The 72,089-nt window shown below is 40.0% G+C and overlaps 1 protein-coding gene and 1 pseudogene across 3 annotated transcripts; both read left to right on the forward strand.

The window, feature by feature from the left end:
* Positions 1-7,886: 7,886 nt before the first annotated feature.
* Positions 7,887-35,400, forward strand: CYBRD1 (cytochrome b reductase 1). 2 transcript variants are annotated; one of them, XM_079133106.1, is made up of 4 exons: positions 8,013-8,394; positions 20,579-20,787; positions 31,144-31,298; positions 31,822-35,400. In XM_079133106.1, exons 1-4 carry the CDS (start codon positions 8,208-8,210, stop codon positions 32,123-32,125), a joined length of 855 nt encoding a protein of 284 aa, XP_078989232.1. In that variant the 5' UTR covers positions 8,013-8,207; the 3' UTR covers positions 32,126-35,400. The 2 variants fall into 2 exon arrangements, with proteins under 2 accessions (XP_078989233.1, XP_078989232.1); XM_079133107.1 differs by lacking the exon at positions 20,579-20,787 and having other exon boundaries at positions 7,887-8,394; positions 31,822-32,080.
* An 8,466-nt stretch (positions 35,401-43,866) lies between these two features.
* LOC306656784 (transport and Golgi organization protein 1 homolog) lies at positions 43,867-45,615 on the forward strand (annotated as a pseudogene). The gene has a single exon. The product of its transcript is annotated as a transport and Golgi organization protein 1 homolog (transcript).
* The last annotated feature ends 26,474 nt before the right edge of the window (positions 45,616-72,089 follow it).

The following is a 72,089-nucleotide window of genomic DNA, read 5'->3' on the forward strand; positions in this document are numbered from 1 at the left end:
GCAATTGAGACAGAGACCAAGTGACCACAAAGCCTGAATGATTCACTCCCTGGCCCCTTACATAAAATGGTTTCCCACCCCTCTCGGGGCCTCAGGATCCTAACTCCTGGAGCCAGCAGCAGGTGAGCAGCCTGGAGAAGTGTGTAAAGGCAGGGCCTGGGGCGGTGGTAGGGGCAGCCAGGCCTGGGCTGGTGCCTGTCATTTCTGCCCACGCTCCAGTTGTGAGCCTTAGTCATGGGGCCCACTCAGATGTGAGGAGGGTTGGGAAACAAGGCCCTTTGAACTGAAGACCCATGCAGCTAATTCTCAGGACGCCTACACCCCATGAAGTGGGATCATGGCTTTTGATGGATACCGCACTGTCTCTGCCACAGGGACACAGCACCCTGTTTGTCTCTCAGAGTGATGCAGACACATTCGGACCAGGAGCTGCTGAGCACATGGCCCCCATCCCTGAAAACTACACTGTCTCAGAGGGTGAGCCCTGTGCCACGTCTTCATCGTCCGACCCCACCACTTGTCATAGATCATTAATGAACCAAAGGATGCACTAGACTCAAAAGAGTTCAGAGATTTGGTCAGACACTAGGAGACCCTTGTCAGTCTTTGAGTTGTTCTTGTGGTGGTTTTAAATTTTATCAGTTTCAAGTATAATGACACATCAACATTCTCACTAGAGACAATGTTCTATTTTAAGGCTGCTCCACAGTTCACACACTGCTGGGTTTTTAACACGATACACATAGCTTGCTGGGCTAGGAAAGGAGGACAGCGTCCCAAAGGCAAAACTTGCCTGTGAAAGTCAGAAAGTCAGACGTTGCCGTCAGTTAGTATTCTTCAGCACCATGTGAAACGTGAGCCTAAGAATGTAAGTAATTGGGAGAACGAACACAGAATCTGTGGGGAACCACCTGTAGCCCCACAGGAAGCAGAAAGGACCCAACGCAGAGTGAGTGAAGAGTGAAGCGCAGGCCCAGAGGAGAGGAGAGACAAGAGGGACCCTGTGGCTCTACGAAGAGGGCAGCCACGAGGTGCTGAAGGTCTTTCAGGTCCTGGCTCCAGTTCTCTATGAGGCCTTGTGTTTCCTACTTTGGAGACTTTAAGACACCCATTTGGTGGACAGACCTGGTTTTGTCCACCTTGCATCCCTTCCTTCATTTGGGGGGATGACCTCTCCACCCCAAGCAGGTTCTCCTATGTGATGGCACAGCCTTGCTTTCTATCCACAGTGACAGGAGAGCCATGGTCAGCCATGATCCAAGCCTGGACTGTCAGCATCTTCTGGGATCCATAGGAAGTGGAAATGGTCAAAAGAGCCAGTCTGCTAACCCTGCCTTGGCCAAATTCAGCCCACTGCCTGTTCTGTTTTTGTCTTTGGAAATAATTGCAAACTCACGGAATTTCAAAAATCTCCCCCAATAGCATCATCTTGTATAATTAAGGCACATTATTTTTTATTTATTTATTTATTTCATAGTAGGGATTGAACCCAGGGGTGTTTTGCAACTGAGCTCCAACCTAGCCCTTTTTATTTTTTGAGACAGAGTCTTGATCTGTGGCCTTGAACTTCCCTCCTGCCTCAGAGGCCCAAGTCCACCACACCCAGTTCTAAGGTACAATATTAACAACAAAATGGACACTGGCATGATGCAAATGAACCAGATCACAGATGTTACCACAGATGTTACCATATTTCACTAGTTCTTAACTCTTTTCTTGACTTTTGCTTTCCCCTAGTACTGGGGTCAATCTCAGGGCCTTACACATGACAGGCAAGCAATCTACCACTGAGTCACACACTCAGCCCTCTAAGCTCTTTTCTGTTCTCTATGCACCATCTAGGACATCCCATCATATGTAGAGAACCACATGACACCTTCAGTGCCAAGATGCAGAGTACTAGAGCTCCCCAGCTGCTCCTTCAGGGCCACAAGTGGCTTCCTGCCTCCAAACACTTGGCAACCATTGACCTGTTCTTCCCTATCATTTTGTCATTTCAGGAATGCTAGAGAAATGGGGTCAGGCCATACATGACCTTTTGCATTACCTGCTTTCACTCAGCTAACCTCCTTGAGAGCCCTTCAAGGTACTGCATTAGCACTAGCTTGTTCCTTTCTACTGCTGAGCAGCATCCCCCGGTATGGATGTGCCACAGCTGCTCAACCATTCACCTGTTGAAGCACATACCTGTTGTTTCCTGTTTTTGCTTATTGCAAATGAGTGTTGGGTACCAGTTTTTGTGTGAACATAATTTTTCATTTCTCCTCGGGTAAATACTCAGGAGTGTTTAGCCACTGGGTAAATATGGCAAGTGTACCTGGAACTCAGTAAGACATTCCTGGCTGATTCACATAGTGGCTGTGCCATGGTGTGTTCCCAGCAGTGATGTATGACAGATCCAGTTTCTTTGCATCCTTGCTAGAATTTAGAAATGTTGGTGTTTTTATTTCAGTCATTCTTTGAGGTGTGTAATAGTATTTCATTGTGGTTTTAATTTCTGTTTCCCTAATGTGTATATATATATATATATATATATATATATATATGTTTATGTCTTTTTGGGTAAGGTGCCTATTGCAGTCTTTTGCCCTCTTTCTAAATGTATTGTCTGTTGTGTTACTGACAAGTTTAGAGGTTCTTTATATATAGTCTAACTGTGAGTCCCTTATAAGGTATGTGGTTTTAATATATTTCATTCCATTCAGTCTTCAGCATGCTTCTGTTAACCATGTTTTATTGGAACACAGCCACATACATTTATTTACATATATTTGTGACTGCTTTTATGCTACAATGTCAGAAATGAGTATTTGCACAGGGATCATATGGCCTGCAAAGCCTACAATATTTGGGCCACTGAGGAAAGAAGATCACAAGTTCCAGGCCAGTCTCGCAATTTATGTCTCAAAATAAAATAAAAAGGACTGGGAATTTAGCTCAGTGGTAGAGTGCTTGCCTAGCCCACACAGGCCCTCAGTTCATTCCTCAGTACTATAAAACAAAATAAAACAAAAAAACTTCAATAGAGTCCAAAACTGTCCTGTCACAGATTAGCCACATGCAGCCTAGTTTTTTGGCCCTTGTGAATTGTTTGATTATACAGCGAGCTAGTAGAAAACTGCAGTGTCAGAACAATATATATTCCCTTATTCCAAAACTTCCTGTTTTCTGGAATCTCAAGGTTTCAGGTTTAGATGGAACATATAAATGACGTAGCCAAGTTATTTTGGAACAAAAGAAAAATTTGGACTTATATTATTTGACTTTCTCCTTAAAAAAAGAGTTTTACCCACTAAGAAAAATCACAGTCAAGTCTTCCCAAGATCGAGTGAGGTATGTCTAAATTGTTTGCAGGTAAAATATATTTAGTCAAATACCCAACCTGTTAAGAAAGCCTCTCTGGTCTACCTTCAGAGTTCTTTTCTGGAAACATGTGATCCTTTCAAATTTCAGTAAGACCCTGAGGTTTGTGAGCCAAAATTCTGGACATTTATTTTGGAGACATTCTGCCTTTGACCACTTCAAAATTGTATTGGTGACAGAGGAGATTATAATTAGAACATTTACTCCTGTTATTACAAAGTCAAACTAGAAAGCATCCAATAAAGTTCTCCAAAGGCAAAACTATGGTTTTGGCTCCTCCTCAAAATTGTTCATCTCAGTTTTCTGCATACTATGATGCCCCATCCAGTTTGATGTACTTAAAACACTTGGTTTTTGTGGAAGAAAGCTTGATTGTAAGAAAAATGTCCTAGGGCATTCCTTTCTTCACTAATTCTGACTTTATCTTAGGCTAACTGTTCTAGATGTTCAGTGAACAAATATGTTCTGAATGCCTTTTCTCTGTCAACAACTATTCCCAGCTACATTAACTATATTTCCTTATTTCTGTGTGTGTGGTGTGTGTGTGTGTATGTATGCATATATATGTATATATATGTATATGTATACACACACACACACACACACACACACACACACACACATATATATATGCATACGTACTAACCCATTTAGTCTCCCAGGAATCCATTTAATAGATAAGAAATTGAGGTACAGAGAGGTTAAATAATTCTAGTTACATAGGGTACTAGGGTCACATACTCGTTAGTAAGTTGCAAAGCTGAGATCAGGCTAAGGCTAGAACTTGAGTTTATCTTGTTGACCACTAAGCTGTGATCCCTCTAACTAAAAAGCTTCTTCACAGCAAAAGAAATAATCAAGAATGTGAAGAGAGTCTTCAGAATGGGAGAAAATCTTTGCCACCTGCACCTCAGATAGAGCATTAATTTCCAGGGTACATAAAGAACTTCTTTTCTGTATTCTTGATCTCTGGCATTATGGACTTGTGGAACCACCCTTCCCAGAGTTAACTAGTTCCTAGAATTAAATATTTGCCTGCCTGTAGGTCTTTCATATGCCTCCTGAGACAGAGGTATATTCTTCCCATAAACATGGGTTTGCCTTTGTTCTTTTAAAACACTGATCCTCCCTTTATTTTGTTAAGAAGACTTTGACCACTTCCTGGGCTTGACTTGAACTATGAATTACAGTGTCAGCAGGGAGTAACTTTATCTTGATCATCTGGGACAACTTTCTGATCCCCAAATTTCTTGTCAAGTAGAAGGTTAAAAAGAAATGTGGCCTCATCTTTTTCCTCCTGCTTTTGCTTTTTTCTCACTTCATCTATCCCTCCATCCATAATACATTCTAAGAAGGCATGGACAATTGGGGTGAGGCTAGGAAAGCAGTAGTATTAGACCAGAGTATTTTCCTACTTGTATCTGCCAGGATGCTGTAGGAAGCATCTGGTGTGCACACACTATTTAATTGAAAAGTTTAAAGGAATGTTTACAGAGGTTCAAATAGACTTAAGGGAACCCAACAAGAATGGTGAGGATAAGTAAGTGTGGGAAGCCTGGGTCTGAAGAAGAAAGTGTGTGTGTGTTGTTGGGGGGGGTGTTGCTGGACCCCTGTGAGAGTCATATCTGTGGGAGAGAGGACACTAGAAAGTCACGTGGCACAGAACATAACCACAGCAAAAACCTGATCTGACAAGGGAATACAGTGGGATAAGTAGGTCGGCCTGTCCCCTAATCTCTAGTAAGAGCCACCCACTGGTCAAATCCAATAAGAAACCAGAAGACAAAGAAACTGTAGATGTCAGCCTCCCTGGGCACCAGCAAGGCAAAGAGTAAAGAATGAAGGGACAAAGAGAGTAATGAATAAATAGTTAACATTTGGAAGTTTTAAAAATGGTTCACTTTTTTCCACAAAACAAACCATTCAGTACAACTTACTACTACTTTGCTTTTAGAATACTGGACTTCTTACATGCCAGAAGAAATGTAACAGTACACTGGGAAGTTCAATAGCTACATGGCATCTGGTGCCTCCTCTTGCCACGCATGGGGTTCAGATCCTGCTCCCCGTCCCTGACAAACTGGTCTCCTTACTCTACTGTTCATTTCTGCCAATAAAAATCCGTGTGTACATTACCTGTTTCTAGGATCACAGATTTTTAGGAAGGCCATCTTGTTCCATTCTCCCTGCCACATACATCAGGAATCACTTAGCATGGCTGACAGGTTACTTAATCTGATTGAGTACTTTGATGACAAACTGCTTACTACCCCCTGAGAGAAACTTCTATTATTGAACAACTCTGTTTTAAAAAGTTATTAATACTAAGTCACAACAATATTTATTGGAAAAGTTACTCTTCTAAATAACAGGTTTTCATCAAAGTTGAGGCAACTTTAAATTTTAAAGTTGAAATTCTCTGTTTAACTTATACCTGCAGGACAGTTCTACACCACAGTTACCATTTAGCCATGTCTCCTTCTCTTGAGGTGTTTTGTTATGGAGTCTGGAATCCTGCAGATTCTCATTTGCTATTACCGTGAAGGAAAATAAACTCAAGAGTGGATTGAGGTGTTGGATTGGGGTGCAAAGGGGGACAAGGATTAGATACTTTTCAGGAAAAAAATAATGACTTTTTTGTAGAATTACTAGCTGGAGGTGGCAGAGAAAGATAAACAGTGTAAAATTAAACAGGAATGTTTGTAGCACTAGGAACAAAAACTGTCTGAAACAATAGAAATGAAAGATTAGGTGATAGTTTCCATGCTATATCGATGCCCTCTGGCTTCTGGTTAGGTTTTGATTAACCATTGGGGGATGTTGGGAATATCTAAGTCCCTTCACATTCTTCCTTCTTAGGAGTCCCTGCAAGTTGACTGCATCTGTCCACTCAAGGCCTGTGTCACTCAAGGCCTTCTCATAGTTTTCTCTCTAGTTTCTAGTAGATATCTGTTTTAGGCTTGGGGCACTGCATAATCCTTGTTATTTCCCACACGATACCCACAGATGTAAAGTCATGTTCCTTATTAAATTGCCCAATTGGGATGTGCCATCTCTTTCCTGCCAGGACCCTGATTGACACACTAACTCTCATTAATTGCCCAACAAATGTTTATTGAGCAACTACTACATGCCATGGCAGAGTACAATAGTAATATTGGACAGTTAATGCCTTCAAGGGAAGTCTGGAGACAGCCACAGAAACAGATCATTATATGTTGATAAATGATGCAGAGCATTGGATGGGGAGGTGGGTGAGGAGTAAAATAGACAGGGGAGACTCATGGGTTTTTGGAGGAGGTAGGCTCAGGCAAACTGAGAGACAAGAAGGTAAATAAGGAGTGATCAGGAGCCTCAAGAGACATTTATAGCCAAGGGTATCAGGGCCAATCAGGGTTAGGATGGGTCTGATCACAGGAAGCCTTGTACTGTGAGGAGGGGTCCTTTCCTTCCATTTGCTTACTTTCCCCACCAAGGAGAAAAAAAAAATGACACATAAAATCTGCAGCCTCTCACTCTTAGCCTTTTAACCTTGTTCCACTACCAGAGTTTGACATTCCTACTTTCTTGGCCTAAAACCTGTCTTATGAAAATTGTCTCCATACACATTCTGCACATATTAAGGTCTTTAAGATTGCAACAGGACAATATGGTAAAATAACCTTGAAGATAAGTTACAGAGAAGGGTTAGAAGTAAACATTCCCAAAAGCAATCTAGAAACCCTGGCGGTCAGAACCTTTTTCTCTGATAGCAACATATACTACTGACGGTATTCTTGTCCCATGGAGAAGGGGGAGGGTAATTTTGGAAGGAGCAGAGAGCAAGCTTCATTGGCATCTAGATGATTCACTAAGGGGTTTTTGGTTCATATTGGTTTTGCAGGTCCCCCATCCCTGGTTCAGGAAATAGAACCCAGGACCTTGTGCATGCTAAGCAAGTGCTCTAACATAGGTGGGGACTTTTAAAATCCACTTTATCACACACTACAGCCAAGTCCAGGATCCAGGAGGTGTCTGTTTTCCTCTCTCAAAAATAAACAGCAAGCGGTATTTTTTGGTTGGTATTTTGTTCTTGTTGTTTTGTTTATTTTTGGTACCAAGGGTTGAACCCAGGGGCACTTAGCCATTGAGCCACATCCCCAGCTCTATTTATTTATTTATTTATTTATTTATTTATTTATTTTTTAATTTTGAGACAGGGTCTAGCTAAATTGCTCAGAGCCGCGCTAAACTGCTGAGGCTGACTTGGAACTTGACCCCCGCTGGGATGACAGGCGTGCACTACCACACCTGACTGCAAGCGATTTTGTTACTAGTCGACTGACGCCCATACCATCCAAGATTTCTTCTTGACCCTTCCTTGGCATCAGAACCCTTCCTTGTCATCAGAATTGGGGTTCAAGAGGCTTCATTAATTAAAAGCACATGCATAACCGCATCGAACGGATCCCTTTCTTCTGATAACCCAAAACGAGCGCCACCACCCTCCAACAAATAAAGAAGAGACGCGGGAAGAGTTAAAAAGAAATTTGGTGAGCATGAATTCCTCTCAGCGCGCTCTCTAGCAAGTAACTAGATCCTGTTGCTCCAGCCCTCTGCGAACTCCAATGCTGGCTGGCCACCACTGAGCAGGGAGAACTCTCCAGGGCCGCGTGATCCCGGGGGTGGGGCCGGTTTCTGGTCCAGTGCCAGCTGCCCACCCCCAGGAGGCCCCACAGCCCCGCCGGCCTCCGAGAAAGCCCCTCCCCGTAGGCGGGGACAACGCCAAGAAATCCCGGCCCGGGGCCTGCGGTGGAGCTAGTGCCCAGAGGCTGCCCGGGGCGGACAGGGAAGCCCTGGTGGCCATGGAGAGCTACAGGGGCTTCCTGGCGCTGTTGGTGTCGGCGCTACCGGTCGGCTTCCTGTCGGTGCTCTTCACCCTTATCTGGGTCCTCCACTACCGGGAGGGGCTCGGCTGGGACGGGACCGAGCTCGAGTTCAACTGGCACCCGGTGCTCGCGGTGACTGGCTTGATCTTCATCCAGGGCATCGGTACGGGCACCTCCCCGGGGGCGGAGGAGCGTGGCGGCGGGAGGGAGGAGGGCGGGCTCCGGCGGGCCGCGGGCCGGGCCAAGCAGCGATTCCGGCGCTGCAGCGGCGGTGCCAGGGCGGGAGCGCGCGGTGTGGACGCGTTGACGGGGGCGGCCGCGGCGATGCTGGTCCCCGTCGGCCAACTCTTGCAGTGGGTCTGGGTCTCACCTAGGCGTCCCCGCGTCTGCAGGAGCATGAGTGGAGAGATGCCCGAGCACCGCGCCTCCGGGCCACTTGCCCCTGAAAGTCGCCCCTATGGACGGAGCCTGCGCAGTGAGGGGCGCAGAAATCCTCCTGTCGAGGCCTTTCGCTGAACTTGATACAGGACTGCAGAAGGGGAAGGCTGTGGGGCAGAAATGAAGGGCCGAGAACTTGCCTCTCCCAGACCATCCTTAGCTCGGCATGAAGGGACCGGGCAGCCTGCGGCGAGTGGCGGAGCATTCCCTCGGGGTTTCACTCCTTTAAACTCAGCCGAGCCTTCGCTCAGTTGAAACACACCTTTGCCAGCCCTCACAGGGGTGTTTCGCCGCCCTGCCCAGTCATTGGACGCTCTTGAACCCAATTTGTTTATGTGGCGACCCACCGGCGAAAGTTCCCCTCCGGGGCTTCCTGCTGGGCGGCGGCCCCAAACTAGGGTAGGAGAAGTCCAGAGAGCCTGCGGCTGCGTGGCTCCGAGATGCTCCCGCGCGCGCCGGCCCGGGGTTGGCCGCGTCGCTGCTTGCCCGCGATGTGCCAGCTCCCGGCCTACTTCTTCCGGGATGAGGCTGGATTGGAGAGGGGTTTAGGGGGAGGCTCAGTCTATGACTGCGTTGATTGTCGTTAGCTACGTCTCTCACGACGGTTTTCTTCAGCTGTTTGGCTGGAGGAACCTCTCGTTGGTGGCGCAAGCACCCTTTATTTGTAACCACTTTCTCATAAGCGAAGTCAAGGAGGTGGCCTTGAGAATGCATTTAGCAAATGGTAGAATTTGGTGGGCTGGAGTTACGTTGCAGAAAATAATCGAGGGGAATGGACCAAGTTGGGAAACAGATGCCCACCGGCTGGAACCTTCTACCTGGCCCCTGAGCAGGCTGCCTTTTCTTCACCAATATTTGTGGGGAGCCACAAACAAGTGAAGAAAAAAGCTCTGGCTTCATTTCTAAAGAGAACTTTTTATTTTGTTTTTCCTTTTAAAACTTGTGCTACAACCTTGAGCAAGTGTGGCCCGCATTTTCCCACTCTGGGGTGTAGTGGATGGTGTTACTAATGCTCATTCAGCTTTTGGAAGCTTCCCTGGTATGCGCATCAGGGTATGAGTCACTGGCCATCCAAGTTATTTCATTGCATAATTCCCAAATGTTTTGCTACTGCACTCAAATGAGAAAAAAAAAAAAAAAAAAAACTCAAATTCCAAAGCTGCTGTCACTAGAAGTACACTGTCCTTCACAGTGGAGCCCTTTAGTTTGACCAGAGCTGTCAACATTCTGTTTACTCAGAAGTGATAGAACAGTCTTTTCATCTCTTCCATCCACCTCTGAAAGCAGCTCCTAATACCAAGTAGCTCTTCAGAGGTTTGAACTGTGTTCTAATTGAGGTAAGGCAAACACAAATGATAGTGCTTGTTGCCTGACTTCCTGCAGAGGAGACAGTCACAAAACGTTTATTGAGTTCTGTGTATCCTCTAAATGCATTATGTAAGTAAACTGAGGCACAAAGAAGTTAAGTAAAATACCATGGAAGTAGCCTAAGTTCTTTCAATGGCCTAATTTTCAAGGAGTATTCCTCTGCTTTTAGGGCTATAAATTTATTTTTTTCAGGCTTCTCTTCAGAGAAGTCAAAAGCTTTACTTAAAATACACTTTGAAACTCTTTGTGTTATAATCCGTTTGTGTAAAAGATTTTCTGATTTCTCTAAACTTTGGATTTCTCTTAATCTGTTTATACTTACTTTGGAGAAAAAAAATGTGTAAATGGATAATTGAGGATTTTTCATCTCCTGCTCTTATGCAAATTGTTTTGTTTAGGCTTAGTCACTCACTTTTGTGTTAATATTTTAGTGTTTGTCCTGTCAATATTACCCATTCTGTTTATTGTTTGGCTTCTGAATTTGCAAAGCATTTTAATCATGTAGTACATTTAACTGACTGACATGAACATAAACATTTTCATGCATGTAGACACATGCACGGTTCTCCCCCGTTCTCCCGTATCTTGGCTCACACATACTCAGCCAAGCAGTAGGAAGCCTCCAGGGGAATGAGAAGCAAATACAGAAGCTACCTGTTTATGATGGGGTTACATCCCCAATAAATCTATCATATTGCAAATATTATAATTTGAAAATGCATCACATATTCCTAATCTACTGCACACTCTGGGTTAGCAACACTGTACTATAGAGCATTGGATGTTGTGATGGTGTGGCTATCTGGGTGGGAGCTGCGGCTCATTGCTGCACCATCTTAAGAGTGTATCATACCACATATGGCTAGCGTGGGCAAAGATCAGAATTCAAAATTTGGAGCACAGTTTCTACTGAATGAACTTGGCTTTGGTACCATGGTAAAGTCAAACAATTGTTAAGTCAGATCATCCTAAGTCAGACAGTCTGTAGTTGACTTTATTGGCTATGAGGGAAACACCCTTACAGACTATCCATGTTGTATTGGGCTTCTTCACTGTATGTTATTGCTTCAGGGAGGAAACTTTAAGGCTATGAGATTTTAGATTGCTAATAATGAACATGATATAATAGAACACTTCTGTAATACACAAATATTTGGAGTTGAGGATGGGAAGGCTAACACATAATTATTACTCTAAGCATAGAGATACAGTATACAAACAGTAAACAATATTTGAAACTATGTTAAGAACAGATATGAGTCTGAAATACCTTTAGCCTTGAAGAAAGCAAGGCTAATGTAGAAATTAAAAAATAAATATCTTCCCCACCCACGTACACACACATCAAGTATATTCCAAGTATATTTTGGAAAAATGTATGTATTCTAAATTAAAGTATAATGACTATGAGAAATGTAAAATAATTTTTTTTTTTTAATGGAGTCTTACTGTGTTGCCCAGGCTGGCTTTTAATTCCTGGGCTCAAGTAATCCTCCTGCCTCAGCCTCCTACAGAGCTAGTACTATAGGCTCACACCACTGTGCCTTGCTAAATAAAATCTTAAATAAATGAGAAATCTACTTAACAATCTCTGACATGAATGAGGAAGAATTTAGAAGAGGCTTTGTGCTTCTCTAAAAGGAATGATTCCCATGAAATAAGTTTATTGGCAGGAAATCAGATAAACAACCCTTGTAAAGAAGAAAAGATTGCAACAACAACAAAAAAATGCTCTCAAAGTAGCATTTGATCTTTCAAAAGGTTCAACAAGGTGGAATGTGTTCTTTAGTAAAAGGTAGAAAATTCAGGTGTCTACCTTAACTGGAAAGAAGTCTTGGCAATTCTATACTTGTGTATTTTCCCACGTGCAGAATTCCTTTTGTGGTGTAAACTAAAGGAAGGGAAATTAAATAGTTTAATGATCTCAAGTTTGTTTTGTGAAATATAACTACATTTAAGTAACATTTAAAAGTCTAAAAGAAATTAAGAGCAGTTCTTAAAAGGCAGTTGAGATATCCTATTAATCTTTGTAAAAATGACTAAATTCCAAGATCAATTAAATATATTTGAAAAGCCTCTTGCAAAGAAGACATATGAGAGAGTGCCCCAAACATCTATTCCAAAACTAGCAGTGGGGGTGAAAACAAGCTTCCATAACAAAACCTATCAATCTTAGGGAAGGGAGGGTTTTTATAAAGTCATAATTTGAAGCAACTCAGAACAAATTTTTTGTTATAAATAAATTACATCCCTTAATGTAACTAGTATAAACTTTTTTTTAATATGCTGCTTTTGTTCACTGCTCTATCTCCAGCACCTAGAACTGGCACATGATAGGCCAATAAATAGTTGTTGAATGAATAAGTGATTATTTCTGTACCATAATTAAATTGCCAGTAACAAAATCCAGTATTGCAGTCACTGAATTGTAACGATAACAACATCTAAACTAAAAGTGTCTTTCCTGTCCCCTAGTGGTTATACTGTTCGGCAATTTAGAAACACTGCTTAGTCAACCACAGGGAAGAATGAACATCCTGTTGTACTGAAAAGGCATCTTTATTCTAAACTACAGAGCTCATTAGCACATTACTGCCTAAGTACCCTCTGTGACTCCTCTTGCCTACCTAAGGACAGCACTTAATTCTCCCTCTTTTCTTCTGCATCATTAAGTTTTTCCCCCACTCCCTTGGATTATTTCCAATATATTATAGTTTCTATCATCTTAATATCTCTTTCTCTCTCTCTTTCTCTCTCTCTCTCCCTCTCTCTCTCCCTCTCTCTCTCTCTCTCTCTCTCTCTCTCTCTCCCCTCCCACCCCTGTATCCCTCTTCAAGCCACTGTCTCAGTTTTCTTCTGGACTTACTGTACAATATTTTGAAATATGAGTTAGTTTCCATAGTCTGTAATTCTTTTCCTCTGTCCTCTCTTGAACCTTCTCCAATCAGGTTGTCCTGTTCTTCTCCACAAAATTGTTCTTGAGGTAATAATAATTGGTGGCTTCTGTATTGCTAATACCCAGTGGTTAATTCTCAGACTTGCCTGACTGGAAGCCAGTATTTAACTTAACCAATCCCTCATTCCTCTCTTCCTTCACTTGGTGGATTGAGCAGCTTCTAGGACACCCCTCTGGCTCTTCTCTCTTCCTTGGCCATCCCTCCTCTATCTCCTTTGCAGGTTCCTCCTCATCTCCCTGACTGTTTCAGGTTAGAGCTCTCGGGGGGCTCAGTCTTATAAGTGCTTGAGTCTTCCTGCATGTATTTCCATAGTTGTCTCACTGTCTTCCAGCCTTTAAGTACCATCTATGCACTGAGCCCTCCCATCTTTATATACTCATCCCATACTCTCCCCTGAACTCTAGAACCAGATATTCATCTGCCTGCAAACTCTCTGTTTGGATGTCTAATAGACAGGCCCAAATCTCAGCTCCTGATATTCCTCACAAATCCAAAAACACTTCTCTTATAGGTTCCACCATTTCAGTAAATGGCACCCTCTTTCTGGATGTTCACAACTATACAATCATCCTTCATTCCTCTATTCCATACTTCTCATCCAATTCATCAGAAAGTCTTATAGACTTCAAATTTTAAATACAATATTATCCAAATCCTGACCATTGGTTATTTAAATTACTAATTTATTATTTCTCTTTTTCTACTAGAATGCAAGCTCCTCAAGGGGAGGGATTTGTCTGTTTTCTTCACTAATGTATCCACAGCATTACCTAACATGGAGGAGGCATTCAGTGGATAATCATTGAATTAATGAACGCTTGACCAATCCTTTAAACCAGGGGTCACACCTATGAGGATTGAGTGCATGAAGTAATTTAAGTGAAGGGGATTTAGAGTGGAGTGTCACTGGGTGTCTTCCCTGGGTTCAGCACAACTTTTAGACATGAGAAACCACCAGGACCACAGTGAGAACCAGTCGATTCAGCAGACGTAGGACAGGAACTTGAGCTTGCTGGTAGGGCAGCATTAGGTACTCCTCTTCGGTGGCACCCTGGCCTCAGTAGTCTATTTAACCATACACATAGCCCTCCTTAAACTGTCTTCTTCCCAGGTTCGGGCTCAGATACCAGGAGATGAGATCCACACTGGTGGATCACACCCTGCAGGAACCTTTTTCTCTTGTAATACTCTAGAGCTTGTCCAGGATCCCTGCAAGGGATATGCAATGGATTAAATAGTGGCCTCCACGAAGATAGATCCAACTCTAATCCCAGGTACCTCATATTTTGGTCAGCTTTTCCATCTCCATGACGAGAACAATGTAGAGAAGGAAAATTTTATTTGGGCTCACAGTTGCAGAGGTTCAGTCTGTGGTCAGCTGACTCCATAACTCTGGGCCTGAGGTGAGGTAGGACATCATGGCAGAAAGGTGTGATGGAAGAAAGCAGCTCAGGACATGGCAGCCACGAAGCAGAGAGAGCACTGCTCATTGGGGATTATAGCTCAGTGGCAGAATGATTGCCTACTGTGTCTGTGGCCAGGGGTTCTATCACCAGCACCACCACCAAAAAAAAAAAAAAAAAAAAAAGTATCCGTGTCTATAAGCTATTCACATTTGAATTGGTTTGAGAGAAGTAATGATTTTTTTATTTCTAAGAACGTAACTTATACTGATCCTTAAATACTCAGAACTGACTGGGACCTTAAATTCAAATCCACGTTCGAGAGATCAAATGCCTAAGGCCCACATCAGACAGCTAGGTGATAGTGAACCAGTGCTGTTTCTAATCTGTCATAATAAACTATAGCTGAATATAGCTGATATTTCTTCTTTTCTTTCCCCCTCTCTCCTTCCCTCATTCCCTCCTTTCCTTCATTTTGTGGAACTAGGGATTGAACCCAGGGGTGCTTTACTAACTGAGCTACATCTTCAAACCTTTTAATTTTCTTTTTTTAGGCAGGGTCTTGCTCAGTTGCCCAGCATGGTCTCAAATTTGTGTTTCTCTTGGCTCTGTCTCCTCAGTCACTGGGATTACAGGCATGTACCATCATTCCCGGCTAGCTGATCTTTCTAACAACATAAAATTTCTGGCTATTTGTAAATATCTAGACAAGAAATTGATTTTTTTTTTTCTCTTTTCATACGCATATTTGATCGCAAGTAGCTGCCTTTGGGAAGATTTCAGTCACTTTAGAGAGATGCTTCTAGTGCCAGGGGACTAAAACAAATCATCCCTAAACCATTCCAGATTGCTTCCTTCATTTCAGCTTTCCAGAGGTCTCCCTTTTCATGATATTCATGTTGTGAGACAGTGCAGATGCACAGGCCCAGGCACATTTCAGAGGTCCGATTCTCTGACAGCTCTTGCAGGAATTTAAAGAGGATTTTTTTTTTTTTTTCTTTCCATTTAAACTTGAGGTCCTTTGGATAGAATCTGGTAAAATCAGGGGTAGACAGGGAAATGAGTTAAAAAGATGGATAATTCTGATCTGAGCATTCTATCAAGGAGCAAAAAATAATACTTCATTCAGAGAGGGAAGGAAATTGTAATGACAGCATATTTAAGTAGAATTTATGTTTTAAAAATCCCAGTGTAGTTTGAGCTTGATAATTTATTCTTATTTTATTTTTGAATTAACTTAGAGCTGTTAAGTTGGCCTAATTGAATATTTTTTACTTACTTGAAAGGAGTCCTTGGTCTCATATTAACTAGTACTTGGGTCAGCAGAATAATTTGTCTTGAGTTTTTGATTTGTACATTTAAAAAGAGGCTCTGTCATAACAAAAATTGGTAAGTATGTGAGATGATGGATATGTTAAATAGATTTCTATAGCCATTTCATAATGTATGCATATATCAAAACATCATGTTGTATATCACAAATAAATAATTTTTCTACTATATCTTCTTAAAAATAAATTTGAAAAAAATTAAAAGAGGATCTGCTCTTTTGCTGGGAATACTGAATGAATAAATCATTGTACTTTATTAAGATTTACTTTTTCATGTATTCTTACTGAATTCCCACTGTGTGCCAAGCTCCATGCCAACTTCTACCTCATGAATCACAAGATGGAAACTTAGAGGAACTAGAGTCACAGTGCTTTCCATGTCTGGGGACATTCTCTCTTCCAAGCACTCCTTCCTCATCTGCTCCCACTTTGATAGATTCTCATTTTACCCGCCATTAAGACCAACTTGTATATATAGTTGTATGGATAGAAAGTGATGCCAAACCAGAGATCATGTCTTTTTTCTTGGTACTGGGGATTAGACCCACAGGTGTTTAACCACTGAGCCACATTCCCAGCCCTTTTTATATTTTATTTAGAGATAGGATCTTGCTAAGTTGCTTAGGGCCTTACTAAATTGCTCAGGCTGGCCTTGAACTCACAATCCTCCTGCCTCAGCTTCCTGAGCTGCTGGGATTGTGCTACTGGGATTGGCGTGTGCTACTGGGATTGGCATGTGCTACTGGGATTGGCGTGTGCTACTGTGCCTAGCCAGAGATTACATCTTAAAGAATATATTTTTTCTTATATTTCAAATAGGAGCTGAGAAATTTTCTAATAATTAAATTCAAATTCCAGTTACCATATTTTCTTCTTCATTGTCTAGAGAGTAGTTACAGTCAGTAACTTCTTTCTCCCTTCAGTCCTTCCTGTATTTCTAAGTTTAAAACACTAGCATGTTCTACCACCAATAGCTTTTCTTTGAAAAGATTTAAAATGTATTTATCACATATATGCAGTCATGCTTCCCTTCATTTTGGGGTGGGGGGATGGTCTTGGTAATTAGAGCCTCCAACAGAAAACCCTTGTTCCAGTCATAAGTAGCTGTTTTATATCATTTCTCCTTCTTGTGGGTTTAGCAGACCTTCTTCTTCCTTCTCATTGAACCTCAGGAATGGTGTCTAGACAAGTGCCAAGCCAAAGAAGCAAAAAAATTCCACCCTCCAGGCAGTTCTTATAATTGTTGAGAATAGCTTCTTACTTAAGAAATGTGGTCTGATTTGTTAAACTTGCCCTTTTCTCCTAACGTCTATCCTATTTCAGCTATTTATATGTTTTTTTTTAAAGCGTGTAAACAGCTGATGGAAATGCAGCATTTTGCATTGAATCTCTGCATATCCAGAGAGCATTTTGAAGCACATTCATCTGTGCAGCTGAGTCCCTTGTAGCCAGGGCAGAAAACTCCGTGTGCCTCACTTGGGAGAATCCTTAAGTCTCCACCAGCTGCCTGTTGAGGCTAATTGGCCACTGGGTTTGCCAGTTTACAAATATATTGTTTTAACTTTAAAACTATAAAGAAATCTTCCAACCACACTGAAAATAATATAATAGATCCCTACATAATCACCACCCAGATTTAATAGATGTTAAGATTTGGGATACCATAAAAATTTATAAACTCATACTCAGAAATGGTGAGAATGAAGCATAAAGCTGGGTGATGGAAGGGAGAAGCACCCTAACCTGAAGAGGTAGGAAAACTCCAGGTAGACCCTAGGCCTCTAAAACCACAATTGTCTGGGTCCGCTGTTTGGATCAGAAGCAAATGAGAGCTTCCTCTTAAAGTAATAGGACAGTGATTGGTGTTTTGTTAATGACCTCTCATCATCAGTGAGCGATTAAATATGTTCCATGCATGCTACTTCTGGAGAAGGGAAGCTAGTGTGCAACCAATTTGAAAAAGAAGCTGAGGTGGGAGGATTTCTTTAACCCAGGAGTTTGAGACCAGCCTGGATGACATAGGGAGATCTTGCCTCAAAAAAACAAACAACAAACCAACACATTTGAGTGAAGGTGAAAGGTTTAAAAATCAAGTTTTGAGGGCTGGGAAGATAGCTCAGTTGGCAAAGTGCTTGCCTTGTAAGCACAAGGCCATGGTGTTTGATTCCCAGCACCACTAAATAAATAAATAAATAAATAAATCAAGTTTTGACATTCAAAAGGGATAGATTTCCGTGTTATGAAAAACTTGACACATTCCTCTGCCCCAGGTGTGGGGAAGAGTACAAAGTCTTCAGTGGGAATGCAGTGATCGTGGAAATTTTTGGCAACAGTTTCTTGAACTTTTTTATTGAACAGCATGTATGAGAGTGCCTAAATCTTGTGAGGTGTTTTCCTAACATGGACACACCTGGGTACCCAGGTCAAGAAACTACATTCCAAGTATTCTAGGATTCCCTTGTCACCCTTGCAACTCCTTTCAGTCATGGAAGCTATTCTTGACTTTTAACAGCAGAAATTAGTTTTGATTTTGGGAATTTTTTATAAATTCCAAGTTGGAGAGAAAAAGCTGTTTATGGTATACTGTTTATAATTTGCTTTTCAAGCAAACACATCCTGAGTACTTCCCTTCATTTAGCTGTTCAAGTTCACTCACCTGAGATTCCTTCCCCAGGTGCATGGTTGATAATATGATGATGATAATAATATATAAGTTTTTTGAGATGGAGTCTCACTGTGTTGCCCAGGCCAACTTAAAACTTGTAGTCTTCTGCCTCAGCCTCCCAAGCAGGGATTATAGGTGCACACCATTGTGCCCTGCTAGTAATAATATTTTAAAGCACTTATTGAGGTTAAACAAATTGCTTACCCTCTCTGTATCTCATCTTCTTCCTCTGTATAATGGTGATAATAATCGTGCCTTTCTCAGAGAGTTGAGATGAGAATTAAAATGTAAATAGACACTTAGCACTGTGTCTATTGCATATTTTTATTTTACTACTGCCTAATCACACATGTTGCAAAAGGCTCCATGTTGTGGATAAATGGTTACTAAGTCATTAGGTAAAGAGGATTTGCTGTCCCTGAAAACTAGAAAATTATATAGGATGTGCTGCTCCATCCTCAGGAGAAAAAGCATGAGGGGGATAACTGGTGTTTGACTTCACATCAGTTTGATTTCTAGTTTGACCAGTGTACAGAAAGTACTTTTCATTCTTTTTTTTTAAAAAATGCTTATCTTATGGGTCACATACAAATAAGTAAAACTGGTGAAATCTGAATCAGGTCAGTGGATTATATCAATCTGAATGTGATATTGTACTAAAGGTATGTAAGATGTTACGGTAGGGGGAAACTGGGTGAAAAGTATATGAGATCTTTCTGCAGTATTTCTTACAACTGCATGTGAATCTACAGTTATCTCTAAATAAGAGTTTAAGAAATACTTATGGAGTTACATGCTTTGAAGCTGGGTCTGTCTCAGACTCTAGGGATACAAGAGAGAAATAGCGAGTTGCATTAATGTACTCAGAAGACGAAGTAGGTCTGAGAAGGGGTAATGAGCTAGTTGTAAAAGTATACTCTAAGATATTGCGATTACTGGTTTAAAAAGATTTGTTATCCAAAAAGTCTCCACATCTTCAAGGAGGTATAATCAATCAGCACTTTTAACATTCCCATATGCACACCAAAATTGATAAGGAGCAGTCCTTCAGAGTTTGGATTAAATCAAAGGAATATTGTCCTGATGGTGAGGGCTGTCAAGTGTTGAAATGGGACCAAATATTAGGAAGAGTACCTCTTGTGCAGAAAACTTTAAATAGAGGCTGAATTTGCACCTGTCTTTGTAGGTTTAGACATATTTTTGCCTGAGAAGGGACTAAGTATTCCCTTACATTTTTATGATCCTAAGAAGTTTTATATATTCAAATTATAAATGTCTTAGATAGAGTTAGGATTCTTTTTCTATTTGCTGGAATTAAGAAATAAACTTGATAAATTGCTGATAGCATGGAATATATGTATCAAGGATGTATCTTTAAACTTTTTGAATCTGCCACACATTTGCACATATTTATTTATTTTTACATGAACCGGAGAGGTGGATAATGGCAGGATATGGTCTACACAACAAAACTTAATTGCGTGCTGGATAAGATGACCATATAATCTATTGCTTAAATCAGAACTCCTGAATAAAAAGACTTTGAAAAATTTTAAGTTTCATCTATATGCAGAAACGTGTAGATGAATCTTCTCTTAGTGAACACCAGCATCCAGACTGAGAAACAATATTAATAGGAACTCATGGAGTCCCTGAGTATCCCATTGCCTGTTGTGCCCCTTCCTCACATGGACCACTACTGACTTCTCTAACTGCAGAAATGAGTTTTGCCTGTTTTTATACTTTGTACAAATTGAATCATACTACATACTTGTTAATGCCTGGCTCCTTGGGATTGGCTTTATAGGTTGATTCCTATCATTGGATGCAGTTCTCATTATGGATCATTCATTCGCTGTGTGTTATTCCATAGTATGAACATATTATAATTTATTATTCATTCTATTGGTGAGCTTTTGGGAAGTTTTCCAGAGTTTTGACTATTACAAATGGTGCTGCTAGTAATATTCTAGTATCTTTTAGTGAACATATGTACGTATTTCTTTTGGGCATGTACTCAGGAGTATAGTGGTAGTAAAGGAGCCCAAGAACGAGGCACGGAGGGGCAGGAGTAATGTGGGGAGAAGTGGAAGCCAAGCTGAAAGGGTTTCACAACAGGAAGTGTCTACTGGGTCAAATTGTTTATTTTATGTTGATTTTTTAAAAACACATTCTGTCTCCTCAGCCATCATCGTGTACAGACTGCCATGGACCTGGAAATGCAGCAAGTTCCTGATGAAATCCATCCATGCAGGGTTAAGTGCTGTTGCTACCCTTCTTGCGGTTATCTCTCTGGTGGCCGTTTTTGATTTCCACAATGCCAAAAGTATCCCCAATATGTACAGTCTTCACAGCTGGGTTGGACTGATAGCTGTCATACTCTATGTCTTACAGGTCAGTGTCTTAGTGTATTTATAAACAAGATATAAAAAGCAAAACAATTCAGAGACCATAAATGTTTTCTAAGAATGCTTTACATTCCCCCAAGTGAGTACCGGAGCTGTAGAATTTACATTTATGAACTTGAATGTGAGATTTATAATATTGACATCTGTATACAGGGACATTACCATCTCCTAATATCTAGACCAACATTGCTCAGACTTTGAGTTCTGTCTGCTGAATAAACTAGTATAAGCAAGAGCTATAACCTTCTTTTTCTTCCGCTTTTCTAAGTTTACTTATTTGAGGGGAAAGACTAATGACTTATGGCTAGATTTTGAGGGCACATTGATTGTTTTATTTTCCCCTTGTCTTCCCTTCACTTTTTAAAGACATACAGTTTGAAAGCACTGTATTAAAACATAATTTTGTAGAGTGTGATAGGTAATTGGCTGTGCTAGGTCACTAAAGTAAAAGTTAATGTTGTGTTCTGAGTCTTAACTATTTTGTGAAAAAAATCTTTGTAAGCTATATCAGTTCAGTTTTCTTCCTTAATTAGCACAGTATATATTGAACTACTTGATTGGGACATCATTGTGAACTTCACTTTCCTAGGGATATAGGAGGAATAAGACGTGAGTGGATTTACAAAACCCAAGGTTTATCCTAAACTGCATGGCCCATTTAAAAAATAAGAACTCTCACCAGACACCTGTCATTTTAATTTTATATGTATATTTAAAACCTTAAAGCTTGCTGAATTTTTATTAAATAAAAGTTGGATATTTCTGTGGACACCATTGATTATTTAAATTTAGCAGGCTTGGAGGTAGGGGTTGGGAATGAAAAGGAGCCTGAAAGGAGGGACGCACAGAGCAGACCCTCTTTCAACATGATCTTCCCAATCAAGAAGAATAAGGAAAATACTCCAATTGAATGGATGAGCCAGCTCAGCTCTCCTGTTCTCAGTTAATTTTCCCTCAATATTTTCAGCCATTGATTCACATCTGGGAGGCAGCTTTCTCCATTGTTCCCAACTGGTGAGGTCTCTCTCCTCAGACAAGAGGATGGTAAGGGCAGGGCCCACTGAGACCTGCCAGTTGCTTTGGACCTATGTGGCTTACTGGCTGACATCTCCATGGGACTTCTCTCAGTTCTCTATTTTCCTCTGCCTTTGTCTCAGCTCCCCAGCACCATATCAGACTGCAGAATGCTACCAGAGCCCATGTGCTGCAAAGCATTCTACATGTGTTGCTTGTTCCTTTAGGTCAGATATCTGGTACAGATGCCAAGGATGCAGGGGAAATAACCTATCCAGAAGTACATGGGCAGTGGCAGAGCCAGGACCCAGGCCCAGGTCTGTCCTGGTCCCAGCCCTTCCTATAAGCAGCTGGCTCTACCATTTCCATGATTTCCCCACAATCACCCACCTGTGTTTCAGCATTCTCAGTGAAGGGCCACATTTCTGAGGGTCAGAATAGAAACCACCCAAATTTGTACATGGCTTCCTGTGAAGGTCTTCATATACTACAGATTTTTAGTTTACTATTTTCCTGATCACACAAATTGTAAATGACTTTGCTTTGTACATAAAAGTACACTGGCTCTGTGCTTCCAAGTGCAATAGTTACAATGGACTAAATACACTGCCTTTACTCAATTAGTTCTATATCCAGGCAACTCAGAATATCTGAAAAGGTATGTGTCAGAAGTGGGAAACATGATTATCATAGGTGGCTGCATTCCAGTGATTATTTTTCTTTTTACTTTCTGTATCTTTTAATATTTCTCTAGCACAGCTATTTCTTGCATAATAATTATAAATTAATAAGTAAATAATAAAGTAAATAGATAAATAATATTTCTCTATACAAAGTATGTCTTTTAATCTGGATTCTCTAAAACCAATTATACTCTACTTTGTATCTTAATATATAAAATCAAGGGCTATTTAGGAATTAACATAAAAAGAGAATAACTAAAATGGCTCTCAGAAGAATAAGCTTAAATGCTTTTACTTATTTATTTATTTTTGAAAAGAAGCATTTAACATTCATGAACTATTCCTTCAAGACAACGAAAGAAAACAGCAGGAAGCTGGATGGGGTGTACACCTGTAATCCCAGCTACTAGGGAGGCTGAAGCAGGAAGATCTCAAGTTTGATGCCAGTCTGGGCAATTTAGTGGACCCTGTGCTTGGTGACCTCTGGTCATTCATACAGGAATGAGGTGAACAGCTTTATAGTCAATTTCTAGGAAAGATGGTTACACTCCAGCTTTATTCCTTTGTTGTATAAAAACTGTTTTAAGTTGTTTGCACCATCTGTCCATAGAAGCAACAGAACAAATCTCCCAGGTGCTCAGGTGGAAATGAGGTGAAAGAATGTTTCTTTTCCCTGTAAAAAAAAATCATCTCAAAGTTTGCTTTATTCATTTTTGATAGGAGCTAAGTGAAGATTCTTGCCTCCATATTGTTCACTGCAAAATACAAGAGATGTTTTTCTGTCAGACTTCTTAAATTAGAAGTCAAAGAGGAAAGCACTTTCACTTTCTGAGTGAAGAAACATTCTCTCCAGATGGTGGTTCCCAGGGCTTCACTTGTGGGTGGAGAACAGGAAGCCCCACTCTCGGAGCCCCAGTGGTCTTGGGGCTGTCAAAGCCACGCTGCTGTGTGCTGCAATCTGAAGTATTGCACCTGCCACCATGTATCTTGAGTTTGTGAGGTCAGTTTGCACTCCCTCAGCCCACCTCAAGAAAGAACCTTCCATGGAGTATGAAAAGTGAGATTTTCAGGATTGGATCCTGTAACTTTACTTAGCACTGTGGGGGGTTTGGTTGGCCACTAGGCAAAAATTGAGATTTACCTGCTGAATTAAGCCAGTGTCATGGTCGTTTCAACAAAAAGAAAAGGGAAGGAGGTAAGCACTTAGACGATATAACCCCAAACAGTTCAGAGCTCTTCATCCCTCCTTAGTGGACTGAGACTGGTTCAAGCACAGAATTCTTTTCTACTTGAGATTTAGCCTCTGGGCATTAAATAAAACCAAATCGTTATGCATATATGGAATTTATAAATCATTATAGTAAAACTAACTTCCATGATTCACATCTAACCTAATTTAGAAAACAGAACTTCCACACATCTACCCAGCTCTACCTCAAACCCACATTTCTTGTGTAGACTTCAACCGCTAGGGGTAATCAGACTCCTGGTGTTTTCCCTCCATGCCTTGGTTTGTTTTCTTGCTTCCTTCCTTCCTTTCTCTCTCTCTCTCTCTTTCTTTGTTTTGTACCAGGATTTAACCTAGGGGTACTTAACCACTGGGCTACATCCCTGACCCATTTTTTGTTTTTTATTTTCAGACCCATTTTCTGTTTTTTATTTTCACTAAGTTTCTTAGGGCCTTACTACGTTGCTGAGGCTGGTTTTGAACTTGTGATCCTCCTACCTTAGCCCCCTGGGCTGCTGGAATTGCAGGTGTGCACCACCAAGTAGAAAATCTTTCTAATTTTCTATTGAGTACAGGTGCCTCACATTGCCTCCTATTTCTGTAAAAAGGTTTTATTTTTAAGTCACGAATGGATGTGAAATTTTACCGAATGCTTTTTCTGTGTCCATTGAGACGAATGTGGCTTCTCTTTTTTAATCTGTTAATATAGTTAATTACAACAATAGATTCTAATTTTAAACTTGGTAAATTACAAATATTTAATTGTCTCAAGATTCTCTTTTTTAACTGATTCTGGATTTTTATCTCTTGTTTTCTTTGTGCTCACTGGACTTCTCAGAAAAATGGTTTCACAACTTCTTGGCTTTTGTTTCCCGGGAGGAATGCTGGCTCCTAGCTTTTCCTTGCTCAGATCCTGAGAACAGGTCGTGTTTATAAACACAGGATTCGCAATCAGGAGACCTCAGTTTTGAATGTGGTTCATCCATTTGATAGCTCATGACCCTGAGTAAGTTACTTAACTTCACCTACAAATCAAGGGTTCATTATACTTCGCAAAATCATAGAATCAGCCACATAATGCATGAAAAAGCTCCACCCAGGGCTTAGCACACTGGAAAAATACAAGTTAGTTCTGTTGTCATTAGAAGTGTAAATCTTGTGGGAGGCTCCTTTGTGACCTGAAGATGACATAAGTACTTTCATAATTGAGAACATGTATTTTATGTCAGGGAAATTTTATTCTCAAATCCATTTATTTACTCGACAGTTGTATATCTGTTACATGCCAGATACTTTGCTAAGTGTGGGAGATACATTGTCGCACAAGTCAAACATGGACTCTCTGCCCTTAGAAAGCTTGCAGGGGAAGACATGTAATGAGTATTTGGTAGATAGGCTGGGTATGGAGTGTTCTGGAAGAACTCTCTTATGGTAAAGTAGATAGAGGAAGTGTCTCCAAAATCTGAAGTTGGTAGCCTGGTGTTAAAAAGGCAGAGTCTCCTAGGTGAATGAAGTAACTTGTGGGAAAAGTTCTGCTTTATTTGAGGGATAGGAAGGACACGGGACTGCCCAGAGTGGAGTACGGAACATGAATTAGAGTCTAGGCAGGAATCAGTGCAGAGAGTCTAGCTTGAAGGTGTTTACAGAAGTTCAGATGAGAAATGGTGTTGGCGTAGAGGGGTTGCAGTGGCAGTGAGAAAATTGGATAGATTCCAAAGGTATCGAGGAGGTAGAATTTAGAAGGTAGATTTAGAGAATAAATGAGGTAAAGAATGAGAGTCATTAACAGACTTAAGCAGATGGATGGATGAAAAGGGGATAGAAGGGCTTGAGAAGTGTCCAGTGCAAAGCAGGTCTGACAATTGCCCATTTGGGACATTTGCCAGTAAATGGATGGATCTGGAGACTTATCATGCTAAGTGAAATAACCCAATCCCCTCCAAACCAAAGGTCGAATGTTCTCTCTGATATGTGGTGGCTAACAGGGCACTGGGGTGAAGAATAGAAGCTCAGTGGATTAGACAAAGGGGAATGAAGGGAAGGGAAGTCTGACAGGCATAGGAAAGCAGTGGAATGAATCTGACATGACTTTCCTACGTACATATATGAATACACCGCAGTGAATCTCTACATCATGTACAGCCACAAGATGGGCATCCTAATTGCAATAAGATATACTCCACGTTTGTATAAATATGTCAAAATTGACTATCCTGACATGTATGATTACAAATAGCAACAACAACAAAAAGTTACTGACCACCCTGAAGACCAAGATTTTTGGAGAGCAGAAACCAGATAGCAGTGGTTAAAGAGGGAATGGAAGGTAAGGAAATAGTCCATTCAGTCAAGGGATTTGAATGAGTTGGGGGTGGGATGGGAAGGGAACTAAGACAGGTATTTGGGTGGTTTAGGTATTTAGGTGGTTTTTTGTTGTTTGTTTTTTAAACTTCTGCTTTTCACTGTGAGAAGCTTGGCATGTGAAAATGCTGACAGGATGGCACCAGTAAAGGAGGAGAATTTGTGAATGCTGAAGAAAGAGATATAATAATTTATAAATAGATCTTCAGGAAGCAGGTTGCAGAGACAGCTGGAAAATTGAAGATCTGACTCCAACTCCATTGTAATTGAATAAAGGGAGGAATCATTAGCTTGGGATGAGTTTTGGGTTTGATTTGGTAGCAGGATGTTGAGACTTTTCTCTCAAGTTGCCTTTGTTTTTGTTTTTTGTTTTTTCTTTTTTTGGTGGGGGGTACCAGGGATTGAACTGAGGGGCACTTGACCACTGAGCCATATCCTCAGCCCTGTTTTGTCTTTTATTTAGAGACAGGGTCTCACTGAATTGCTTAGTGCCTCAATTTTGCTGAGGCTGGCTTTGAACTCGTGATTGTCCTGCCTCAGCCTCCCAAGCTGTCTGGATTACAGGAATGGGCCACCACCAAGCCGGCTGCCTTTGTTTTTTCAATAAGGAGGTGGTAAAATTTTCTACGGCTGGACACAATAGCTCACTCTTTTAACCCCAGCTACAGGCTGAGGCAGGAGGATCACAAGTTCAAGATCAGTCTGGGCAATTTAGCAAGACCCTGACTCAAAATAAGAAATATAAAGAGCTAGGGATATAATTCAGTGATAGAGTGCCCCTGGATTCAATTCCCTGTACCATATTGGGAAAAAAAAAAAAAAAAAAATATCACCTGCCTTGGTACCCTGGAGAGTTGGAAATTTGAGGATAGGGGAGAATGGAGAGCCAGCTAATAAATCAGACAATAGAAGGTTTGTTGAGCAGCGTCCAATGGCTCCTAATCATGCATTTATAGAGATGCTAGTCTCCCTGATTGTGATTTACTCCAGTAATACCTGACAGGCAAGGAGGAGTGGTGAAGATGGCTAAGCCAGGGTGAGGCGTTGCCTGATGGAGGTAGCAGGGAGATGTAAAATATGGGCAGGAGACTTAATGTCCAGGTTGAGTGTTGTTATACCTTTTGTAAAAACCTATGGTCATATTCTAGTTTCTGTTCATTAGATTTTTTTTTTTAATCTCTGAAAAAAAAGTACCATTTTGTTCTTTATGAAGAACACAACTTGGAAATGACCTAGGACAAAATTTTTCAAAGTATAGCCCCTAGAACAGCAGCATTAGCATCACCAGGAAAATTAGAAATAGATTCTCAGCTTTTACTCTAGAACTACTAAATCAGAAGCTCTGAGATTGAGGCCCCAAATTATGTGCAAGTCTACTGGGTGATTCAGATGCAGGCTGATGTTTGAGAACAATTGACCTAAGAGAAAAGCCTGTTAATGGTCACAAGGTTGGATGTTACAGTAATCCTAATGAAAACAAATGTGAGTTCCTGGAACTCAGGGAGCTCATCTGTCTTCTATAGTATGTGCAACACTCACAGCCACTTTTGGTTTACAGCAAAGATTTCAAAATGTATATTGAGGGGCTGGGGTTTTGGCTCAGTGGTGGAGCACTTGCCTAGCATGTGTGAGGCACTGAGTTTGATTCTCAGCACCGCATATGAATAAAAATAAAAGTCCATCAATAATTAAAAATATACATAAAAATAATTTTTAAAAAATATATGTTGAGGGGCTAGGGTTATGGCTCAGTGATAGAGCACTTGCCTGGAATGTGTGACAACCTGGGTGTGAGTCTCAGCACCGAATATAAATAAATAAATAAAATAAAGGTTCATGGACAACTAAAAAAACATTTTTTTAAATGTATATTGAATGAAGCAATGGTACAGAATATAGTATAGCAGAAAGATGGAGAGTTGGGAGGAGCAACCATGTAATCTGTAATTGACCTGGTTCTTTAAATCTACCTCTACTCTCCCCCATTTAAAAAAAAAAAAAAAAAAAAAGGTAAACCATACTTAAACAAACAAACAAAAACCCAAGAACTATCTAGGTGGATATTTCCTGCTCTCATTAATGACTTTTGCCATAAAAGATTTTGTTATGTCTCAAGGTACACACACACTTTTTTTTTTTTTTTTTTTTTAATAATAATGGGGATTTAACTCAGGGCCATGCTCTATCACTGAGCTACATCTGCAGCCCTTTTTATTTTTTATTTTGAGACAAGGTTTTCCAGGCTGACACTGAACTTGCTATCCTTTCCCCTGAGTCTCCTCAGTAGCTGGGATTACGGCACCTGGCTGCACACACTTTAAAAAAAAAAAAGTCCGTTTTCATAAAGTGAGATAAAACTGTCATAGTAAGGTGCTGGGATTGTAGCTCAGTGGTAGAACACTTGCCTAGCACGTGTGAGTCACCAGATCCGATCCTCAGCACCACAGAAAAATTAATTTAAAAAAAAGGTATATTGTGTCCATCTACAACTAAAAATAATTGTAAAAAAACTATCATAGTAAAATGTATTTAGACCTGTAAAGACAGTAATAATTAACTGAGAAAGCCCAAGTATTTAAGATAAAAACTTTAAAAATAAATTTTACTATTCTGGTTATAAAAGTAGTACACATTAATTTTAAAATTTATGAAATAGAGGAAAATGTAAAGAAAAAGATCACAGATTAAATACCACATTGAGAGATAGTGTTACATTTTAGTTTATTTTTCATTGTTATGCCTATGGATATAGATACTGAATTTTAAAACATAATTAGGATTGTACAACTTTCACTTTCACTTTCACTTTTCACTTTCATCTTTAAGTAATAACTTTTATTTTTCAGTACTGGGCATTGAATCTAAGACCTTTCTGTGTTTTATTTTGGGACTGTGTCTCACTAACTTGCCTTGGCTAGCATTGAAATTTTGGTTCTCCTGCCTCAGACTCTTGAGTTGCTGGGAGTACAGATGTGCACCACCATGCCCAGATCTAAGTAATAACTTCATATGAACTTTTATATCGCCTTGGTTCTCCTAAGAACTTTCATTATGGTGAAGAACAGGTTCCTGCCAGTGATAGTTTCTAAACGGTGGAGCGCTGTTGTTTACATATTGTTGGTACTTAGTAAGTCTTCTTAGACTGTAGGTAATATAAGATTCCACTGCCTCCTTTTGGGGGGATTTTCAGTTCACCTATATCTCTGAAATAATTTAAGTGAATCAAAAGCAGTGATCTTCAAATTTCAACATGTGTAAGAAATACCTGGGCATTCTGTTAAAAATGAATATTCCTGGCCCTAATCCAGAAATTCTGACTTGCATGTCTGGATGTGACTCAGGCATCTTCTTAAATCAGACCTTAAGTGTTTGTGATGTGTGTCTTCTGTGAAACACACTTTAAAAGCCACTGACTACGGGACAAAGGGTCTTGTAATTTTCAATCCAATAGGTTATGAGTTACCATTTTTACTTATAAGGTGGTAAGACTAAGATAGTTAAGAGGAAATAAAGCTTGATTATTATAAATTATTACAAATTATAAGTTTGCATCATTGCACTACTTGAAACACTTTTTATCAAAATCAAGCATTCTGTAAGGTTTTCCCTTTCCTTTCAGAAGTAATTTTATTTTGTTGAAGAATTTCTAAAATGGTAAAAGTATGATTTTTATTGCTTGAGTTTTCTGACTTTCCCATCTACTTAAATCATTGAGCCATACGGGATTATGAGACACACATGATAAATCATGAAGGAAATGAGAAAAACAATATGGATCTTAAAAAATGGTCAAGAGAGCAAGAATATGGGAAATATGGTTTTCTATAGGTAAGCCAAAGAAAGGCAAATGGTGCCTTACAGATATATATTTGTGCTAAATCCCAGACGTTGACCTGGGCCACATTTTCATATTGAAAGCACAACGTGAACCTCAGGAAGTTTGTCCCTGGATATTGATAGAATCACTGATGTTCTCCTGGGAAGAATTAGGAATATTTTGAACTGTCAAGGGGGAATTCTCTGAACCATTTTGTAATATATTCAGGCATTTGCAGTGTTAGGTGAAAAATGAAACATGCACGCCAGCTTCAAAGGCCTTTTTATTATTGTCCTTCCTGACTGTGTGTATTACACATAAGCTGGCTTTAACAGTGTCCTAGGGCTTTGGACCTGTTCTGCCATTCTTCTGATGTCTTCCATTAGTCTTTCGGTCTCTTAACTCGGAACATGTAACAGTGAATGATGTTAGTGATTTTCTCCCTATTATTCTCTTTTTTTCATAGTTGTTTTCTCAGGCTGGTAGATTCTAACTCAATACTTATTAAAAAAAAAAAATGGGGCTGGGTTGTGGTAGAGTGCTTGCCTAGCATGTGTGATTCAGGTTCGATTCTCAGCACCACATATAAATAAATGAATAAAATAAAGGTCGATCAACTAAAAAAATACATATTAAAAAAAGAAAGTCTTTTAAACTCAGTAATCCTTTAGCCTCTAAGTTATCTTTATTTTCTTGAAGAGAAAATACTTACTGGGCAGGGTAGGGGGGCAACAAAACAAAACTGTGGAAGTCTAACAGTTTTCTATTTATATAGGAATCTTGCTGTCTTCTCTGCAAAGAAGTATCCCACTAGGGATTTAATTATCAAGGAAATGGAGAGAACTCTCCAGCAGAATCATTTTTTTCCTCATGAAAAAAAGTATCATCTTCTTTCCACATAGCTTTTTAGGCTAAACTGACTGAATTATGTGTCCTAAATGTGTTTTGTTGTACTGATTTAAATATTTTTTATTTCCCTTCCTTCTTGGCAACCTCAGGAAATTGATAAAAAATATCAAAATGTTCACTGTAGTCTTGTTCATGGTAGATGTTAAAAACAAACTGGACACAGAAATGTCCTTCAGGTAATAGAACTGGGATAAAGAAACATTTTTCTTTTTATGCTCCTAGGTTTCTATGTGAAAGTTTTTTTCCATTTTTCACAAACTGCTTTTATAATAATTTTAAATTAGTTAAAACTTAAAATTAAACAATAACCTTGTACTTTTTGGTGTTTAGCTTCTCATAGGTTTTTTCATCTTTCTGCTTCCTTGGGCTCCACTTTCTCTCCGACAAGTTATCATGCCCATACATGTTTACTCTGGACTTTTCCTCTTTGGAACAGCGATTGCAACAGCCCTTATGGGACTGACAGAGAAACTGATTTTTGCCCTGTAAGTTGAGTCTTCTTCATTGTAATACTTCAGCTCTAAAATATTAAATACTCATTCACTGGGAAAATGTAATGTAAATGTAACAGTTTTTAACCAAAATTTTAAGCTTAAAATGTTTATGTTAAAAATAATTTGTATCATACATGTAACAAATCACTAAAAGTACAGAAGGATCACCCACAAAACAACTATTGTGAAGTTATGGATTCCCTTTCCGTTTTTTTATGTGCATATTTTCATATTAATGATAATTATAGTATATACACATTTTCATTTCATCTTTTAAAATTTTTAAGTGATACAGATATTCTAGGTGCTATAATACTTAGGATTTTTGACAGTTTTTATAATATTCCATTGTGTGAGCTATAGCATATCTTAAATTTCTCCTTAATATCAAGCTTTAAGGGAATTTACATTAAAGCCACACCAGTGTGCATTTTGAGCAGGTGAATTCAACATTACGTTGTATGTTGCTGTATAACCCTATTTGTAATTGGACACATTTTCTCTTTTTTCATAGGAAAGATCCTGCATACCATTCATTCCCACCAGAAGGTGTTTTCGCAAATACTCTTGGCCTTCTGATTCTGTTGTTTGGTGCCCTCATTTTTTGGATCGTCTCAAGACCCCAATGGAAACGTCCTAAAGAATCAGATTCTATCCTTCTTAAGTCAAATTGTGGCAATACAGAGAGAGTGGAAGGTGCTGTAGCAATAAGCTCCGGCAGTAACACAGATAGATCAGATTCAGAGTTAAACAATGAAGGAGCAACCAGGAAAAGAAACTTGGGCCTTGATGATGCTGGCCAGAGGTCCACCATGTAAAATGTTATAGAGGTGCAGACATATAACTTCCATTTTAAAAACCAGCTCTACAGTTTAGCTTCTCCTACTTAGCCATAAGATAATTGAGCTGCATAGTGTCAATATTTGTTGTCACCATCGAGGAGGACTTCTTGAAAGTCTGTATTGATTGAGGCCTATGAACGACCCTGAATTAGAAAGGACTTGATCAGTATAAATAAGAGCTGATAAAATTTGTATTTGTTGTACCTTTTTCTTGTTGAGGACCACAGTATTGGCACAGCATCCAGGGTTTTGACCATTATGCTGCACAGATATCATGATGAGTACAGGAAAAAACTAGGAAAAAAATTAGTTCCCTTCTCCCCATGGCAGCCTTCTGCTCCCTCTCCAGTTGGTTTGGGCTTAGATTGGCCCTGGATACAGGTGTTTTTTTTAGGGCATTTTGGAGCAGGCAATGGACCATAGATAGTTGAAGAGATTTGCAAGATTTTCCACAACTCTGCTCCAGCCCTAGACTTCCCTGGGTTGATGTACTTTACAGTCCAGATTCTAGACCTCTTAGAATAAAAATATGCCTGAATGCTTAAGTAGCATAAACTGCTCTACAAATCTCAAAGAGCATTTTTTCCCTAAGTTTGTTTTTTTATTGGTTAAAATACTTACCTGGCACTTACTATGTGTTAGATGCTCTTCTATATACTTGACAAATAGTGCCTCCGCCACCAGACATTATGAGATGGTTATTATCATTCCCATTTTACAGGTAAGACATCTGAGAGTTTGGAGATGTTAATAACATGCCTCAACATCATACAGCTCATAAGTAATGGAACTGCCATTCAAATGGCAGACCAGCTCCTCAGTCTGTGAACCCAGTCACTGTGCCGCTTTTCTGTTTCATACTAATTTTTACCACTTTGATCCACCCCTGAGTAAACCTCAGTTGCTTGAGTGGAGTGGAGTGAGGCTGAAGAGGTGTTTCTTTACATTTTTCTGTCTCCCAACGATCCTTCAGATAGCCAAAGAATAGGGGCCATCCATTCCTGGACATAGATCATGGGGCCTCTGCTGCTGCCAACAAGCCTTAACCCACCTTGATGCCCTTTTAATTTTAAAATTGTTTCTTGGCAACAGAAAGGATTGAGCAAAAACATGTGTAGCTTGCAAAATGGATTAATTAATTGCAATGTGTGTTCTTCAGGATCCTAGCTGCTGAACAACTTTGTGTTTGGAGAGACCTCTCTCATGGACAGCCCTTTGCTGGGGCAAAAGCCAAGATCCTTCCTGATTTTCCTGGAGTTTTAGGGGCTATTTTGAGCTTTGGGTTCTTAGTAATAAATTGAGACTTAGAGGTTATATCTTTTTATACATGGAGGCCTCTGTCTAGGCTCTAGACTGACTTAAAACCTAGAGTAGTATCTATGCTTAAATGATGTTTTTTGGGTTTTGGTTGACTTGGTTGAAGCATTTTAGAATACAGCATGGTGGCATACACCTCTAGTCCCAGCTATTTGGGAGACTGAGGCAGGAGAATCCTTTGGGCTCAGGCGTTTGGGGCCAGCCTGGTCAAGAGAATGAGACCCTGTCTCTGAAAAAAAATTGTTTTAAATATATATGTGTATATATACATATACGCACACACACACATATATGTATATATATATGTGTATGTTTTTTAATGTGGATTAAAACCTTGTAGTTTATACCAAATACATTTAACATTTTTGGTGCTCAATGTACTTCCTTTTAGGTAATTGGCAATTAGTTTCAAAGACTGAATATGAGTTCTACTCTTATCATGTCCTTTAAATTTCATGGATAACCATTCAAGATTCCCTTGCTGAAACACTATTTTCTTATTATTCAGTTAATTCTAGTTCGCAAATTATTAATGGTGTCAGAAGGATCCCCAGTGCTCAGCCCAGAGCCTGGAACGTGGTAGCACAATTAAATTCAGTATGGGTGCTAAGTGGAAGGAGTAATTGCATGTCACACACTCAGTTCGATAAATAGATGTTTTATTACATGGAGGCATCCAAAATTTCAGGATTATTTGGGGGGGGGGGGCGGCGGTGACTGTGTCCCGAGAAATGAGGCTACCATTTCTTTTTATATAGGCCAAGAAAGAGGTGATTGGTGCACAGCTAATTATTTAGCACTAGAATAGCTCCATTGCAAAGTATTTGAGCATCCTTCATCTCAACCTTTTATGTTCTTTCAATTGGGCTAATGTGAGGCTAATCTTAGATATTATAAGGACTTCTTTTCTTTTTCAGCCTTTATGAAAAGGATATGTAGTAAAATATATCTAGAAAACTTTTCTGTTTGAGAGTCTTCTTTTAATGGGCCTTTTATTCTAAAGATAATTGCGCCTTTATCTTTCAAAAGCTGATATTTCCTACCTAAAGCATCTCCACCAAAAATATCATATTAAAAAGCCCACAAAGAATAGGGGAGAAGAAAGCTTCAGGTATCAATTCCAAAACACTGATTGAAACCTCCCAAAATAATTATAGCTTACATCATCTGCAGAGATAATCTGGCTTGACTTACCCCATAATCTAATTTCAGAAAAGAAAGCTTTATTTTAGTACTCATCTAAATCAACACGAAAGCCTTTTCTTTTGAAGGGTTTATTGAAAAACTCAAATGAATATACTTTATTGAATTAATGTCATCAGAAGTGTTCAGCTTCCTGTGCTGTGTCAAACTGAATCCACCCTCCAAAGTGCTTTCTTTGCTTTACTTACATGGTTTCATTTAAGCTGTGCTGTTCAGAAACCACATTTCAGACCTTGCAGTGAAATGACAAAGGAAGCAATTGCACTTTTTAAGGAATACTGACAGGTGGTTTTTTTGTTTTCTAAAGGACAAGATAAATTGTATGTCTCATTTTTAATTAAGCACTTTTCCCTGCTGGGTTGCAAATTCCAGCATTGTACTAATTGACCACAACTGATGAATTTAAAGTGCAAAGGAAGAAGTAAAGCCTTATGCCAGTTTTGTTGCAATATGATAGAATTTTTATCTTGTGTCCTTTTTCTGGGTAATTCGAACAGAAAACTGTAACTGCTATGTCTTATAGCTACACATAGGAACATTTAGAGAAAGAAAATAAAGTACCTGAAAACTTTGTGAAAAAGAAAATTTCTATCTTTAAATTTGTCATTTTATCTTAGCACATTTATGGAAAAAGATTAACTATCTTAAAAATTTTATAATTTTGTGGGGAAAAATATGCATCTATTTTTTCTTGACTTTCTATATTGTAATAAAAGGTATTTTGAAAACTGTGTTTGCTCTCTGTTTTTCCAGGCATGAGCATTGTTCTGAAAGTTTCTTTTTCATGTTTTTTCAGTGGGGGGTTATTTTTAAGTACTTTTATTGAAAATGCTGTCATATTTCTCTACAAAGTATATTTGAAGTACCATTCCTTTCACCTAGAGGTATCAGAAGACTGTTTCAAAACTGTCAAGGTGCTAGGTGTGGTAGCACACACCGGTAATCCCAGCTACTCAGGAGCTGCAGCAGGAGGACCACAAGTTCCAGGCCAACCCAGGCAACATAGCATGACCTTGTCTCAGAAATTAAAATTTAAAAAAAGTAAAGGACCAGGGGTGTTAAGTACCACACAAACACACACACCTGACTATGGTAAGCCCTCCATGGTAAGCCTGAACTGGACTGTACTACAGTGCAGAAGGGTGCTATAGGGTAGGCAATCACACAGATGCACTGTAAGTTGGAAAGTCTTGGAAGAGGCTATTAAAAGTACTGGTGGTTTCAGAACTCTGTGTTTACAGTAGTTTTTCATTGAGAAAGTTCATAATGTTCATGGACGAACTGGTTGGTTGGTTGGTTTTCCAAAATTAAAAAAACAAGGGTCATTAGCATTCAAGTAGTGCTAAAACTCATCCAACCTTAATACTAAGGCTCATCTGGGCCTGCTTTTCTTCACCTGCTTTTTATCTGCTGGAAAGTGTTTATGGTACTTTATGTCATGTGGTTATAACAGCACTGTAATATTATGTCCAGTTGTGTAGAGGTGCTGGAATATGTATGAGTTGAAGTCTTATGTTGTATCACATTTTGCAAGGATTTTTATTCTCAATTTTAGGGGTACTATATTTCATTTCATATTTGGCAAGTACTTTTAACACTTTATAAATATATATGACTGTAGCATATTACTATGTAATTTTACATATATTTTCTCATTTAATTTAATTTTGGGTTGTGCTAGACATATTGATCATACTGCCCACCATACCTCAGTCCATCCTTCAAAGGAAACCATCTTTTACTGACTATATATCACCTACACTGCCTCAGCCACAGCAAATTGGACAGGATGGAAGAGGATATGCCACTCAGGTGCACCTCTCCCAAGCTGGGAACATACCATAAAATGGCCTCCATGAAAAGAGGGTGACTATTTTGATTTTCTCTCTTCTAAGAACTTAAACTGAGAAATAATTCAAGAATATGTCAGTGAGGGGTTGGGGGTACGGTTCAATAATAGAGCGCTTGCCTACTATGTGTGAAACCCTAGTTTGAATCCCTAGCACCACACACAGCACACACACACACACACACACACACAACAAATCAGTGAAAACTAAAAAAATACCTAAAGATCAGGGCCATGAAATAGTCTAGACCAAGAGTCACGTACGTTTTGTGAACTGCACCTTGCCTATTGCCACTACTCAACTCTGCCATTGTAGCCAAAAGAGGCCACAGATAGTACATTAGTGAATATGTAGTAAAGAGAAGATACCAATGGCAGAGAGGAAGATTCTGTAATTTATGACAGGAAACACAGTCACAGCGGAGCAGTTTTGGGGAGGGCAGCCAAATTTGTCAATGGCAGGTCCTAGAGTGAAGATCCATGAAGTCCTGCTGAGGGTTCCTCAGAGCTGCTCTGGATCCAGTTCCAGCTCCTTTAGAGACTACTCTTCTGGGAATCAGAGGACTCTGTCTTTTTTGGCAATAAATAAAATTCAGTGAGTAGTTACCGGTAATTCTGCTTTACAAACAAGGGTCAAAGGTCAAGTTTGCATCCAGCCACTAAGTAGCAATCAAGACAGTCACCTGGGTCTCCTAACTCTGAAATTCAGAAAACTTTCTGCTGTACCCCAAAGCTAACACTAGTGTATTGGAGCTTAGAAGATGACACCCCAAAGTGAAGACCTCAGTGTAACAGCATTTGCAAGTTGTCCTTTGCAAGATTACATTCTCTCCCTATGCTTTTTATAAGGTTGCCTCCCTCCCTTTGTAGAGCATTTTAAATTCTAAAGAGAAGCCATACCTTAAAGTTTAAAATGTTAATAACTAATCTTTATATTTACAGGCCTCAGAACATCTTGTGACCTCCAGATAACATCAGAATGTGTTTAACACCTGTCCTTGTTGTTTAGTTCTGTACCTCAGCTAACACAAAGCATGTAAATTACTATGAGGTATAACTTGCAGAAATGTAATAGGTCTGTCTAAAGAATTATAGGAACTATTCCCAGGTCATGGTCCATTGCAATGAGCTGCCCAGAGAAGAGACATGTCCTGGATAACAAAGACCCCACTCAGAGGCCTGCCTGCCCTCTTTCTCCTGTTCCTTCATTCCTTCTTCATAGAAGCCCTTTTATTTGCCTAAGTCCTCAAGATAGAGCTTTGAGGATTACTGCCTCTTCCATCTTTTGGGGTGCTGGCCCTTGAATAAACTTGATTTCCTTTCCACCTACAATGTCTCATGAGTATTGACTTTCGAGTAGCAAGCAGCTGGACCTGAGTGTGGTAACATCAGAAGCAAAGTTTGTCTCAGCACTTCTGCCCTCCTGTGTCCCACCCCTAATTCTTCCCTGAGGCAAGCCATAGAAATCAGAAACTCTTCTCCAAAGCTAGCCATAAAACCTTAAAATATTGCTCTAATCCCCACACACACTTTTTGAACACTCTCTGACTTACTTTGATTGTAGATATTAAGACCCCCCCAATCCAGAAGAGTCATGCCTGATATTTGAAAGGAAGCAATGCTTCACAACAACACCAAAAGGAATCTCAACAAACAGGCCTGGCTATTTCCCCACACATACCAGTCTATTACTATTAGAGCATACCCTTTTTGTTCAATCAGTTTCTATACTGTTGTCCATGATTTATTGAACCTAAACATAAACACAGATAGTTCACCCTGGGCCTTTAAGTCTTCATTTCTGATGGTTCCTATGCCACTTGAAATTATGATCAAATAAATTTGTTATGCTTTTCTCTTGTTAACCTGTCTTTGGTTATTGGGGTGTCAGCCACAATTCTTTATGATGGACAGGAAAGAGATCAGCCCCTTTTTCACCCCTACAAGTACACTTCAGAACCAGCTACCTAGAAAATCTCTGTGATCTAGGAAACAAAGATTGCTTTGAATTATAAATAATCATATAGTCATTTATAAATTTTAAGCATCTCTAGTAAAGCACACAAATCTTTGCCTTGAATGAAAATTCTGGTTCCAAATCTCTGGTAGATATCTTCAGAGATGGCTATAGACAAAAATAACCAAAACTGTTTTCGGCACCATAATGAAAGTGCAAATGGCTGGGATGGGAGCAGACTTCACAGACCAACTATGCCTTTTATTCAGCAGTGAAGTCAATCAGTCAGACTCACAATCTGAGGGGCTCACTTTCTGGGTAGAAAAATGGCCCCCGGTTATAGGAAGAATCTGCTTATTACATAGGTTATGCTGAGAGATGACTTAATCATTGAAGATTTTAAAAGAACCTATCAGTTTGGGCATTCAGGAAACAGGTTGTGAGAATTTGAAATTTTGTTTTTACTGAGCAAGGATGGAGGATTCAGAGTTCAGCATTCAGCACTCTTCTCTTTCCCTCCAAGGTCTATTGTACAGTCACTGGGAAAGGATGTATTGGGAAAGAATCAATGTTATCAATGTGTTGCCTTCTTCCTCCCTCCCTCTTCCCAGGACGCACTGTTTTAGGAGTTGTCATTTCCATATCCTTCAATGGCCACCATCAGTTACTCTTCTCCAGGTATGCATATGCTGTTCCTCATGCTAGGAGGTGAAGTTTGTCTTCTCTTGAATGTGGATTGACCTTTTGTCTTCCTTTAACTAAATGAATATAGAATAAGTGACATTCTGAAAATCTGAGCCCAATCATTCCCAGAAACTGCAGATTCTGATTCTGCCTCTTGGCGTCCAGTCATTATGCTGTCGAGGAAGTCTAAAAGAGTCCACTAAATGACTAATGGCCACCTGCAGAGAGACCTTAGAGGATGAAAGGCCTTCTTGAATGTTCCAGGTGCAGCTGAGCTCAGATGCATGAGATTTCAAGTGAGGTCAGCAAAAGAACTACCAAACTGAGCTCCGGTCATCTTACAGAAATAATAAATGGTTGTCACTTTAAGCCACTACATTTTGGGATGATTTTCTATGCAACAATGAATAAATAATACACCATTCTTATTTTAAATACTCAAAGGAGTTGAAAATGAATGTAAACAGGAACTGTTCTCCAGAGCATGTTCTGTAAGATTTATTACTTTTTCTTTAAGAGTTTGTTGTTGTTGTTGTTAAGAAGTTTGGAAAACAAAGAGTTAAAGTTTCTAAGATCTTGGCAGTCTTTCCCCTAACATCTTATAAACATTTTCAAGCATACAGACAAGCAGAAAGAATTATAGAGTAAACAAGCAAACAGCCACCACTGAGAGTCTATGATTAACAATTTGGTACATTTGTCTTATAACATTTCTGCTTACCTATCCTTTTTTCATCAAATATTCTATCTTAAATTTTTGATATATTTCAAAATGTTGTAAACATCAGTCAACTGGAATAGGCAGACAATCTTAGTTTGTTCACTCTCACAGAGAGAAAGCATTCAATATTTTATAATTAAAGATGTCATACATGATCTTCATCAGATTGAGGCATTTTAATTTCCTGAGTTATTTTTTTGAAGTCATGAATGTTTAAAATTGTGTTATTTTTTTTCTGCATTTACTGAAATAATCACTTGTTTTTCTACTTATTTTATTAATTTGGTGACTTACATTGATTTATGCATGTTGAACCAACTTTGTACTCCTAAACTCCCCTAGAACATGATGCATTACCTTTTTATATATTGCTGGATTAGATTTGCTTTTTTTTTTTTTTTTTTGAGACAAAAACTCACTATGTTGCCCAGGCTGGTCTTGAATTCATGGGCTCAACTGATTCTCCCACCTCAGCTTCCTGAGTGCTGGAATTACAGGTGCACACCACCAGACCCAACTTAGATTTGCTAATATTTTCATAAGGATTTTTGTTTCTGTGCCCATGAATGATATTCGTCTACAGGTTTTTCCCCCCTTAAGATCTTTGCCAGGTTTTACTATCAGTATTTTAGAAATGTAGCTTTCTCTGTTTTCTGAAGGAATTGATATACTTCTTTAATATGTATTTCTTTATGTCTTCCTTAAATGTTTGACGACATTTACTAGTGAACCATCTGGGTCTAGAGTTTTCTTTGTGGGAAAGTTTTTGGTTTTTTTTTTTTAAATAATAAATCTAATTTCTTTAGTAGATATGACTTTCAGATATTGTGCTTCATCTTGTGTCAGGTTTGTTAAGTTGTATTTTTTTTTAAATTATCAATTGTTTTATTTACAATGCCTATTGCAATATCACTCTACCTGTTTAACAAACATAATAGAAAATTGATTTTTCTCTTTCTATGAAGAAAGGATCAATAAAGATTAAGTACAGGCTAAACAGATTGAATAATAGAATTTGACTCAGAACAACACTTAAAAAAGGAATATTGTGTAAATAATAGTATGAAAATGGAATACTTCAATTCCTCCATATCTTAGCATTAATGATGCTATTCTGTGCTTGTGTTAAGTTGTATTTTTCAAGGAATTTGTTCAACCAAGCGGTCAACTTTGTGGGAATAAAATTGTTTATATTTCCTGTTTTTAAAATCTGTATGATCTACAATAATATTTCCTCTTTCATTTCTGATACTATCAACTTTTTTCTTCTTTAACTTTTGATTAGTCTACCTAGGGATTTATTAGTTTTGCTTTTTTCAAAGAACAGATTTTGGCCTTTGTTCATTTTCTTAATTGTTTTCTCTTTTCTATTTCATTGATTTTCTAATTTCCCTTCTTTAGAAATGTGTCAATTTCCCATTATTGTGGGTTTTCTGATTAGCTTACTGATTTTCAGCTTAATTCCATTCTAATCAGAGAGCATATTCTATATGGTTTTAATCTTTATAAACTTATTGAGATTTGTTTTATAGCCTAGTATGTGACTTATCATGCTGAATATGTCATATGCACTTAAAAAGAATATGAATTCTGCAGTTGCGGTGTGTAGTCTTCCATAGATGTCAATTAAGTCAAGAAAATTGATAAAATGTTGTTGAGTATTCTGTCTTTATTGATTTTTTTGTCTCCATGATTTAACAATTGCTGAAAGAGAAATGTTTAGAAAACTCTAATTATAGTTGATCCTTTTTTCAATGGGAAATACCTTTCTTTATCCCTGAAAATAGTATTTGTCTTGATCTCTGTGCTAGCTGATATTAATATAGCTACTCCATATTTTTGTGCTTACTATTTGGATATTATATCTTTTCTATCCATTCATGTCAATCTACATATATCTACATTTCTAACAGGCAACATAGAGGGTCCTGTTTTCAAAGAAATGTATGTCTACAATCTGTTTTAATACCATTCACTTTACCTTTAACATAATTATTAATGTAGTTTGATTTTACTATTCATTTTCCCATCTGTTTTTTGTTCCTCTTTTTTCTGCCTTATTTGGAGGTGAGGGGGAGGGGGCTTAATTGAATATTTTTTAGAATTTCATTTTAATTATTAGTTTTTTAGCTAATTTGTTATTAGATTTTTAGTGGTTGCTTCATGGATTATAATATACCCTTAATATCTACTTAGAATTAACAGTATACTAAATTTTTCAATAGAATAGACTTAGTGACTCACTATCTTTTATTCTAGTCTTGTTACATATATTACAACTCCTGTTATAAATTCATAATAAAGTGTTGGAAGTTTTGTTTTATGGAGGCATGTGTTTTTTATAATATTATTGCATTTTTTAGACATTTATTTTATTTGTTTATTTTTATGTGGTGCTGAGGATGAACCCCAGTGCCTCACACGTGCTAGGCAAGTGCTCTACCACGGAGCTACAACCCCAGCCCTGAGGAATATCTATTTTAAAGAAGAAAAGCAGTAAAATTGTTTGCTTTTTAAACTTTACCTACAGGAAGTTGGAAGATGGTGATGGAAAGCTGCATCCCAAGCTGCGTCGTGGCATGGAACCAAAGCAGCGGTGTGTAGCTTCTCAGTGAGGTGGGTGAAAGAGGGATTTCACTAAAATTTAATATTGGACACTCAAACCAGCTTAGGGACCTAGAAATTAGAGTACAACAAGGCAAATCAGAAAGAATATATGGAAGCCAACCCAGTGCCAGTGCGGATTCACCAGAGGCAGAAGGAGGGGGAACACAGTCTTGGTACAGAGAAACCTAAGATCAGAAATGCTGCCTGATCGTAAGTGACCCAGAGGCTGCACAGCACACTGGCCCTTGAAAAGCACGCTCTGTATGGCAACCGGCCTCAGGACGCTGAGGCGAGAGCCATTTGGGGCGAGCATGCTGCCTTGGCGTCTGTGGGACCAGGGCAGGGGGGGACAAAAAACCAACACAACCCCTGTGCTGGGTCCTTCTGAAGTAGGAAAGGTGGAAGAGGTCTGAGTCCTGTGCCCTTCAGCGGGGAAGCATCGTCTCGGCTCAGCTGTCTGACACAGTGGACTCAGTATCTGTCATCGTGCCTTTTGTCGCCGCTTCCCCGGGGGACCCGGAGCTTCTGGGACCCCTGTCGGTGCTCTACCAGCCCTCATAGGGAGGGACCCCCGCTGTGGCAGGCGGGTGGCTGAGTTGTGAGCGGAGCGGGTGCACTGACTGACGGCGACGGAGAAACGGTGTGTCAGGCCCGGGCAGGCAGCACGGAGCTGTATTGTTAAGCGAGCGGGTGAGAGTGCACTTGAAGCTTTCCTCGTTGCACTTTTTAACGGAATACTGAGAGGTGGCAAGGCCCTTGGTACGTTGCTAAATGCAGTTAACGTCTCGTCCCTGTGGAGACTGTTGGGAGCTGGGGCCAGAATGAGAGTTATCTCGGACACTTGAAGAGGGCGGTGGAGAGGAGCGAAGGCTGGTGTTTAACACACTCCTTTGAGCAGACATTTAGAACTAGACATTGAGTCTTATAGAAGGAAGTTAAATTTAGGGTAGGTTGTCTAAGCCAGTTTTCTAGCATTGTCTGGAATTACTTGTCATTTGTCTTTGTTTATATAAGTGTAGAATGGAATTTTGATTTAAAACCTTAGAGAAACAGTTCATTATTTGTATTATTCATTATCCTCGTGGTTTTAATTATAGTCATAAAATTAATTAGTTTTATCAGATATTTAAGTTTTTGTCTTACATAATTTTTTTTATCATAAAAACCGGGTTATCTATGAGAGAAGTATTATACAGAGGGATTCTAGCCAGATGTTAGACAATATGATGTGCTAGGGCCTATTACAAATGGAAATATATGCTCAATTTAAAGTATTTAGACTCATTATACTTTAAAACACTGCAGGCAAACAAGAAATATGACACTGCAAGGATCTTATCTCTCCAAGAAGCTATTGGAGAATTTTGAGGAACTAGTTGCCACATAGCCCAGTGATGTTCAGCCTGAGCCTGATTTTTATGGACTACCATGGAAGACTACTTCTCACTGTCTTCTTGGGAATTGTTTCACTTGCCATTTTCTTCTGGAGAACTATTCTTGTTGTAAAAGATAGAGTATATCAAGTTACTGAACAGCAAATTTCTGAAAAGTTAAAGAATATCATGAAAGAAAATGAAGAACTAGTGCAAAACTTGTCAAATTATGAACAGAAGATCAAGGAATCAAAGAAACATGTCCAAGAAACCAAGCAACAAAATGTGATTCTCTCTGATGAAGCAATTAAATATAAGGATAAAATCAATCTACCCGAAGAAACTAATGAGATTCTTGATGACAGAGTTAAAAGTCTTCATGTTATGTTAGAATTTGAGAGAGAACAGAATCAAGAATCAGGACTTGATATTAGAAAACAAGAAATCTACAGAGAAGTTAAAGGATGTTATTTCAATGAATGCTTCAGAATTTTCAGAGGTTCAAATTGCTCTTAAGCTAAGCTTAGTGAAGAGAAGGTGAAGTCTGAATGCCATCTGGCTCAGGAAGAAAATGCTAGGCTTAAGAAGAAGAAAGAGCAGTTGCAGCAGGAAATCGAAGACGGGAGTAAATCACATGCTGAGCTCAGCGACCAAATAAAATCATTTGAGAGTCCCAGAAAGATTTAGAAGTAGCTCTTACTCACAAAGATGATAATATTAATGCTTTGACTAATTGTATTACACTGTTGAATCAGATAGAGTGTGAATGGGAATCTGAGGGTCAAAATAAAGGAGGAGATGAGTCAGATGAGTTAACCAATGGAGAAGTAGGAGGTAACCAGAGTGTGAAGGTGAAAAATCAAATTAAGCAGCTGATGGATGTCTCTCAGACACAAACCGCAATATCAGTAGTTAAGAGGATCTAAAACCTTTACAACTTAAGCTAAGAGCCTGGATGCCCACAAAATGTGACCTAGAAGACCAAATAAAGAAATTAGAAGATGACTGCAATTCACTGCAGTCTGCTAAAGCTGGGCTGGAAGATGAGTGCAAAACTTTGAGGCAGAAAGTGGAGATTTTAAGCAAACTGTACCAGCAGAAGGAGATGACTTTGCAAAAGAAACTGAGTCAAGAAGAGTATGAGAGACAAGAAAGAGAACAGCGGCTGTCAGCTGCAGATGAAAAGGCGGTTTTGGCTACAGAGGAAGTTAAAACTTACAAGCAGAGAATTGAAGAAATGGAGAAAGAATTACAGAAAACAGAGAGCTCATTTAAAAACCAGATTGCTACTCATGAGAAGAAAGCTCATGATAACTGGCTCAAAGCTTGTGCTGCAGAAAGAGCTATAGCTGAAGAGAAAAGGGAAGCTGCTAATTTGAGACACAAATTATTGGAAATTACCCAAAAGATGGCAATGCGCAAGATGAACCTGTGATTGTAAAACCAATGCCCGGAAGACCAAATACACAAAACCCTCCCCGGAGAGGTCCACTGAGTCAGAATGGCTCTTTTGGCCTGTTCCCTGTGAGTGGTGGAGAATGTTCCCCTCCACTGACAGCAGATCCAGCTGGCAGACATCTCTCTGCTACTCTTAATCAAAGAGATATGCCTAGAAGTGAATATGGGTCAATGGATTGACCTTTACCTCGTCCTCGATGGTGGTCTGAGGCATCTGGGAAACCCTTTGCCTCTGAACCACGATGTGGTCCAGCTCCCGTGAACAGCAGCTCCAGAAGCTCTTCTCCGGCCAAGGTGATGGATGAAGGCAAGGTTAATTTGGCTACAAAAGGGCCCCTTTCCCAGGGGTATCTCTCATGCGCTCCCCTGTGGGAGGGCCTCTACCACCACCTGTTCGATATGGACTGCCACTTCAGCTTGGTGGGCTTTTGGGGCCTCAGCCACTCCCTTTACCATTTGGTCCTGGTGTGTGTCCACCACTAGGCTTAAGAGAATATGCATCAGGTGTTCTACCTGGAAAACATGATCTGCCTCTTGACTCTCGGGAATTTTTACCAGGACCTACACCATTTAGACCTGTAGGTTCATTTGGTCCAAGAGAGTACTTCATTCCTGGTAACTGATTACCACCCCCAACCCATGGTTCCCAAGACTACTCACCATCACCTGCCGCAAGAGACTTAACACCTTCAGCGTCTAGAGATGAGTCTTCATCTGCCTCTCAGAACAGTAGCCAGGACTGTTCGCATTAAAACAGAGCCCGTAACCATGACCTCTGACACTTAGTCAGAATGTGGACTATGGACTGTCCATTGTGTTAAGGGATTATTGGCTTCGAAATCCAAAAGTTTTAAGGGTTTGTTTTTAGAAGTAAGCTGTCTTGGCAGTATGCATTTTTGAGCCAAAAAATTCAAAATTATCATTTCCCCCTCTAAATAATGATCACCTCTTAAGCTAAAGTATCCTTCCAACTTTGAAATGTGCAATAAGGAATACCTGTGTTTTAGTTAATGTAGCATATATAATTGCTAAATGATTTAGAATGTCATAAAATATGAACATTTCCTGTGGAAATGCTTTAAGAACATGTATTTCCATCATCCTATTTTGAGTGTATTCCAGGTGATACAGAGCAATGGTGTTTAGAAGCTTGATCTTTCTCTCTTTCTTAATATTTGGTCACAGACTGTTAGGCTAAAAATGTTTACTCAAGGATCATAAACTTATTTCCCTTCTTGCTGAAGTTCTTTGTAATAATAGTTCATAAAAAATTGTTTATTAATAATAATAATAAATTAAAAAACAGCACAACCACAATTTCCTGGCAGGCACCTATCAAGAGACCCAGGCTGGGCCTAGTGGAATGTGCGTGAAACAGTCCCGGAGTAACTGTACCCAGGGGGTTTCCAAATGGAAGGGCAAAGGGGAGTCGTCTCACTTTTCCTTTGTGTCTGGTGGCTCACATGACCAGCTGAAGCAGGCTGGGAGTCTGAGCATGCAGGAGTGAAGAGCTCAAGGACTAATTCCGGGAAGGCTGTGCTCCTGGGCGGCAGTGGATAGATCGGTCCCCCTGCCCCATGATTGGATTTCTTGGAAGAGTCCTGAGAACCAGACCTGCAGAAGAGATCAGATACTGTTCAGTCCTAGGGTCAGGTCAATCTGGTGCCCTAGAGAAGGCACCACCCAGCAAAGCCCCTGAGGCCTGATTAGACCTAAGCCTCACCTGCTGGAACGCCCCTCAAAGAATGCTCCAGAAACAGTATCCTGGGTGTATACTGGACTGGTCCATATGGACAAAATGCCATCTGACAATATGTCCTAACTCATCCCACATCATACTAGTGAGAAGGGAAGGTCTTATATTAAACAGCTTCAATCTTGGGATGCTACAACTGGTAATTCAGAACAACACAAAAACAGGAGGGGGTTAACATCCCCACCACTTGCTCTCTCCTCTGTGAGTACATAAGTTAAGAAGAATCGGAAAAAAAAAAAAAAAAAACTATTGGCCATAGTGTGTAAGCACATGGTTCACAAATGACAGAGGCAGGAGACAGGAAGCAAACCTCGGATCAGCAAGCTCTCCTTTATTCTGCAGCCAAGTCAATCAGGCACAGGAGGGCTTATTTTCTGGGTATGGAGATGCCTGGGTTCCAGAAGGAGTCTGGTTTTTTAGTTTACAATGAGGGTGAATCAATCATCGGAGACTGAGGATGTGCAGTTTGGACAGTCAGGGTCCTAGTTGTGCTGGTTAAAATTTTAACGCGGGAAGGCAGTTGTAAAAAGTTTGAAACTCACTGTCACTGGAAAAAGCTTACAATTCGTTTTTCCCTGCTTATCTTCCTTCCTCTGGGACCCATTGTTACCTAGAGCGTCACTATTTGCTTTTTTCCTTCCAGGACTCAGCTACAATGGGAAAGGGTAAAAGTCCAAGTCCCAGCATTTCAATATTTGCCTCCTTCCTTCAAGATCCAGTGGGGTTTGGAAGGGGTTAATGTTTGCTTTTGTTGGAGATGCTAGGGGTGAAGCCAAGAAGGGATGAAAGTTTGCTTTTTCCCTTAGGGCCTATTGTTACTGGGAAAGGATGTATCCCAGGCTTAATGTTGGGCTAATTTCTCCTCCCTCCTCCTGAGCCACATTATCCCTGCATTTTTCCCAGGGAGCTGCCCTGTAGTAATATTATTTTGCAAAATCCTTCACAGTGACCACCCAATCTGGTCAAGTATTTTGGCCACCTCTTTAGAGAAGCTTTCTTCAGTCTTCACTAAGATATTGGTTTTCTAAATTTTTAATTTAATTTTTTCTTTCCATTTGTGTGCGCGTGCTTGCACTCCTGTGCTTGCACACGTACATGTGAATTCTGGCTGTGCTGATTGGTTCAGGGACATATATACATACACTTATTTGTTTCTTTTTCACTTTTATCATTTTAATGTAATTATCATTATTTTATTTTATTTTGGTACTGGGGATTGAATCCTGAGGTGCTTTATCACTGAGCCACAACTCCAGTCCTTTTTATTTATTTATTTTGAGACAGGGTCTCCCTGAAAGCAAAAATAACTGAAATAGGGTCAGTGATGATTTTATTAAGCAGCAGAGGGGCATATTTTCAGGAGAGAAAATGGCAATGAGCTACCACAAGGGTTTGAGTGTTATAGGGTTTAGCAGAGCCAGGTCATGGCATGAGTTGGTCAGGCACTTTTGGCAGGCTCATTTGGTGGGGGCAGAGAGGGCAGGTCGAGAAGTTCCCTGGGGCCTATTATACTGGGGTCAGCTGGTTCAGTCAGGTGGGGGTCAGGTGCGGGTTCCTTTTGTGTTCTCCCCATTCTCTGTTCCAGCTTTCCCTCTGACGGAGGCCTGGGCTTCTAAATAACAAAAGATCCAATTGACCACAGACAAATCACACACATGGCGGAAGGGCATGTGGGGGAACAGCTGTAGATAGGGGAATGCTCCAGGATTTATTCTTCATGCCCTTCACTCCCTAAGTTGTTTACAGCCTTGCTAAATTGCTGAGGCTGGTCTCAAACTTGCCATCCTCCTGCCTTAGCCTCCCAAAGTCTCTGGGATTATAGGCATGTGCCACTGTGCCCAGTTTATTTAATTATTTTTTTTTCTAGCACTGTCTTTTGAGGGTTCAAGGTTTCAGGATTGTATATTTTGGCTTGGTTTTGTATTTTTTTAGTTTATTTCTCTTGTTTCTCTTATCTTGCTAACAGTCAAATTCTATTGTTCTCTCTCTCTCTCTCTCTCTCTCTCTCTCTCTCTCTCTCTCTCTCTCTCCCCGCCCCACCAATACCTTGTTGCTTGTTTTCTCCTCCTTCTATATAAACATTACCTGCTACATCTATTCTGCATTCTCTCTGTTTTTTGAAATAGTAAATAGTAAAGTCTTTTGTAACTTCCTAACATATATCCTTTTCTCCTAAACTGTATTTTTGAAACAAGAACAAAGTTCAGGCAGCTAGTGTAGCTAGATGATCAGGTCAGGAAGATGGAAGCTGATTCAAAGGGAATGGAGTGGTTAATACCGTCAGGACACATTCCCCCTCACTTATGGCCAAAGTCACCTGACTCCTGGGGATTGTTCCTCCCAGCAAGGAATTCTTTGAGTATTCCCTGGGTGGCTCCCTTCCTGATTCTCTGGGCAGACAGTGTAGAGAGGTACTCCTGCATTGCCCCCTTCCCACCTTTTTGCCTTATGGGTGGGATAGGAGGGCATGAGAAGTAAGAAACCTGGAAACTGTAAGAAGACAAGATCCACCCCCTCCCATGGACACCCAGCTCTGGGACTCCTTCTCCATGGAGAAGTCCATCTCTGTTTGATCCTTTAAATAAAACTTGACTTCTACACTTGCCTCATTCAATCTTCAACATCTGAGGAAACGGAACTGGGCCCTAATTGATTCTTATCACTGTAACATATTCACCGTCTTCTAGAACTACTAATTGGTTTATACAACTCCCCCACCATTAATGCTAATGCAATCCAACTGCTGTGGGTGATATTGTTGATACTAAATGTTTGCTTTAAGATCAAGCTAGTTCATGGTTATTGTTTTCACTGTTGACAATTGCTGAACCCACCATTCTTCTTTATTGGTGGCAATTAATATTGAAGACATAGTAGGAACTGGGTATTTACTTAAACACTGTGTAATGTTTGTTGTTTGCAATGATTGTTACTACTGTTTATTTCCCCCGTTTCTGTGAGATGCTGAGAACCTACAAGGATACTAAATGTTCACATTTACAGACTCTGCTGCTGAACTAAATATTCTCTGACATTACTCCAACTCAAAGAAGTAAGGAGACAAAAGCCCCAATCATCAACAAGAACCCAAGGAGGAACAATTAGAGAGGGAAGTCAGGTCCCACCCTTTGGCATTTATGCATACATCAAACAGAGAGAAGCTGATAGGCACACATCTATAATCCCAGCAACTTGGGGGGCTGAGGCAGAAGGATTGAGAGTTCAAAGCCAGCCTCAGCAAAAGCGAGAAGCTAATCAACTCAGTGAGACCCTGTCTCTAAATAAAACAAAATAGCGCTGGGAATGTGACTCAGTGGTGCCCTTGAGTTCAATCCCTGGTACAAAAACAAGAAGAACAGAGATAAGGCCCAGTGTAGTGGATTACTGACCCAGGCCTGGATATAAAGTAAGTAAACTAAGGATGCTGTCTGTAAGAATTAGTTGGGTGTGTGTGTGTGTGTGTGTGTGTGTGTGTGTGTGTGTGTGTGTTCCCCTCCCTGTTCCTGCCAGCTGGATTTCAGGGAACCTAATTATAACACCATTCACTTCTTCCTTTTGGATTGTAAAGGACTGTCCCTAGGATCTATCTCTTTTGAAGTGTAAACGCCCCTGTGAAGGCTTGGGCCCAAGGCTACAGATTTCTTGAAGGCCTTGTAATAGGAGCCAGTCTCCTGGTGCTCTGCTTTTGTAAACACACTTCCCACTCAAAAAACCTTATACACAATTATATATAGGGTTTTGTTGTTTTTGAGACCTTGTACCCAATTATGTATCGTTTTAGACTAGAAAATTTATGACACTAGATAGCCATAAATGTTGTGAAAAACTGGTAAGGGATGCTCAGAACTTGGGATGCTAACCTCCTCTGGACTTGCTGGAGTAAAATAAAGTTTGGTTTCTCTCACTCTTCAACTCCGCTGCTGCTGGGGTTGTGGCTCAGTGGTGGAGCTCTTGCCTAGCGTGTGTGAGGCACTGGGTTCAATTCTCAACACAGCATATAAATAAATTAAAGGCCCATCAACAACTAAAATAAAAAAAGTTTGCCGCTTCTTGTATGATTCCCATGACACCAGAACAAAAGGATGCCTGGGAAAAAAAAAAAAGGTAGAGGAATCCACTTCAGTTGACAAGCAAGTCCAAGAGCTCTGAAAACATGAGAAGACAGGCAAACAAATCTCCCCTCGAAATCCACAATCCACGCAAACGTCAAACGTGTGAGCCACTGGATTTGAATCCTCAGTACCCCAAAATAAATAAAAAAAGATATTGTATCCATCAACAACTAAAACATTTTTTAAAATGTTCAATGAACTAAAAGAAGACTTAAGGAAGGAATTAAGAGAGAAATTACAGGAGAAAAAAGACCACTTCAACAAAGAAATAGAAATAGTGAAAAGAAACAAAGCAGAACTCCTAGAAATTAAATACACAATCAAATTAAAAACTCACTTGAAGTCATCATAAACAGATTAGATTGCATAGAAAATAGAACCTCAGCCCTTACAGACAGAAAGAACTTCAGGCATGGAAGACAGGCTATATATGCTCTTTCATACAGGAGATAATAAAAGGAAAAAATTATAGAGCATGACCAGAAATGTTCACCAACTTTGGGACAATTTTAAAACTCCAAACTTGAGAATTAGTGGGATAGAAAAGTACAAGAAGATACAAAGTAAAGGCATAATGAACATTTTCAATGATAGTTACAGAAAATTTTACCCATATCAAAAATGAGATAGACATCCACATACAGAAGGCTTACGGGACCCCAAATAGACCTAATTAAATAAGAAGCTCACCAAGACATATTGAAATGCCTAATATAGAAAATAAGAAAAGAATATTAAAAACCACAAGAGAGAAACATCAGGTCACATTTAGAGGCAAACTAAATAAAGCTCGCTTCTGAGTTCTCAGTTCAGATTCTAAAATCGAAGAAGGCCTGAAATGAGATATTCTAGCCCTAAAAGAAAACAACTTCCAGCTAAAGTTACTATAACCCACAAAGCTCAGTTTCAAATTTGAGGGGGGGAATTCAAAAACTTTCCATGACAAGAATAAACTAAAAGAATTCACGAGTACCAAGCCAGCACTACAAAGAATACTCAAAGATAAAATGCAGAGGAGCTAAAAACCAGTTCCCAAAGCTCCCAAACAGATAAAGTTCAATAGAAGAATAATCTAAGTGAGAATCAAAATAGGATATAGCAAAAAACCAAAATGGCAGGAAACCACAAACAAAAATCCACACTAATGCTGAATGTTAATATTCTCAACTTCCTGATTAAAAGACAGAGACAAGCAGAATGGATCGTAAAACAAGATCCAACTATATGATATTTACAAGAGATACAGCTTATTGGCAAAGACATCCATGGGCTGAAAGTAAAAGAATGGCAAAAAAATATTCCAGGTATATGCTCCAAGAAAGTAAGCAGGAATAGTTTTTTTCATATCTTACAGAGCAGATTTCAAGCAAAAAGTAATCAGAAGAGACAAAGAAAGCCACTACATCCTAGTAAAGGGAACAATCCAACAGAAAAATATAATGATAGTAAACATTTATGTCCCAAATGTCAATGCTCCAAATTACATGGGAAAAATACTCCATGACATTAAATCCCTCGTAGACCCCCAAAACAATAATACAGGATAATTTCAATACAACCTCTCACCAATAGATACTGAAACAATAAAGATATCTCCAAACTAAACAACACTATAAATCAAATAGCTCTAATGGACAGTTATAGAATATTCTTCCCCAAAACAGTTGACTTTGTCTTCTTAGCTGCGCATGGAAATTTTTCCAAAATAGACCATATTCTAGGCTACAAAGCAAATCTTAGCAGATAGAAAAAAAATTGATATAATCCCATGTATCCTATCAGATCATAATGAAATGAAGCTAGAAATCAAAGCAAGAAAATAATGGAAGCTACATAAACACATGGAGCTTGAACAATACTGTATTAAATGAAGAATGGATCAAAGAAGAAATGAGAATTAATCAAGAAATTCTTAGAAATGAATGAGAACAGAAATACTACATATCAAAATATCTGGGACAGTATGAAAGCAGTTCTAAGGAAAAAATTTATAGCACTGAATGCCTACATTAAAAAAACAAATCAGACATCCCAAATAAATAAGCTTATGTTTTACCTCAAGGCCTTAGAAAAAGAACAAACTTATCCCCAAACCAGTAGAAGAAAGGAAATAAGATCAGAAAAAAAATCAATGGCATTGAGAATAAGAAAGCAATATACAGGATCAATGCAATGAAGAGTTGGTTCTTTGCAAAGATAAATATGATTGGGCTGAGAAGATAGCTCAGTTGGCAGAGTGCTCGCCTTGCAAGCACAAGGCCCTGGATTCGAACCCCAGTACCACAAAAAAAAAAAAAAAAAAAAAAAAGAGTAGATAGAAGATAAATATGATTGACAAACCCTTAGCCAAACTAACCAAAAGAAAAAGTGAGAAGACACAAATCAACAAGATCAGAGATGAAAAAGGAAGTGTCACCACAAACCCTTTTGAAATCCAGAGAATAATCAAATCCTATTTTGAAAATTAATACTCTAATAAACTGGTAAATACACAAGATATTGACAAATTTCTAGACATATGTGACCAGCCCAAATTGAATCAGGAAGATATAGAAAAACTAAACAGACCAATATCAAGTAATGAAATTGAAACAGCAATTAAAATCCTTACAACAAAGAAAAACCCAGGACAGCTGAGTTCCACTAGACCTTTACAGAAGAAAAAACAGCCATATTTATCAAATTTTTCCACAAAAATTGAAAGGGAGAGAACACTCCCAAGTACTTTTTTATGAAGCCAGTAGAACCCTGATACCAAAATTAGACCAAGGTACATCAAGACAACTATAGAACAATATCCCTTTATGAACATATATGCAAAAATCCTTAATAAAATATTGTCAAACCACATTCAAAAACACTAAGAAGATAATCCACCATGATCAAGTGATTTTCATCCCAGGGATGCAAGGTTCATTCAGTATACATAAATGTAATTCATCACTTACACAGAATTAAGGACAAAAATCACATGATCATCTCAATAGATGCAGAAATTGCCTTTGATAAAATCCAGCACCCATTGATATTAAAAACCCTGGAGAAGCTCAGGACAGAAGGAGCTTACCTCAACCTCATAAAAGCCATTTATGACAAACCCAAAGCCAACATCATACTAATTGGAGAAAAACTAAAAGAATTTCCTCTAAAATCAGGAATCAAACAAGGATATCCACTCTCAACACTCCTATTCAATATAGTCCTCAAAACACTAGCCAGAGCAATCAGGCAAGAAATGGAAATCAAAACTATTCCATTCACAATAAGCTCAAAAAAAAATTAAGTACTTGGGAATTAATCTAAGCAGGTAAGAGAGTTCTATAATGAAAATTATACAAAACTGAAAAAAGAAATTGAAAAAGTCCTTAGAAGATGGAAAAATATCCCATGATCTTAGACAGGAAGAATCAATATTGTCAAAATGTCCATACTACCAAAAGCAATATAGAGATTCAACACAATCACCATCAAAATACCATTGACATTCTTCACAGAAATGGAAAGAAATCTTAAATTTATTTGGAAGAATAAAAGACCCAGAATAGTCAAAGCAATACTAAGCAAGAAAAGAAAAGCAAGAGGCATAATAATAACAGATCTGAAATTATACTACAGAACTGCGATAACAAAAACAGAATGGTATTGGCATCAAAATAGACATGAATACCAATGGAATAGAATAGAAAACATAGAGACAAATCCACATACCTATAGTCATCTGATATTTGATAAAGGTGCTGAAAATATATCTTGGAGAGAAGACAAACTTATTAACAGATGGTGCGGGAAAAACTGGATATCTATATGTAGAAAAATGAAACTAGATCCCTATCTCTCACCCTGCAATGCCCATTCATTGATGTTCCTAAAAATATCTTTATATCATTTTAATTTTTGAAAGATATATTCACTGGTTATAGAATTCCAGGTTGACAAATCTTTAGTTCTTGCCCTCTAAAGATGTTATTCTATTGTTTTCTGGCTTCAGTACTCCATGATGACTAGTTAGTGATCATCTGTATTATTGTTCCCTTGTGTGTAATATTTTTTTCCTCAATACTTTCAAGATTTCCTCTTTCCTTTGGCTTTCAGCAATTTAGTTATGATATACTGGGTGTGGGCTTTTTAAACAAAATCATGCTTTAGGTTCACTGAGTTTTTTGTATCCATAAATTTATAATCTTCAGGTTGGGGCTATAGCTCAGTTGGTAGAATGCTTGCCTTGCATGTACAAGGCCCTGGGCTCAATCCCCAGCACCACACACACACACACACACACAAAAAAAAAATCATGATGATTTTCACCAAATTTGAGATTTTTTTTTTTTTTTTTTTTTTTGTAATAGGGATTGAATCCAGTGCCTTGCACATCGTAGGCAAGTGCTCTACCAAACTAGCCCCTAGGCATCTTTTTTTTTTTTTAATTTTGGGATAGTCTTGCCAGGTTGCTGATGCTGACCTTGAACTTGCAGTCCTCCCACTTCAGCCTCCCAAGTAGCTGGAATTACAAGAGTACACCACCATGCCTAGCTATTTTCAGTGAATATTGAATTATGGATTGATCATTTTTTCTTTAAGTGCTCAAAAAAATTGTCATACCATGCCAGTCTGGCCTCCATGAAGTCTGATGAGATCTGTAGTCATTTGGATTGCTTTTCCCCTATAGATAAAAAGTGTTTTTCTGCCTTTCTTGTTGCTTTCAAGCTTCTTCATTGTTTGTTTGTTTATTTTCAGAAGTTTGATTATTATATGTCTTGGCATGGATATCTTCACCCATTCATTGAAAGAATATTTCTATTTACATCCCGGAGCATAGTTACAACTGCTTCATAATCCTGTCTACTAATACCAATGTCTATATCATTTTTGAGATGGGTTCCCATTGATTGCCTTTTTTCTTGATTATGGGCTACATTTAGCTATTTCTCTGAATGTATACCAATTTTTATTGTATCATGGGCATTGTGAATAGAGCTGAAAAGACTTCATGTTCTGTTATAGTACTCTATATATTGACTTTTTGTTTTAATAGGCAGTTAACTTGGTCAGACTCACACTGTAAATCATTTACCCTGCAACAAGCAGCAGCTGAAATCTCTGTTTAATTCTTCATCTTGAGCATTGCTCAGAGTCTGCCACACCTATATTGTATAGGAGATCAGGCATATATTTGAGAAGAGCTTATGTGTAGAATTTAGGGCTCTCTTTGTGATGGTTTATCTTGGCTGGATTGAGAGACAGCTAAAAAATTGATAAAGGGTGCCTCTTTAAGGCTGTTGCTAGAAATGATTGGCATGTGAGTGAGCAAACGAGTGGGGGCCTGGAGGGAACAAAATAAAGGAGGAAGCTCTCGTGCACATCCATTCTTTACTCTCCTTGAGTTGGTGCATTTTATTTTGCTGCCATCACCTTCAAATGTCAGACTCCAGCTTATCCAGCCTTTGGATACAGACTTGTACCAATGACTCCCTAGGGAACTTTCAGGCCTTCAGCCTTGAACGGGGGCTGCCTCATTGGTCCTTCTTGTCCTTAGGCTTCAGATTCTTGGACTGAGAAGCTACTGGTTTCCCTGGTTCTCCAGCCTCCAGATTGCCATCGCAGGACTCCCCAGCCTTTGATTGTGTAAGCACTTATCTCATTGGTCCCTTTATAATTACATATACATTCTATTGGCTCTGTTCATCTGGATAACACTGGCTAAAATACTCTCCTTGTGATTGTGATTCATTTTTTTAAAAATATTTTTTAGTTGTTGATGGATCTTTATTTTATTTATTTATATGTGGTACCAAGAATCAAACCTAGTGCCTCACACATGCCAGGCAAGTGCTCTGCAACTGAGCCACAACCCCAGCCCTGTAATTCTTCTTTTTCCCCAAGATTTTCCCCTCACTTTCATATTGCTGTTGTCACTTTGGATTTTACCTTTTGGTAAAAACAGTTTTCTATGGAGTTTTAGCCTCCCTCCCTCCTTTCCATTATTTTCCAGTGTCATTCAGGTAGGTTATTTTTTTGTTTTGTTTTGTTGCAGTTTTATAGTTTTGTAGTTTTTTTTTTTTTTTTTTTCAGTATCTGTCCATAATTTTTGGTTGTTGTCTGTGGGAGCATTGGTCCAATAGAAATTATGACTGTAGTAACAGAAGTCAGAACATTTTAACACTTTTAATTGCTAATGTGAACGGGAAATCTCCAAGATAGGAAATATAATATATGATATCTATTATATTTGACTGGAGAAGGTTTTTGTTTTTTTAAATCTGCATAATGACTACTTGGCTTCACTTTGGGAAAATGTGGCCAAAGGACAGTCTTAGTCAAGGTGCTCTTGCAAATTCTCACCCAGTTACATACCTTGCTTATTATCCACTTAAATTGAATTCTCACCTGATTAAATGCTGTAGAAAACATCAGCTTTAAATACCTTGCAATTAATGACGAGAGTTTGATCTTCATTATGTTAAGGGAACATCAAGTAATTGTAATCACCACTTAAAAATGTCTGAGCATCTAGGTTTGGGTCACTGGATGAGAAAAATTCTGCATATAAGATTGTATTCTGTGAATTGGACATTATTACCCGATGTACATATATGATTATATAACTGGTGTGATTCTACATCATGTACAACCAGAAGAGTGAGAAGTTATACTCCATTTATATATGATGTGTCAAAATACATCAATGGTCATGTATAGCTAATTAAAACAAACTTTTTAAAAACTGCTAAAAAAAAAGATTGTATTCTGGCAGTTTGACACGTCAAGATGGGGATGCAGACAAAAGAAATTCATGCAAAAATAGATATATTAGTGTGTCAGTTTCCATTGCTGTGGCAAAATACATGAGAAAGAAACGTAAAGGAGAAAAGATTTATTCAGCTCATAATTTCGGAAGTTTCAGTCCATGGTCACTTGGCTCCATTGTCTCTGAGTCTGTGGTAAGGCAGAGAATCATGGCAGTAAGGGGCTTGGTGGAGCAAAGCTGCCCACTTATGGAACAATTGAAAAATACATGAGAAAAAAACTGCTATTCACATGTTCTTTCTAAGAGATTCAACCATTATTTATATTTTGCATTTGCCACATTTGATTTCTCTCTTTTTCCCTCCCTGCTCAGGTCAGTTGCAGACATGATAAGATTTCACCCACAGAGAAGTCTGCATGCATCTCTTAGTAATAAATTAGTTGCATGATTCCCTTAATATCCACTTAAGGAAAGCATATAGATCTTGTCCCAGATGATGTCTTTGGAACCTCGTCTTTTGAGTGTTTTCTCAGAGAGTCACAGAATCCAATTTCTACTGTGAATCCATCTTATTCAATCATATTTATGGCTCATTGTTTCCTCCCCCACTGACATCTACAAATGTTGGAGAATTGGGATTTGTACTCCCACTTACGATAGGGCCAGATAGATGTTTGTCTACTGTTTATGAAAGATTAAGAAACAAGACAAAAAGACTGTAATATCAAGAAAGATGAGAAGTAGGTGAAAGAAAAAGGTGTGGGGCTTAGAACCAGGGAGAGCTCTGTGGTTGGACAGTAGAATGGTGGGATTGGCACTTTTTGAATTAAATCTCTCTTTGTAGATCATTGGGATCTTTCCTCGGTCACTTCCCTCTCCTGTTTCTCTGCCCTAACCCTACTATTTTTCCGCCACTTTAAGGTGTATATATGGCAAGGTGGAGACTCAGGGGGTCACCTTGATATTTCTCTCTCTCTCTCTCTCTCTCTCTCTCTCTTTCTTACACACACACACACACACACACACACACACACACACACACACACACAAACTGGGTGTATAATATACCAACTAGTAAAATGGTTAACTTTGGGGCAGGTTAGGATAATGGGATTTCTAAAGTCCTTCTTTTTGTCTCATCTATATATTCTATAATTAACATTTGTTAATTTTATACCAAGAAAACATTATAAGTACTTTAAAGTATGTATTATCAGAAAACCATCTGCCTGGTTGACATCATCCAAACCTTTTTTTAGTCTAATTTAACAAGAAATTGAAGAGAATATTTTTAAAAGCAAATACATGCTTTCTTAACAGCAGGAAGAAGGAACTAAAGAATCTGCCAAGATCTTCAGCTCTGCCAAAAAGAAAAAAATCTGCCAAGAGCCCAACTTGGTCAGATACCAGCCTGGCCTGAGGGATCACTTGCTTTGCAGCATTGTTAAATGCCAAATTCCCAGAGGCACAAAATTACTGGAAGCTGGGCAGTGTAGCATCATGAGAATTGAAGGAAACAGGAAGATCTGGATTCTTGTGAGAACTCCAGCAAGGTCCAGAAGTATAACCTTGAACAGGTCATTTGATCTCTCCATCCTATACAAAATCAGATCCTTTATTCACTTATCCATTAGTTCTAGAGAATCTCCTCTGTGCGTAGGGTTATTGGCACTCACCAGGGCTCACGCTAGAATGCTAGAGTCTGTTATTTTATAGTCAGTTGCACCCAATTTAAACCACCATTTCCATCCTTCAGAATAGAATTATCCAGAATTCTCATAGTTTATGAATGGAGTGATGATGAGCTATATATCAAGGGCTCCAGAAAGAAGAGAAGGTTAGTGAGTTTTGTAAAGCTGACAGAAGAGGCAAGAATGGGGGAAAGGGAACTGAGCATAGTTTAAGATGGATCAGAACAGAATCCACTTGGCCCAGAACAGCTTGGAGGGTGGTAGAAGGAAGAAACCCTGAGAAAGGAATGAGGAAAATCACATGTCATGGTGGTCAATTCCCAAGCATGAAGATCTAAATACCTTATTTTCCCATAGTGTCTGATTCAGTTTGAATTGAATAATGTTTAATATTATTGCTAGGTAAGGAGAGAGTGAGCTGAACGTTCTTGTTCTTGAAGATCTGATACTATACAAATGACTGAGGTCATAGGTTATGACAAATAGGAGGGATATGAGCCAGAATCAATAGGAACTGGTGTTTGGTTCCATGGGAAAAATTACACAAACTAAACATGGCCATAAAGGACACATGGCCATAATGTCAGGAAAATTTATTTGTATGCTTCTCAGAAGATATTTAGACACATTGCTAAGCACAATGGTTTATTTTGTTTTGTTTGTGGTATATGAAAATTTTATTGCTTTTCCTCATTGCACAACAATTTTGTAAAAGTGATTATTGTTCCTCATTGTACAACAAAGAGCTCACCAAGAAAATTCAAAGGACCGTTAGTAAGAGTCAACCAGAAAACAGACTGGTTGGAAACATGCTCATGTAAGGACATGCGCTCACTTTGAGACATGCGGGTACCACCCCAAAAAAGAAAAGTGAGATATTGAATAAGGAAAACCAATCATTAACAGAAATTTAATTATGAAATCAAAACTATCTTTAGGCAAAACTTGGTGCTATGGTTTGGATCTAAAATGTTTCCCAGGGCTGGGGTTGTGGCGCAGTGGCAGAGCGCTCGCTTAGCATGTGTAAGGCCCTGGGTTCAATTCTCAGCACCACGTAAAAATAAAATAAAGGTATTGTGTTCACCTACAACCAAAAGATATATATATAAAATAAAATAAAATGTCCCCCAAGTTTTGTGTGTTGAAGGCTTGATCCCTAAGGGAGCAGTGTCCAGAGGTAAGGCTTTAGGGAATGATTAGATCATGAGGGCTCTAATCTCATCAGTGGATTAATCCATTTGTTGGATTAATTATTTGAATAGACTACTGCTAGGTGGTGGAAACTATAGGCAGATGGGGCATGGTTAGAGGAAGTAGGTCCTTTGGGGTGTGTTCCTGGGGACTATATCTTGGTCCTGGGTCCCTCCTCCCCACTTCCCAGTTGCCATGATCTAAGCAGCTCTGCTCTGTCTCATCTCAGGTCCAGAGCAATGGAGCCAATCAGTCATGGACTGAAACCTCTGAAACTTTTGAAGCTATGAGCCAACATAAGTCTTTCCTTCTCCACACTATGTGAAGTATTTTTTCACAGCAATGGAAAGCTGACTAATACACTTGGTGAACACATTCCTTATTTGTGAGGGACCAAAGAACTTGATGTCATATTATGCCAAAGAGCTCCCTTGAGCTCAGTTGTCTTTGCCAAATATAGGGGTAGTGAGGTGAAGATTCCTGGTACGTCACATTAGAGGGAGGGTTGATAGAAATATAGAACTTAGTTCTATGCTCTGAAGCCAGGATCATTGATGTTTCTAGGCATTAGAACAATTTAATTCATTACATGAACTCTTAACAACAGAATAAACTCATGTCTTGCTGTACGAAAACATAGTAAAGCTCCTTGAGTATAATCCATATGCCTGATGTGTTCTCTTCCTTTTGTCAGAAAGGAAAGCTCAATATCCTAAATAACATGTTGTAGCTTTACAATGCTTAACATATTGTACATTACATACTATGTAATTAAATATGGTTCTAAGCCTTGTCACTTACTAATTGTGAGAACTTTATAAAGTCAGTCTGTAACCAAATGCAATGGATTCTTCTCTTGGTGAGTACAAAGCCAATGAACACAACCAGAAGAGAAAAAAAAATAGAAATATTTATTACCCACAGAGAGTCATTGGATTCTATTACTATAGAATCTAGATTTGTTTGGATCATTTTCTTCCCTTGTTTTTTCATGTTGTTCATGTATCTTCCCCTCTAGCAGTGCAGATCTGGGGTATTGCAGATTTCCCCCTATAGGCTTATAGTGGGCCTATAGGTTTCCAAAACCCTTTCTTTAAGGGGAGATCAATATTAGCAGTGCCCAAATCAGACACTATGCAATCCTGGACCAAATAGCCCCTATGGGGACAATAACAAAATTGTCATAGTAAACAAAATGAGTTCAAATGTTACCTTCGGTAAAACAAACAGGTTTGCAGTAAGGTCTGCAGTTTCTAATGGAGGACAAAGAGGATGCAGAGGGATGAAGAATATGGCTGTTAATGGGATAAGAAAAGAATATACAGAAGTTCTAGAAAATAGAAAGGGTGAGAGTGTAATCAAAAGAAATCGGATGTTAGCATGCAAATAAGGGAGAAAGCGACTCTGAGGGAACAGGTAAACAGAAGGAAAAGAAAGCAAGAAAGTAAAGGAATAAAAACTTAATTTTTTTTTAAAAAGGAGAAAAAAGAAAATCTACTGTATAACAGTCATATACTAATGAAACCTCCCAGAGTTCAGTAGCCTGATGCATGAGAGTACCTGACAATGAGCTTCAAGCCTCCAGCAGGCGTCTCAGGATGGGATTTGCCCCACCCAAAGATCGGAGCTACGGTTTCCAGGATTATCCAAGATGGCCGCTCTGGCTTTGAAATGTGTTGGCAAATGGGGAGCTGCAGCTCAGGGTGTGGCTGTGGTCAGCTGGAGGTCCTGGAGACAGGATGCAGTTGGTCCAGCAGGGGTCCTGGGGGTCCAGTGTGTTTGGTGTAGTTGTGGGATCCAGGAGGCCGGGTGCAATCAGTCGGTCTGGGTTCCCGGTGATAGGATGCAGTCAGTTGGTCTGGGGGTCCTGGCAGCAGGAGTAGTCAGTTGATGTGAGGGCCCCAGAGGCAGGGAGTGGTCGGTCAGGCTGAGGGATCCTGGAGACGGGGCTCAGTCAGTCTGGCCAGGGGTCCTACGGGGCCTGGCTGTTGTCTCAAAATGGCGGCAGCCACGTGTAATCAAACCTGCAGGTACTGTGACAGTGAACTTCCAGGCGACAGCAGGCCGCTGGTTCTCCACTGGCAGTCTGCGGTCAGTCTGCTGGCAGCTGTCGGACGATTGGGAGGTGAACCTTGAGCGTTGGGTGATGGATAGGGGTAAGGTAGGCGATGGACAGGCGAGAGGCAGGCAAATGGCGGATGATAGATGCCTGACAGTGAGCAATCTGCTCTCAAAAAAGGCGTCGATATGCTGGCAGATTGCAGGTCATCACAGCAGACAAATGGGGTAAACACCAGGGGATCGATAAGCAGCAAAAACTGACTCATGGAGAAACAGATATCCTCTGCTTGAATCCGGCCTTACAGAGCGACAAGGAACGCAGCCTCCCTCTAGTCTGCCATCTTGGATCTCTCTACCCGCAGAGAGTAAAGGAAGTAGTGGAGACATAGGCTAGAGCCCAAGCTAATTTTTAAAAATGCTCAGTAGATGTGTCTTTTTACCTGTTATCTTAATGTTTATGGCCATAGGCACATTAACATTGAAATGGCTACATGTGACTGATGTCTGGGTTTTTCACTTAATGTCCTCAAGTACTTCACACAGATGAGCAGCCTACCCCTGCATAGAGTTATTTTCAGTCTTTAAGTTTTGTTTCAGCAGACCATTTATTATTTCAATCTATTCAGTTCCCATTAGATTATATGGCAGGTGAAAAACCAATATATGTCCTGTTCTTGAGCCCACTGTTGTATGTCATGGCCTGTGAAGTGAGTTGTTTGGTCACTCTCAATTTCCTTGGGGTGCTGTACATGGTACTCAACTGGAGAAGGCCAACATAGTCTGTCTGCCATTGCTATGGATAGAAGGACATCGTGTCATTTAATATGTCCCTCAGCAGCATCCAGACATTGGGGGAAGGGTTGAGAACAGGCAAGACAGTTTGGGCACGCAGCAACATCAGACATCCTTGTAGGCAGTCCCCAGTGTGTCACAGTGCCCACATAGTCTTTTGTCCTTCATTCTTCAGTCTAAGATGTAGCTAAGTAACACTTTCCTCTGCTGGGCATTCCACCAGCCATCTTATTTTCACCAGTTGACCAGTCTCATCATTGTCTGGAAATTGGAGTGGATAATGGGCAGTGATATGGTACATTGTGACAACTATGGTTTGGATGCAACACTAAATGCCCTCCTTTAGTTGTTTATCCACTGAGGCCTGCCATTAATCATCCACTGCTGTCGCTGTCGAGACAGCTGCGTTGTAGAACTGCTCTGCATAGGGTCCCACTGTCTGTGCAGATAGCTACTGGCCCTCCTTTGTGAACAGTAGCCATCCATGCCACTCACAGTGTATCCCTTTGGCTGCTGTGTCCATGTCCTTAGTTGGTCCAGAGTCTTGGTCACCGGATGATGGACTGTGGCTCTCCATTCTCAGGTGGGGTAGGAGGGCAGCTGCTTTTGCTGATCCATCAGTGTACCAGATCAATTCTAGTGTCAGAGACTGGCTTTCTCCCACAGGTGAAAGAAACAGTCCCAGAAACTACTGAAGTTCTAAACTGAGAGGTGAAGTGTTATCTATTCCTCATGATCAAAGGTATGCACTCCATTTCATAATAGTTGCCATCTGAGCTACCCCCAGGCATGAGGCCTTAGTCATTTGCTCTCTCCACTGCTAATGGGAGACCTTGACTGGGGCTTCTCTGGTTATGAACTCCATGGCTGGAAGGGCAGTGTAAGTAGCCCACAGTTATTTCTTTCAACAAACTACAATGTTTTTCCACCTACTTCCATAATTATAACCAAAATCCAATGGGGGTTTTATTTCTCTTGACCCATTGCCATTAATACCCATCCTAAGTAATCTGGAGGGATATGAATGGCAAACTCAGCAGGTTTCAATGTGTTTTACTCTCCAAGTGGCCTGATTAAAAGCCTCAGTATGCCAGTCAGTTCAGTTCTTGTTGGGGGCTGTGCCATGTTGACGGCGCCAGAACGGTGCCTGATCACATCGGCAGTGAGGAGGTTAATTGACATAAGCATACTCAGGTGATTTATCGTCCACGCACACAATGTATGCGCATGTGTTCTCAAGCACTCCTAATTGTGCCTGCTCGGACATCTAGCGTCTTGCTAATCTTTGTGTAAGAAGAGGTGTGGCCCTGCTCTCCGCCTCCTGGAGGTGATATAAGCGTAGGCGGAGCAAGACAGCGGAACACAGCAGCTAGCAGAAGAAGTGGCAAGCAGAAAGAAAAGACAGTGGAGCAGCAGCTAGCAGAAAGCGGCGGAAGGCAGATCGCAGAGCGGAGAACTGAGACGCATCACTAAAGCACCTTAGGTAGACGCATCCTTAGTTCACAGGATGCAGGATGCACCAGTAAGAAGCAGCAGACCTTAAGTAAGGCGTAGCAAGTCTCTCTTCCTCTAAGCTCTAAGTAAAGCCTGTCCTTCTCTCAAAGTCTCTCTCTTAAGCAAAGTCTCTCCCTCTCTCCTCTCAAAGCAAGTAAGCCTCATTTCCTCTATCCTCTATAAACAAACAAGTAAGAAATCAGCGCACTAAAGAGAAAGATAGAAGTAGCTCAGTTTCCAGTCCACCTCCGATAAATATCCATGCAATTGTTGCTGCGGGCGGTAACAAATATCTGCGAATTTGGTACCGCAAAGAGCCAGTGACAAGTTCTGAACTCTCCCTCTCCAAAACAAATTCTACAGTGGTCATAATAGTTGGGCCAGATGATGGATGAAAGCCTTCCACTAAGCTCGTAGCCACACAAATTCTTGCACTTGCTTTGCTGTGTTGGGAAATACAAATCACTGAATTTTATCTATACAGCCTGAGGTATAACCTCTGACATAGCTGACCATACAACAACAAAGAATTTCACCAACAAGCCAGGGTCTTGCACTTTGTCAGGTCTTACAGCCCATCCTCTCTTTTGTAAATGGGTCAAAAGCTTGGGGGTATCCCTCAGTGACCACTGAAGAAGTCAAAAGTGAGCATTATATCATCAATGTAAAAAAATATTTTTACCAGTAGAGATCAGGACCAGGTTTCTAAGTCTTATGCTACCATACTGTGACACTTTGTGGAGCTATGGAGAGATCCTTGAGGTGACACTGGAAATGTCATGGTCTGCTGCCCCACATGAAAGTAAACGGGTCTTGATTCTTAAGGGCTATATCTATTTAAAGAAGGCATCAGCAAGGTCTAGTCCACAATGATATGTTACCAATAAGATGCTAAACTCTTCTATAAGTGTCTAATATGGAAAGGACAGTATAAAGTGGAGGGACCATCTTATTTAATTTCCTATAATCTGTCATGCCTCAAGTTCCATTGGGTTTCCTATGGACCACTCAGGGGAGTTAACAGGACAGAGGGTTGGGCAAATTATGTTTCAGTTACACAATTTATGTATTATCTATTATCTCTTGGTGACCACTGGGGAGCCAGTATTATTTGGTGGTAACTATCCAGTGAGATTAAGACAAAGCAATACCAGGGGGTTTAGACTGTTCCCTTAATAGTGGCTTTACAACTGACACATGCTTACTGTCCTAGCAACACATACAGAATGCATCTACCGTAGTTTGAAGGCATTGACCCCTATAATGTATTTAGGAATGGGAGCTATGAGCACTGTGTTGCAGGAAGGTGACAGATGTCCAAGCTGCAGTGTGAGCCTTACAGTCCGAACTCTCACCACCCACCCCATCCTGCAATATCCATCAAAACCAGTTAACCTGCCTGAGAATTTGTCAGGATTGACTTTTTTTAATGCACACGCACAGCCCCTATGTCCACCAATGCTGTTACTCTTTGAATATTTTTTGAAGACCAATGTGTTAACAATTCTATGTATGGCCTTGGACCCTGAACCTTGACCTCCTACATAGTCCTCCGACAGCCAAGGGCCCAAAGATTTTTCAGGGAGAGCCCTGGGCTCTGCTTTCAGTACATCTCCTAGTAGGAGGGGTTTGTCTTTGCTTCCATTGGGAGTAGGAGTTCATTTTATCTCTCTGTCTCCCTTTCCTTTTTCTTGTTTGGAGATAAGGGCTGAAATCTGTCCTTTGGCAATTGCTTCCATAATTGTACCAAAGTGATATTAGGTTATTTATCTATTTTCCTTTCATTCACTCCTATTGTTTTACTTTTTATTTTTATTATATTTTATTTTATTTGGTACTCGGCATTGCACCCAGGGGCACTCAACCACTGAGGCACATCCTCAGCCCTTTTTAACTTCTTCAGACAGGGTCTTGCTAAATTGCTGAGGCCAGTCCCAAACTAGCAATCCTCCTGCCTCAGCCTCCACAGTAGCTGGGATTATGGGCATGTGTCACTGCACCCAGTACTCTCGTTGTTATTAAGTCCTTCCACATTTGTTTTGGGGAAACTTGAATAGACACACTTCCAATTTTGGCAGGGTTTTATGGATTCCCATTTTCTGTTGCAGTTTTTTTCTCCCTTAGATCTGCTATGATCTATGCTGTTTGCTGGCTATGCTGGCCTACTAGTGGGGATAATATTGATACCAGGGCACCATTAATTGACAGAGGAACCACATTTAACACTGCATCCCTCATTGTGGCAGTGAAAGTTCTGCTGTCCCGTCCTGGGAAAGGTTGCAGATAAATAGCATGTTTCATCCCCAGTTCCTGCAAACAGGCCTGTAATTCTTCCATAAAAGTCCAAAGATTGGGCTGGGGATATAGCTCAATGGTAGAGTGTCTGTCTCACAGGCCCTGGGTTCAATCCCTAGCACCACAAAAAAAAAAAGTCCAAAGATCTCTTGTATTCAATCACACATCATAAGGGGTAATAAGTAACCAAGCTAACAATGATGCCACAATTTTATCAGTGGCAATGGAATAAAGGCACTGATATAAATCAGGGTGGACCTTTGCAGAAGTCATTTTAGGTCATTTTATACCATCTAACATTATCTCATCTGCTTTCTTGTCCCACAGGTAGAGCAGTCATGCTGATACACTTTGTCTTGTTTTCCACCTGAACTTGGACAGCTCCAACAGCTCTGCTGGGTCTGTGGTTCACAGTGGCAGGTGGAGCAGGAGCAGATTTGGATCTTCCCCCTCTGGCCATTCCTGCTGGGTCTTTAACTTTGAGACCATTACAGGTCTAGCTGCCGGGGTAGTTTCATCCTCCACCTCAACTTGTGAGCCACTGGAGCTAGTGGACTCCCTGAGCGGGTCCCACGTCTGATGGTTCCAGTTTCCACTCGTCAACAATGCCCTAATAATGTAGGTCCACAATGTCCCCTTAATTTCATGTGACTGCATGCCATGACCTGTAGGCACTTGCCTAAGGGTTCTAAAGACTGTGACAGCCTATCCTTGCTGTCAGCCTGAATTAAATGGACTTCTCTTCCTGTTCTCGGTGGGGCTGAGCCTGAGTGCCTAACTCCTGGTCGGTGGTTAACTTAAATGCACGCAGCAGGGACCTACCCCACCACGAGCAGCACTGTTTTCTTTCACTGTCCCATGACTAGGTTGGATGCTGCTTCCAACACTTGCAGCAATCCTTTTGATGCTTTTGGGGTGTCCCCATACTTATGTGGTGGTTGCTACCCTCTCTAATAGGACAGCCACCTCAAACCACATCGATGCTTGTGGCCATCTAGGATTTTCCTGCAGACCCCATGTCCTTTTCCAACTCCATGGTCAACTCAACACGTCCCTCTTGGGGATCCTATGGACTATGCCAATCATTCAACCCCAGGGTTGCAAAAGCCCCATTTACTATTTTTCCCAAAGAAAAAACTTGGAAGACTCAACAGAGAGGGTTTGGATTTTTGTTACTTACACTTTCCCCAGCGATGGCAAGTCAGGACAAGGTGAGGGGCCACCCCACGACTATAAGCAGGGGGAATAGGTTTGTGTGTCTACTACACAGATGAATCCTCAGATATGTCAGGAGGACATTCCTTTACTTTATAACCAGTCATTCTGTTTTGATCCCTGCCTAAAGATTGGAGACAAGGGCAGTGGTCAATTTCCCTTCTCGTCCCCTCATTACCACATTCTTTGAAGTCCTCCCTAACTCACCATCAGGAGCAGTTAGCCTTCCTGGGCACTGACATGTGGAGAACAGAAGGCACACCAAGTTAACCAAATGACTGAGCTAAGGAGATTTGCCAGAAGAGTGTTGAAGGTGCTGCCTGGTATTTCTCAGTGTCTATAATAAAATACAAGAGGAGGGGCTGGGGTCGTGGCTCAGCGGTAGAGTGCTTGCCTAGCAAGTGTGAGGCCCTGGGTTTGACCTCAGCACCATATAAAAATAAATAAATAAATAAAAGGTACTGTGTCCATCTACAACTAATATATATACATATTTATAAATACAATATATCTATGTACAAATACTAGAAGGGGAAGATACACTAAAGAAAGACCTGTTAACTCTGGGGTTTGAAAATAAAAGTCTCCTTCTAAACATCTTCATATGGCAAATGAAATGGCTTCCTGGTAAACATCAAATCCAGAGTGCTGTCCAGATGGTCCAAAGGTAAACTGAAGAGTATGACGATAAACCTGTTTGCTGAGGCCCCAGAAACTTTAAAGGTGTTGCTTTATAGATTTTTTTTTTTTTTTTTCTGGTACCCTGGATTGAACTCAGGGATGCTTTACCACTGAGCTGCATCCCCAGCCCTTTTTAGTTTTTATTTTAAGACAGGGTCTTGCTTAGTTGCTTAGGCCCTTACTAAGTTGCTGAGGCTGGCCTGGAGTTTTTGATTCTCTTGCCTCAGCCTGCCTTGGAGTCCCTGGGATTAGAGGTATATACCCTGGCTGCATGGACCTTTTCAAGAAGACAAAAGGTCTATACATTTTAAGGTTGTCATTTGCAGCTTTGAGGAGGAGCCTAAGGCAGGGAAGGGCTAAGAGAAATTTTGGGGGGGATTTTACTTAGTGGAGATTATTATAAATTGATTTATAAGAAGCCTACAAATTGTTTCTTAATTATATCATCAGTCTGATCAGAAAGGGACATTCAGGCCTTTGAATCTCAGACTTCTAAGAGCAGGAAGCAGTCTAAGAAAACTGCTGTGCAAGAATAAAATGCCCTATCCCGTATATTTTCCTTTGGCATATCTCAAGTTGGTTATTCAGAGAAACTGCTGACCTCCGCAGACACCCAGATGGCTCTGAAAAACTGTCCTTTTGTCAAAAGAAATCTACACCGCTCTACAGTATTAAAGTAAATAACAAATGCAGAAAGAGGCATTTCTTCTTTGATATCCCCTAACGGCTTCAGCCCAGAAGGGATTTTGCCACAGGAAGAAGCTTTGGAGGGTCTGACACCTGACCCAGGCAGAGGTGACCATAGGTGCCCGCTACCTGGGAGACTTTGAATCCCAAGACAACATTTGCTCATTGTGGACCACCCCCAAACTTTCCAGAGCCTAGAAAGTTTGCCAACTCCCTTCCTCCAGAAGCCCAAGCCCTAGTTTCTGTTTTTAGTTAAATAAAGGACAATTTTTTTTTGTCTTCCTTTGAGATTAGTGTTCTCATGCTTTAGGCAGGTAATAAAATCCCTCCATTCTTTTTCCCATTATTTATTACTGCCCATTTATTCCATAGACTAAAATTATTGAAACTTCAGAGGGAAAACAGTAAATTTACTATGTCCCTACACTACTCAGCTGCAAACATGGGCACTTGAATGGAAAAGGAAGAACAGCTTAGAGGATGGAACCAAGAGCCCAGGGGGCCACACCCAAAACTCTGACAAAGCCTTCCAGGCAGGAAGATTGAACTTCAGTTTAGGGAACTGGCAGCGTCTGCTCAGCTGGATTTCAGAAGTGCCTGGTACTAGTGACTGCTGGGTGCCCTTTTTTTTTTTGCCTCTTTTGAACAGAAGTGTTGTCCAGCGCTTGTTCCCTCATTATGTCTTGGGTGCCCTGCACATCTCTCATCTCCTGATTCTCAGGTCTTCAGGTTGGGAGGACTGCCCTTGAGGATGTACCCAAGAAACCTTGGCCTTGTGTATTCCCAGCCCAAACCCAGGGAGTGGGTCAGTTGCAGGGAGGTGTGTGGTATGGTGTGTATTTGCTTGTTTTGTGTGTTTTGAGGTACTACAGATTGAACCCAGGGGCACTTTACTACTGAGCTACATTCCCCATCCCTTTTCAATTTTTTCTCTTACTCTTTCTCTCTCTCTCTTTCTTTCTTTCTTTCTTTCTTTCTATTAGAGACAGGGTCTTATTAACTAGCTCAGACTGACCTGGAACTTGTGGTCCTCCTGCCTCAGCCTTCCAAATCATCGAGATCATAGTGTTTACCATGGCACCCAACTGGTTATTTCTTCTCACTGATCTTCCTGACTGTTAAACCAGGTAAGGTGACTTGGAAGAGGAAGGGAGATAAAGCAGCTTGAAGTTTGGGTGTCAAGAGAGCATTGACTACAGAATCCAAATTTCCTGCCTCTCCAGCCAGTGCACCACTCTTTGACCCTGTAGCTCCCAGTTCTATTCCCGCTAAGTGTTAGACTCAACACCACATAAAGCACCCTTTATTTACATAACTGGAAATCACAGCTCTGAGCTTGGAGGGATTGTACTCCAGTGACTGGGGGCGGGGGTACATCAATATGCACATTCTGGAAACCAGACTTCAACACATGTTGTCTGGGATCTTTTTAGATATTACTAAGGATCTTGAGATGAGATCATTCTGGATTATATGGGTGAGCACTCAATCCAGGGACAAGAGTCCTTCAGGAAAGGAAGACAGATCAGGTATCCTATGAAGACAGAAGCAGAGATTGGAGCTATGACATTATAAACTGGGAAATGCCTGGAGCCACAAGAGACAACAAGGCAAGGAACAAATTCTTCCTTAGAGTCTCAAAGGGAGGGCAGCCCACCCAACACAGTGAATGGGGAGAGATTAAATTTCTTTTGTTTTAAGACACCAGATTCATGGTAGTTTGTTATAGGCAGTCTCAGAAAACTAATATAATAGATGAGTCTCAAGTTGCAGAAAAAGAGATACCATTTAAGTAAAGGGTTTTAAAGCAAAACCAATGCTTTAGACTGTGCACATATACATATACGTTGATAAAAGAATGAAATAATAAATGAGAGTGTAAATATCTAACCTAGAGGAGGGAGACTATAAAGCGATAGGAGATAGAGAGGATACAGAGATCTTTATGGACGTGGAGCACATTTTGTTTCCTAAACTGGGTGGTAGGGGCCATTGTGATAGATACTTTACTTTCTTATGAATGTGTAGGACTTACCTATTTCATAATAATC

The sequence above is a fragment of the Sciurus vulgaris genome (assembly GCF_902686455.1).
Source record: "Sciurus vulgaris genome assembly, chromosome: 3".
In the NCBI taxonomy this organism is placed as follows: domain Eukaryota; kingdom Metazoa; phylum Chordata; class Mammalia; order Rodentia; family Sciuridae; genus Sciurus; species Sciurus vulgaris.

Bases quoted from the DNA above. Each gene is read 5' to 3' on its own strand.
- CYBRD1 (XM_079133106.1), top strand. From the start codon at position 8,208: ATGGAGAGCTACAGGGGCTTCCTGGCGCTGTTGGTGTCGGCGCTACCG. The intron at 8,395-20,578 runs GTACGGGCACCT...CTGTCTCCTCAG, and splicing joins GATCTTCATCCAGGGCATCG to CCATCATCGTGTACAGACTG. The intron at 20,788-31,143 runs GTCAGTGTCTTA...TTTGGTGTTTAG, and splicing joins TCATACTCTATGTCTTACAG to CTTCTCATAGGTTTTTTCAT.